Raw genomic sequence first — 68,775 nt, forward strand, 5'->3', positions numbered from 1 at the left:
ATAACCTGTCCAGGGTCCCAGGTTCTGCATCTGTAGGGAGTCCGATTCAAATCCAGATTTAATTCAGATTTTCTAAATGCCTACTAAGAGCTTTCAAACACATCTCACTTATTCCCATCATTCAATCCAGGAGAATCCAGTTGGACAAACTGCAGTTTTGTATCCACTGCTACATGCCCTGTGTTAGGTGCCGCGAGGAGAGATTAGACAGCTTTCCAGCGGGCTGTGGGGGTGGATGGCGACTGCACGGCCTCGGGGCCGGCGCTGTGATGCTCATTCTGCAGCTGGTTAAACCAGGGTTCAGTGAAGTGCCTGTCCAGGGAAGCGTGAGACCAGGGGCTCTGAGACCTCTCCGGCAGGCTTCTGCTAAGAGGGTGTAGAGGGCAAGCAGCCGGAGCAGGGGTGGGGACAAGGCTGGAATCCCTGTCCCGTTCTGGTGTCCCCGATCGCCACAGTCCGGACCTGGGGTGGGCACAGGGTTCCTAGTCCTTGAGGGCAGGCAGCAGCGCCGCGCTGACAGATGCCCAGAAAGGGAGGCCTTTCATAACGAGTTCCCGTCGTCTCCTCAAAGCTGCTTTATGAGGGAGCCTCAGGTTAAAAAGACTTCATAAATCACAAGCATTCCCTGTTGGCCGTCCCAGCCCAGCAAAGGCAAACAGCCCTGTCCTTGCTTCCCGCAGCAGAGCCGGCCTGGGGCAGCCTCCCCGTCAGGACAGGGAATTCCAGATTCCAGCCATTCTCACTAATTGCCCTGCAAGAGCAGTGTTTCAGCTGCCTCAGCCCCAGTCCCCATTCAGCCTTTTTATGAATAACTGGAAGGAAGGAAGGAATGTGTCCCTGGTTCAGAAATTCCAAGTGTCAGGAGGTAGTTCCAGTGAGTTCTTGAAGAGCCAGAGGAGCCCCAAATAACACATTCTGGTATCTACACTTCCTTCTCTTTAAAACGGAGCCCATCATACTTAGGGCGTGCATTCCTAAGAGCTTATAGATGGCAGCACTTCGCCTAGTGCCTGGTGCCTAGTGAGTGCTAAGAAGTCAGCTATTTCCCGCCGGTGTGGCTCAGTGGTTGAGTGTCGACCTATATGAACTAGGACAGGGGTGGGCAAACTTTTTGACTCGAGGGCCATAATGGGTTCTTAAACTGGACCGGAGGGCCGGAACAAAAGCATGGATGGAGTGTTTGTGTGAACTAATATAAATTCAAAGTAAAGGAGCGGAGGGGAGAGCAAGAGAACCGGATAGAACAGCCGGATCCGGCCCGCGGGCCGTAGTTTGCCCAAGGCTGAACTAGGAGGTCAAAGGGGTTCGATTCCTGGTCAGGGCACATGCCCGGGTTGCAGGCTTGATCCCTAGTGTGGGGCGTGCAGGAGGCAGCCGATCAATGAGTCTCTCTCAACCTTGATGTTTCTATCTCTCCTTTCCTCTCTGAAATCAATTATATATATATATATATATATATATATATATATATATATATATATATATATATATTTAAGAAGTCAGCTATTGTTGGCCCTCCTCCCTGGGAGGGAACACGCTGAATATTCATTCTACTCCTCAAAGTTTGTTGACTCCCACGTGTGCAGAGCACATGCTGGGCTCTGAGGCTCCCTCTCCCAAGGCCCAGCCTCCGCCCTCCAGGAATCCACGCAATGGAGGCGGATCAGACCTCTGGGATTCCCAGGATCGAGGGCGAGAAGCTGGTGGCCCTTCCAGATCTGGGGCCTTCCCTTCCCAGCCTGAGCACAGGCATCCCCTCTGAGCTTACCAGCTCACTCCCCACTGCTCTCCCAGGTCACAGCTTATTATTTTCATCTCCCAGGGGCTGACCTCAGTCTGGTTTAATGGCCTTTGCTCCCGCGGCCCCTCTCAACTGACACCTGGAATGCTGTGCTGAGCTGCCTCGCGCCTTTCTGTCTGCTAATGAGGTTTTCTAACAAAGCCGTGTCACTGGAGTCTGCACACAGAGGGGCTGCTGGCCTGCAGCCCAGACCGGACCGCCTCTGTGGGAGGAAGGGGATGTGGCAGGGGGAGGGTCCAGGGAACACAACATTTCTTTCAGAAAAAGCTGAGGGCTGGGCCGGGGGAGAAGGCTGCTGCTAGCTCTGGGCCTGCTCCAGGGTGGCCCCTGGCTGCTGAGGGCTAGGGACCAAGGAGCAGGGCCTGGATCTCATGGGGGGCACCTAGCACAGTGCCTGGCGCAGGGAGCCCCTGGGTGGGGGTGTGCCGTGGCCTCTCTCCAGTCGGTCCTTGCAGGCGGGCTGTGGAGAAGGTGGCCCAGTGCGTGTTGGGCACCATCTTGTCTCCACTCACTTGCGCTGGGGAAGCTTCCTGTGCCGCTGCCTCCACGGTCTCCCCTGCTCCTGGAAAGCCTCTAGCTGTTAGGCCAGATGTAAAGGAAGAAGAGGCAACGCCAGAAAGAGTCCTGGAGACCAAACATAACTGGCCCAGAGAAGAGAAGGCCGTGAGGCGGCTGGGAATAGATGCTCTGCAAGGCTGCAAAGGGCTCTTAGGCCCAGGAACGGGGACCCTGCCCTCAGGCTCCGTGGAGTCTCTGATCAAGAGAAGCATGTAGCCCAGCCCGTGTGGCTCGGTGGTTGAGCATCGACCTATGAACCAGGAGGTCACAGTTCAATTCTCAGTCAGGGCACATGCCCGGGTTTTGGGCTTGATCCCCAGCGGGGGTCACGGAGGAGGCAGCCAATTGGTGATTCTCTCTCATAGTTGCTGTTTCTATCTCTCTCTCTCCCTCTCCCTTCCTCTCTGAAATCAATAAAAAATATATTTTTTAAAAAAGCATGTAGAAAACACATCACACACATCACAGGACAGCCACAACCAGCGACACATGTCTATCAGACACCTCCTCCTCGGAAAACGACTGCCAAAGCTGCTCTTGGCAAGAATGAAATTCCTCGTTCAAGGAAGCTGCAGCCACCGCAGTGTACTTGTTGTTCCGCTGTCTGGTAATATGCCAAGAGCATTATCTTATTTAGTTTCTCCCAACAAACCTGAGAGGAGGTCATTGTGGCTGCCGTTACCCTCTCATTACACGTGAGGCAATTGGTTAACAGAGAGGGTAAGCATTGGGTTCAAGGACACACAGCTGGCAAGCATTAGTGCTAGAATCAGGACTCAAACCCTGAGCTTGAGCAGTGTGCTGTGCTCGCTGCCCCTCCTGCAGGAAGGAGGAGGACTGGGGGCCTGGGCGGAGGTTGAGGTGGAGCAGGACAGGTTGGAGGTGGTGGGTGGTTCACACCAGCAGAGCAGCGTGAGCGGAGGGGAGACCAGATGTTCAGACAGTGAGCACTGTGGGCCTGAGGCAGAGGCAGGAAGGATGGGTTGACAAGGGCCTCGAGTGCCAGGCTGGGGAGCTGGCCTCTAATCTGGAGGCAATGGGGAGTTGCAGAGGACTTCTGAGCAGTCCGAGTGAGAGATGATGAGAGTGGTGTTTGAGGACAGCAAGTCGGGCCAGGTGCAGAGAGCTGGGGACAGGCAGAACCCCGATCAATCAAGAGAACTGCATCCTGTCACGAGCTCTGTGGACACGGAGCAGCCCTTCTTTCTGACCAGCCCAGGGCAGGGCCAGCCTGTTTAGATCAAAATGGTGTCCGTTCGACTGCCATGTCCAGGAAGCGTTAGGTGAGGGTGGAGATCAAGGGTGCAGGGTTCCCAGAGACCTTTGTCAGATCCGAGGGCCAGCTGGGCAAATGCGCATTTAATACTTTCCTTCAATCAACGTTCTCATCTCTTTTGCTTTACTCAAGTTTATTTGAATTTAAGACTATATCATGGGATTGAGGGTATGCCTTTTCCTCCAGTGCTCGTTAAAAGAGATCCATTACAAAAATAAATACATAACTATTAAAATGAAAAATGTGTATCCCATGTTCCACCGAAAATCACCCCAGTGACATCAGCGCTGAGGAAATATCTGTGACCCTCCCCTGGCTCCCCCAGTCAAAGTGACCTCATCCGAGATTTCACATTTGGAAAAGGCAAGTCAGAAATCTCTCAGAGCCAGGGGAGGGGAGGCCAGGCACGGACGGGGTGGGGGTGGGGGGCGGGGAGTGGGGAGGGGGTGGCGGGGCAGGGGAAGCTTCCATAAACCAGGTCCAGAGCGGGTAGCTAGTGGGTGTGGGGCAGAGGGGCTGAGGCCCCTGGGGGTGCTGCCTGGGGAAGTGAATGAGGCCTTGTTGAGAGCTGGCAGTCAGGCAGTTGCAGAGACCGTGCTGCAAATGTAAAGTCCCCAGCAACTTATGGGAGGTTTCATAATAAACATCTGAGCCTCTGCACCGGGAGAGTGTTGTCCCAGGTAATGGGCCGGGGCGGGGCCGGGTGAGGGGCTGCTGTCTCCCCCCTCCACAGCCTTGACTTGCCCCTTGTCCTTCCTTGTTGTCATAATGAGGGTAGCTTGCATGTGCTGAGCCCTAGCTGTGAGCGGGGATTGTACGGAGTTCTTCCTTCATTTGTCTCATGTAATCCTCACCATCACTGTAAAGGCAGGTGCTAATATTGTGCCACTTTCACAGGTCAGGACACCTGTCAGCATGTCAGGTTGCACCTATGTTCCATGGCTGCGCTGGGCTCAGGCCAGATCTCTGTGGCCCTAGAGCCACCCACACCCTGATAACTTCTGCTGCATCCATCTTCCTCACTCTGCACCAACGTCCCTTTCCTCCCCCACATCTCCTCTCAGAGCCAGTCTCAGCTGGGCCTCTCCTTACATATCACTAGGGAGATACCTGCTCCCCAGACCCCTGTCAGAACTGGCACCGCCCGGGAACACGGCAGCCGGCCTGCAGCTCGGCTGGCCTTCCCGCGAGGGGACAGAGGAGTGCTGAGAAGCCTTTCTAGGCTTCCAGAGCTCTTGGGTTATTGGCTCTGGCTTCAGATAAACAGGATAAATAAACTTCGGCCAAAAAGGAAATGGTTTCTGGGGTCTTTCTCTGAATCTTGTACATCAAAGCCAAGTTCCAGCTGGAGGCATGAGCTTCTCGTGAGAGCACCGTCCTGCGGTGCCCTGTTTGGTTCAGCTGGCAGTGTGAATCGATAACACTTTTTGAAAACTTGTAGATGCTCAATGGCCTTCCTGGGTCCATCCAAAGATAGAATGTTATAGGAGAGGGAAGCATCTCTAAAAGAAAGGTTCTCAGATGTCAAGAGACAGACATGGTGGCTTGGAAGCCTTCCACCTATGGCCCTAGTAAACCCACAATGCATCGCTCAAAAGGCATCTATCAGCGTGTGGCATTAGCCCCACTAGAACTGGACAAACTGACTTCACCCCTTTGTTTCTCGGGCCTGGAGCTTTTGTGGGGCTCCTTCAAGCTGTGATATAGAATTTCTAAAAACTCCCAACGTGGAAGCAGCCAGCTGGTAGTTACAACCTATGAACAGAACCACTCTGATCCTCTGTACAGAGCAAGTCGTTAGGATTATTCAGAACCCTGGATGGACTGATGCACACTCAGCACTGCTATGACCACTCTTATTTTGTGGGGCATGCAGACTACAAACCCCTGAGGGCAGAGACCAGGGACAAGGGCAGCGAGGCCAGCAAATTGCAGGCCTCTGGGGTGGAAGCACCTAAGTTTCTTCTTCTCTCACACAATTGAGAAAGAGAAAAGAAGCCCTGGCCGGGTAGCTCAGTGGGTTGGAGCATAGTCCCGATGCCAAGGTTGTGGGTTCTGTCCCCGGTCAGGGCACATACAAGATTCAACCAATGAATGCATAAGTAAGTAGGACAACAAATCAATGCCTCTCTCTCTCTCTCTCCCCCCACTTCCTTTCTCTCTAAAACCAATAAATAAATAAATAAATAAATATAAAGGATAGATAACATGTTAGTCGCCCCTTCCGTCAGCTTCCTACATCCCGTGCGAGCATGGGAATGGGATACGGCGGGGATTGAAAAGGCCTAGGGCCGTACTACTTAAGATCTGAAAAATACCATAAGATGATTGACCCTACAGGCTTAAGTCCTCAGGCTTAGCTACACACCAGGATCACCTGGGAGTTTTCAAAGCACTGCTCCTAGGTCTGCCCCCCTGAGATTCTGACTTAACTGGACGGGGGTGCAGCCCGGGGAAGGAGGTTTCAAAGAGCTCCCCCTGGGGGATTTCAATGTGCAGCCACGTTTGAGAACTGCTGGTCTAAGCCAGAGTGAATTCTGCAGTTCCATGGAGGAAAATAGATGTCTTCCTCTCCTGAAGAGTTAGCTAAGAAATCTCAAAAGCTGATGAGCAGAAGTGCCAGCATCCATTAGATGGGCGACACCCTGGCCAGAGAACTGGTCCTCTTCCTCCCTTTGCCTCATCTGCGAAGGCTGCTCAGAGGAGAGAAATGTGGACCCAGACTCTCGGTGGCTTCATCAAAAGAAAGAGAGCGCTTGTTCCAAGCAGTTTCTTCAGGTTGAAATTCCGCTTCAGGTCTCAGCACCTAAAGCCATTTTTCTTCCTGATTTATGTTTCCCGTGGGAAGTCTGAAGAAAAACTTGTGGAGCATCTTTTGAGTTTGTCTTGGGGAGAAAATATGCTCCTTTTCCGCTGGGCAAACACTGCAAACATTGGTGCTTTCACAACCCAAACACAAGCTGGTTTCAAAGTCGCCCGCTTGGCGGCCCAAGGAGCTCCTCCGAGGGCAGGGGAGGCTGCGGCCACCTGGGCCCAGGAGGTTTGCTTTGGGAGCAGAGCTTGGAACTTGTGAATTTTCTACTCTAAGCACATCCAGACGGTGCAGCCGCAGCCCCTTCTGCACCAGCTCGAGCCACCACGGGGCTCCATCTGCCTGGGATTGGTGCGGAGAGCCAAGGGCCTCAGATGACCATCTCCCTGACCCCGTGAAGCCCTGCTGGGGTGTAGGAGGCTCAGCAGAGAGGATGCAGATGAGCAAAGATGGCCTCAGGGACTCTGGTCCCTCTCTCTGGGTAATGCTGAGATAGAGAGTGGAGGTCCTGTTTCTGCACCCACAATAATGTTCAGGCTTCCAAACACGAATCAGGGAAAGCCCTGGGCAGAACTTGTTCCTATAGAGCTAGCACTGAGATGACAGCTACGCACTATGGCCTGTCTGTATTTTTATTGTGTTCTGTAGCAAGAATTTCCTTCCTTCCTTCCTTCCTTCCTTCCTTCCTTCCTTCCTTCCTTCCTTTCTTCCTTCCTTCCTTCTTTCCTTTCTCCCTCCCTCCCTCCCTCCTTCCCTTCCTAGCTTGAACAATTATCAGCCTTGTTTCATCTATAACTATACCTACCCCCACCCATTCCCTGCCCTCTGACTGGAATGTTTTGAAGCAAACTCCGGACATCAAATTATTTTATCTACAGATTTTTAAAAATTTAATTTTAATTTCTTATTATTGGACTCTGATGAACACCAAGGGCCCTCCTCTCCACCCTTTAGAAAAATGCTCACCCCAAGCCTGTGTGTAAAAGCGCATTCACCGACTTTATATTTAGACCCTCTGGAATCTAGGATAGTCTGTGACTCCAAAGGAAAGCATTCCTTTTGATAGCTGGGAGCTATTAGCTGTTTCACTAAGGTTTATTTTCTCATTTATTTGCAGTGGCTATTTATTGAGTCCTTAGGGACCGTGCTTGTTTATTGCAGGGAAAAGCGGAAGAAGCTGAAGTCAGGGCGGCTGCCTTCCAGGTGCTTCCAGTCCAGTGGGAGGTGTGTGGGAAAGAGCTGGTGGGGAGGGAGCAGGCGCTCAGGGGCCATGAGGGAAGGATGATGCTTCTGCAAAACCTCCTGAAGGCATATTTGTTGGCTGGCTTTAGTTAGGCCTCTTAGTGGCTGTTAATGTGTTTGTTTAGGGTCTGCTGTAATGTCTTTAAGATAAGGACCAGCTCAATTTACACTCCACCATCAAGTACGGGGCTGGGACAGCAGGGAGCCTGTGAGGGAATCAACTGGGTGATCAAAGCCCTTGCTCCCAGGCCTTGGGGCTCCTGACCTTGGAGGGAAGGCAGAGTGCACAGAGGAGAGGGGTTCCCTCCAGGCTGGACAAACAAACAGATTTTTTAATGAGGAAACAAACTTCTTTGTTTTCTTTTTGTTTTTCTTTTGAGAGGAGTTATGGGAGCAAAGACATTTTAGATGAAGGATTCTTTGGAGAGAGATTAGACGTTTTCTGATGTTAGAATCAAATCCTTTTACTATTCCCCCTCCCCTGCTGTGTCCCACCCCAGTGTCTGCAGTCAAGTCTGAGTTGCACTCAGGAGAGAGAGTGAGGGGTATGCAGGGGTATGCAGGCCAGGGGGTCCCGGGGAAGAGCTGAGATAGGCACAAACAAACTGGAATTTACAATATGGTAAAGACGGCAGTTCAGCCAGTGAGGGGAGATGGACTTCTCAATAAATGTCCTGGGAGAAAGGGGAGGCACTCGGGGAAATAAAGTCAGATTCCTACCTACACCTTAAAATGAAATAAATTGCATGTGGATCAAAAGTTTAAATGTAAAAATTAAACCCTAAAGAAACCATGACTATTTTAAAGTCTATGAATGAAACCAGAAACTATAAAATAAAATAATGACAAATTTAACCATAAAAAATAAAAAGATTTTGTATGGCAAACTCACAAAACCCCCATGGGCAAAGTCAAAATGTCACAGCACAAAGTACTTGCAACTCTTTCTCATAAACAAGGTCTAGCGTTCTGTACAGAGAGCACATCCAGGTCAAATATAGTATAAAATACAAAAATACAACAGAAAAGTGGATACAGAATGTGAACAAAGAGTTCCTAGAAAACAAAACAAAACTCGGTCTTAATAAGAGAAATACCAGTCAAAGCCACAGTGAGACGCCGTGTCTCACTCTGCAGATTGACAAGGACCAGAAGGGCTGAAAACTGCATGGCAGTGGTTGGCGAAGGCTACGCTAAATACCTGAATATGCATTCTCATAAGTTGCTGGCATTGCTGGCGGGAATGGCATGTGCCATGTGGAAGGGAATTTAGCAATAGCTTTGAATTTTTTTAATGCACATCAATTTTGACCCAGCAATTTTGTTCCCAGGAAATTATCATACAGATAAACATACACATGTGCAAAGGACATCTATACAAATATTTTTTCAGCAAAACACTAGAAATAGCCCAAATGAACATCAAAGGGAACTAAAAGAAATGATGATCTATCATACTTTTGTACAATGGAATACTAAGCAATCATTAAATGAATTGGGATGTTTTTAGTGTATTGATGTGGAAGCATCTCCAAGATACACAACATGAAGTCCCGTGTAGACCAGCGTGTATAGCATGGTACCGTTCATGCTATGAGCAGAGGGAGTGTGGTGAAAGAAGCAAACTCTTTGGAAGAACATCAGCCTGAGTTTCGGAGGATGGGAAGGGGCTCTGTGGTTCCCAAAGCAGGGCAGGCGAGAGGAGGGCTGGCTGGGCTGGGGAAGTGGTCCACATTTGGGCATGTGTTTCTGTATTTATTGGTATCTCACTGTGGTGTCAGTGTTTTGATACTGTCACCAACAATAATCCTTTACTTAGGGAACAATTTTGCCGTTTCTTGGATTTTTTAATATTGCTTCTTGGGCTGGGATATAAGCCTGTAAGGGTGTTGTTATTGGACAAGTTCTCCCTTATTGGGAAAAACAGGACTTGCACCGGAAGCTGATAGAGAATAAGAAGGTGGACATAGTTGGAGGACACAAGTTCTCCTTTTGCCTCTTGTCCAAGCTAGTGTCACCTTGGGCAAGTCTCTAGCCTTCCTGCCAGGGCCCGGCATAGGATTTAGGCGAGCGAGGCACTCGCCTTGGGTGCAAAGTTTAAGGTGCACTGAAAAATCTCAGTAATCAGAATATACAGTATTTTAAAATGAAAATTGATGCCAAAAAAATAAAATAAAATCCATGAATAAAATCTCAAAGTTCTTTTTTAAAAAAACACCACTTCCCAGGTTAATGCCTCTGCTTCCCCTGAGAAGGGCAGATCTTTTTTTTTTTTTTTAGGTATATTTTATTGATTTCAGAGAGGAAGGGAAAGGGAGAGAGAGAAACATCAATGATGAGAGAGAATCATTGATTGGCTGCCTCCTGCATGCCTGCTACTGGGGATCAAGCCCAAAACCCGGGCATGTGCCTTTGACTGGAATAGAACCTGGGACCCTTCAGCCCACAGGCTGACGCTCTATCCACTGAGCCAAACCAGCCAGGGCCTTTTTTTTCATAGCTCTGGCCCCTCGGCCTCATTGCCCTGCCTCTAAGTCAAGAGGTTGGATCATTGGACCTTCAAGTGGCCTGCTGGGTCCTGATGCTTTATGGCGTGCTAATAAGTGCCATTGAAGAATTAGGCAGCATTTTGCAAAGTGCTAACTATACAGCACAGACAACTGTGTAGGTGGGTGACGGAGTCTTCACTGAGACAGCGGACCAGCAGTAGAGTTGAGACAGCTGAGTAACATTGGCCCACGTCTGTTTCCATTGGGCACAACCTCCCCTACACGGCCATGGAGGAGACAATCTTCCCTCTGCTCTTTCCTGATTCTTCCCTGGAAATGAGCTCATGCCCAGTTGGAGCACAGAGAGCTCATTCAGATGTGGCTTGTGGCCCAGGGGCCGTTGGCTAACAAAGCTTTCTAAGGATATCTGGACATCTGCAGGACACTGGGTAGCTGGCATGTGGAGGTGGACGTGGAGGGAGAGCCGCAGAGGCACCTGCTCAGGCTGTCCTGGACACTCCCAGGGCTGACCCTCATGCCTCCCTTGCCCCATGATGGGAAAGCATCACAGCTTGCTCTCTTGTAACCTTCCCGAGGGCACCCTTGTCTCGGCCAAGCCTTCTAAGGTCGGCATGGGATCACAAGAACTATGAATCCTATAGACATGTCAAGACAAATGAGCTAATAATCATATGTTGGGGATCCCATTTCTAACGTGAACCACTTGCATCTCCATCTCACCTAAGTCAAGGGTGACATTCCTCAGTGAGACTGGAAACCGGTGCTGCACGTGGGCTGCAGCTCCTGCCCTCAGACAGCCTTGCTGCTCCTGAGACCTGATTTCCTCAGAGGCAGATTTCAACATGCTTGTCCCGAACCTTCACCAACTGGAAGATGAGGGCTCATCTCTGCAAATGCCATTTGTCACTAGAAAGTGGCTGGAGCCTCTCAGGTCCCGTTGGGATCAACAGGAAGAGAGAGTCCGGCTCTTCAGGAAAACCCACCTTTTCTCTTTGACCCCAGTGGCCCTCAGACACTTACTGAGTGGCAGCAGAAGACAAGTGGCATTGGAAAAACCAGCCACCTCCATCCTGGATGGGAAGAATAGCTCCCTTCATGGGGCTGCTCCGGGATGGCAAGGTGATCCAGGTCACAGAGCGAGGAATGAATCAGCCCTTCCCCCGTCAGTCATCCGCCGGTCCAATATGCTTTGATGGTGTGGCATTTGGATGTGTTTTGTCAAAAGCTAATGAACATCTCACTTGGGCATTGGAAACAAACATAGGCCCAGCCAGTTCTCACACTTGCTGAGGATGAATAACTCCCTTTGGCTTCCCAGCCAGGCCCAAGTGAATGCAGAGGCTACACAAGTTGCTGGCCCTCAGATGGACTCGGCCATCGGCCATTGGCCATCGGAGTGTGGCCCCAGCTGGCTACATGGCCTGAGGGCAGCTGTTCTCAACCTTGGGTGCTCACTGAATCACACAGGGGATTAGGTAGCATTGATGCCCAGATTCCATGCCCTCCCCCCAAGTAATTCTGGTTTAATTTGTCTGGGGTGCAGTCACAGATTGGGAGTTTCAAAAGCTCCCCAATATGCAAGTGATTCTAACATGCAGTCAAGACGGAAAGCCCTGCCCTAGACTAGTGCCTCTCAACCTTAACGTGCAAACAGATGACCTCAGGATCTTGTTAGAATGAAGGTTCTGATTCAGTAGGGCTGGGCTGTCTGTATTTCTAACAGTCTCCCAGGTGATGTGAGGCTGCTGGAGAGGCAAGAATGTGTTGTATGGTCCAGTATGGTAGCTACTAGCCATCTCTGGCTTTTTAATGAAAAGTAAAACCAATTAAAATGAAATAAACTTAAAATTTAGTTTCTCAATTGCATTCGTCATATTTCAAGTACTCAATCACCCCATGTGGCTAGGGGCTACCCTAAGGGACAGAAGATATAGAATACTTCCATCATCTGAGAGTTCTATTAGGCAGATTCTTAGAGCAGCTCTGTCCCTGAAACCCTATTTGAGTGGCCATCTCTTTAAATCCTCACCCGAGGATACATTTTTATTGATTCTCAGAGAGAGAGAGAGACAGAGAGAGAAACATTCATGTGAGAAACACTGATCCATTGCCTCCTGTGTGCACCCTGATTGGAAATTGAACCCACAACCATTTGGTGCATGGAACGATGCTCCAACCAACTGAGCCACCCAGCCAGGGCAAGTGACCATCTCTTTAAATGTGGCTGAAGCTTTATCGGTGGCAGGGATCACAAACATTTCTTTTGTTCTCTGCACATCGTGCCTGTGCGCTGGACCTGCAGCAGGTGTTCAGGTTAGAGCACTGACGCTTTTGTCCACAGACTACCGCCCCGTAAACATCGGCTGACTCACTGATGTCTGCTTGAGCGCCAATTAGCATTCTCGGAGAGTTTTACCCAGGACAGCTCAATAGGAATGTCAGTTTGGCTAGAGGTTAACACCAGGTTGCTCTGGGAATTCCTTCCCTACCTCTGGCTGGCCCATGACTCAGGCAAGAACACACAGGGCTCCAGGTGAACTTCCTGTCAGAGCATCAGAGCATCTGTCATCATGAGTCATGAGAGCCCAGAAGACCAGCTGAGGTGCCCACGAGCAGCTGATGGGGACTCTTCCAAGCCCAAAGCACAGGAGACAAATCTAGACACATTCTCTCTCTCAAGGCACTTTCTCTGGGTCTTAGGGAAAGGGAAGTGCCTGGAGGAGGCCTGCTTCCTATTTGTGGACAACTGCTCTGCCTTTCCTTGGGCAACTGGTCTGGACCCAGGAGACAGGTAGGGCCGGGAGCGGGGTGCTGAGTCCCAGAGGCAGGGGAGGGTTCAGCTGACTTAGCCACACTGGGTGGGAAAGTTAACCCTTCAGCCAGTTGATCTCTTGTTTTAGCTTCCCAGTGGTTGATTTTCAGATTAAATTGATGGGTCATTGATAGTAAATCTAAATTCTGTGAGGATGAGGGTAAAGGGGTAGGGAAAGAAACGAACTGGTGCCTCTCATCACAAAACCACAGGCAGCTGCCTCATTTCCCAGGAGAAGCACTAAGGCCCTCAGAGTAAAGCAGCTTGATCAAGATCACGTGGCTAGTTAGAGGCATAGATCGGTGTTAAATTTAGGCTTCCTGACTTCGAGGCCAGTGTTTTTTCTACTGCTTCATGCCCATGAGATTTGTAAGAATGTATAAGCTATTCAAGGAAAGGAATAGAACATTACATACATGTGCATCTATGGCACAGTACACAATACAGGTGCTCTTTAAATGTTTGTTGGAAAGGATGATAATGAAACTGCCTTTTTCCTGTCTTCTCACCTCTACCCACCACAAGGTGCTGGACACACTCCTTCTGGGATAACTAAAACTACCCCCCCCCACACACACATATACATATCTCAGCAATAAAGCAACCTCTTTAATGAGTAACTCACTGTGAGTAAAGAAAGTTGAAGCGATGAACACTGTTTCCAAGCTGGAAAGAAGAAATAGTGGTTCCTTTTGTGAATCTCCAGACACACCACCCTGCATATTTGCAAGCTGTGCAGCCCAGCGTGCCAAAGTGGTGGTCAGTCCGCTGTTGATGAATGCATTATCTGACAACAGCCAATGTTTCTCAAAATTTCCTTATCTCTTCCCCACCCTAGTCTTGATCATGTTACTCACAAGTTTTCAGGATAGAAAATTATCCAATAGTTCTCATCACCCAGTGTCACCTCCATTGAGAATCGGTGCTAGACAAAAGTCACCACTGCCCTTTAATTTAATATCAAGGACCAATACACCAAAGTGGACAGACACTCACAAGGCATTAATATTGGGGAAGCTAACATGTGTTAAGTGGTCTAATTTACTTACCATCAGTAGGTGTAATCTCACCAAGAGTAACATTCTAACTAACTTCACAAGTAGAATGTTAGGTATTTACAGCCCTTCTACAAGAGGAGAGGATGTGATGTTTGCTCTTAGGTGGCATTGGCCAAATCAGCACTCCTCAGGCCATTTGCTGCTGGGTGCTGTGCCTGCAATTGTGACCCTCTGCCACCAGGTGGAGGCTTTATCTTATCTGCAGGCAATCGGAACATGCAGTTTCCTATTTAAATATATCTTTCCTGACAAACTAGATCCCTTTATTACTACAGTTAGATATAAAGATCACAGAGGATCAGGATAAGTAATTTATAAATAAAGTTACAAAATTTCAAGCAAGACTTAAAGAGACAAAAACACTTAGATATAAGTGTGTTTTTTTTTTACTCATTTTAAACTGTTCTCCCTGCCTGGAAATACCAGCTGACTTGAGAAGGACAACTTCTCCCTCTCATATCTCAGAGTTAGATCCTCTGGAGATTCTCATCAAACCAGATCAAAAAGCCTTTCAGGTCATTTCCTCTCAAATCTTGATCTTTTCACAGTTATATCAAACGCGTCTTTTTGTGGCGGTCAGTTGCTCTCCTAGTCTCCCTAGCTTTCATGATAACCTTGAAAGTTCTGTTCTCCTTCTTAGGGAAAAGTTGTGCCCAAGCGTTGGGCCCATGTGTCCCTAGGGCAAAGTTTCCTTTGCAGGTCATACTGAAAGTTTGTGAATGCCGAGTTTGCTTTACTGATTTTACAACATCTCCAACTCTGCACCTCAAATTCCAGGCTATTCATCAATCAACCTAGATCCTGTCCATTGTAATCCAAACACATGGAAACATAACTGGTAAGATAAAAATGCTAACGGGGCTCAACTAAATGAGAAATCGAGTTGTGAGATTGCTTCTTTCTGGTATTTTGGGGGTGGAGGGCAAGGGCAAAGGACATGGGGTGGAGACCAAGGAAGGCAGTGCTGAGGATACTGCCCATGGCGCTGAGCATCCTCAGCAAAGCTCTCTGCTGAGACTTCACCTCTGTTCCTTCATTCATCCTCACCGTGAGCCCGTGAGCACAGTTCCCTGCTTTGTGGGTGAAGTTCAAAGGAGCCCAGTGATTCTCCCAAGAGGATAAGAGGATGGAGCTGGGAAGTGCAGCTCCTGTGTCTAACCGGCAAGGTGAAGGGCCACCCTATCTCTTTATATATTAATTCAGGAAAATATTATGCATATTGTGCATTTCTAGATACATTTAGGATGAAAGTGGACAGGCCTCTCGATGGGCAGGCATAGGAGGAAACTGGGTGCAAGCAGGATGTTTTTACTCTTGTTCCCATGAAAATGGAGTCCTTTATATCCAGTTGACAAGGAACGAAAACGATTGTGGGGGCCTTGCTGGTGTCTTAGTGAATGTGCCAGAGGAAGAAACGCATAATTGGGGATGGAGGTAGGTGGGAGAAGGCAGATTGCTGCAGATCCTAACAGTTAGTAAACACTGTGGACAGGCGTGACCAGGCTGCCCTCACTGCCTGAGCCTGTGTCAGGAAGAGCTGTTCTCAGCTACAGGCCAGAACGGAGCGCCTGGACCTGTGGCATGGCGCTGAGCTGTGTCACCACGTTACAATAGATCATATTATAACTCGTTTGCCTCGAAGTGTGGCTTTTTATGTGAACATCTCTGAGGCGGTACTCTCTTTGAGGACAGGATCCACGTCAAACAATCTTGCTTGGTGTCCCCCACACCACCTAGCAAATGCCCAGCTCAGCAAGTGGAGCTGACAGAAGGCTGGTCCAGGGATGGGAGGGGAAGGGGACGGGAGACAGAGTGAGGGGAGACGGTTAAGGAGGACTCCAAGGGTCTGAGCCCAGGGCGGGAGGGGTGTCTGGGCAGTGGGTGGTGCCAGGTGAGGAGTGGGGTGCCGGCTGCAGTGGGGTGCAGATGTGCAGAGTACAGTGGTGCCCCAGCCCTCCCTGGACAGGGGCCTCGGGCAGAGCAGACAAGGCGCCCTCGCTAGTTTTGCATGGGCAAGGGTGGCACGCAGTGTCCTTCTGTTCCCTCCCAAGGTTGTTCTTGGCACAGGGGCCCACTCGAAGCTGACCACACGTTGCCTTGAGCTTTTCAGGGACTTCCTGGAGGGCAGACCCACCCCACCCACTGGAGAGAATAAACTTGGTTTCCAGGTGCCTGGCTCTCTGAGGGGGCACATATCCTGCTCGGCCCAGAGGCACCCCAGTCTAGCTCCTTACTTTCCATGATACTTCCCACTCGGGAAGAGTTCGTGGGTCTGGAGTTCCCAGGAGGCAGGGCTGGGAGGCCCTTGGGAAAGAGGTAAGACATCAGCTACTCTGTGCCCAGCTGTGCCCTGATGCTCTCTCCAGGGAATTCAGGACAAAGCTCTGGAGTGGGTCAGTCCCTTCCTAGCACCGATTCCGTTTCCTGTCAGAGAAATAGAACATGGGAAAAGTGACCTCCCACAGACTTCAGAAGGAGACAGCCCTTGAGAGTTGACACCCCCACCCCAGCAGCAGGCTTTCCAGTCATGCATTTGTTATCTGCTCTACAACCTGCTGTCCATCCCTCTCCCTCAACTCACTTCTTTCTGCCGTCCCTCCTCGCAGCACAGACGTGATCCCAGCCGCTAACAGACCATGCTGCTCTTAGCCAGGGCCACGCGTCACTACCAGTCCACCAATATTTAGACCAGCATGTATCCACCCTTAACTGGCAAATGAGTTATCTGGAGATTTTGGTAAAATGCCAATCCTGATTTTGTAGATTCTGTTTTTCTAACAAGCTCCCGGGTAGGTTAATGCTACTGGTCGATGGCCCACACTTCCAGTGGCAAGAATTTAGAGCATTTACTAGGTGACCGCACAGTGACAGGGAGACTGGAAAACACTTTGAATGTCCAAGTTATGGCCTCTGCTCTCAAGAAGGTATGTGAATAGACTCATATAGGATTTCTCTACATGTTTGAGCAATAGATGAATGAACAAATGCATGCATGAATGAATGAATGAGGGCAACTCCATGGTACTGGCCATATGTAAGTGCGAAGAGTTCATGAGAGGGAGAGAGACAGGAGATAGAAGCCACCCACTTACATATGTCTGGCAGGTTGTTGGCCCCTCGAAGGGTGTCGTCTAGAGCCACTGGGCTGTGCCATGTGTGACTAGTGCCCAGAGCAAATGCTGTCTGGCCCTTGGAGACGGCTGTGGCTGGACCACCACTGGATGTGGACCCACGAGCTCCACATGCAGCCTCTGCTGGGAGCGCTCCGACAGCTCAGCATGGGGCGTTTATGACTTTCCCTTTACCCCAGAGCCATGGGAGCTGATGAGACAGACATGTGTTTTTAAAGCCACACACTTCAAGAAAATGCAAGATTTGGCATGAAGAGTTGTGTATAGAAAAAAAAAAAAGAGTGAAATGGGAAGATCATTTCTGTGTAAAAGTACAGCCACTGCTTCCAAAAGTAAGCCTTAAAAAAGCCCAGACAGCTCTAACCAGTTTGGCTCAGTGGATAGAGTGTCGGCCTGCAGACTGAAGGGTCCCAGGTTCGATTCTGGTCAAGGGCATGTACCTGGTTGCGGGCACATACTCAGTAGGGAGTGTGCAGGAGGCAGCTGATCGATGTTTCTCTCTCATCGATGTTTCTAATTCTCTATCCCTCTCTCTTCCTCTCTGTAAAAAATCAATTTTTATATATAGAGAGAGCCCAGACATATTTCTCTTTCCCTCAAAGGCTTATCTAGTAGGAGACAGATAGAAGAGGGGACAATGAGAAGTAGGAAAGGCAGGTCTGAGCCTGACTCAGCGACAACCAGTGGCATTCGTGGAGTCCTCCGTGTCTGACCTCGATTTCATCTCTGGTGACACGTTTTAATCCCAGTGGCTTCTGTGGCTGACTCCCAGTGTTTTGGGTCCCCTGCCTTGTCTCCTGGTTCATCTGCCTTCTTTGCTTTCATATAGGAGCCCTGTCCTCTCACTATCCCACTGCATTTCAAAATCCAACCACCCAACCTAACTGGTTTGGCTTAGTGGATAGAGCGTCGGCCTGCAGACTGAGGGGTCCCAGGTTCAATTCTGGTCAAGGGCTCCATCCCCAGTAGGGGCGGGGGCGTGCAGGAGGCAGCCGATCAATGATTCTCTGTCATCATTGATACTTCTATCTCTCTCTCCTGCTCCCTTCCTCTCTGAAATTTATATATATATATATATATATATATATATATATATATATATATATATATGTAATCATATATATATATATATATATATATATATATATATATGTAATCATTTCCTTTAAAACAAAATCCCACCCACCCTTGGAGACTCACTTCTCCCAGGGACCTTCTCCAGCTTGCTCTGTGGCTTCCAGAATGCTGCTCTTTCTGTTTTGTTTTTGGTTTTTTGTCTGTTTGTTTTTATTTGTCTTTTAGGAGGTAGGAGAGTGCCTTCCTTGCAGCATTTCTTTTTCTTTGCAGCATTTTTCAGTCATTTTTTTTCTTGTTTCCTCAATGGATTCAAAGATAGTCTCTTAATATTCTCTGTTTTCCCATTTCAGACAGGAGTGGGTGTTCAGTTCCAGTGTGGCGCTGGGGCAGGGCCGAGGAGACTGGCTGGGACTCTTAATGCTGTTTGCGATCGAGAAGACAGAATAGCACGTTTATGCTCCTAGAATGTAATAAATCTGGGAATCCTATCCTGGACAGTCCTGATCCTGTTACTCTGCCCCCAAAATGCCAAAGCAAAACATAAACACATCTTGAAAGGATGTCTGAGCCGAGCCCGACCAACAGAAGCGGAATGTCACTGAGGGAGCTGGACCCTCTCCCCCGCCAGCCCGTCTGTGTGAAGTGTGGCTGAGGCTGAGTGAAGGCTGTGCATTCACCACCTGCCATATTTGGGGTGGGCTTGCCTCTTTGGAATGTGGATCCTTCCTCGCTTTTATCACTATTTTAAAATGAGATTTGTGTCAAGGGAGAGAAAGAGATCTTCTCTTTACGGTCTACCTACAAACATCTTTCCCAATAAGGCTGTGTTTACATATGTCTAAATTTAATATCCCCATAAAAGAGAGAAAAATAGTGAAACAGTTATTTTGTCTACACAACACAAAATGACTGGTTCAACCCATCTGTCTCACTAAGTTGGTCTGATTTGGGGTAGATACACTAATTGTGCCTCTTATTTCTAGCTGTTCTACCTACAGTTAGGCGTGTTGTACTTAAAGGTGCAAGTGAATGATGGAGGTGGGACTTTTGTTCTCAGCCACCGAAGCCAGTCTCCCGCCAAGTGGGGAAACAGCAGCTCTGATTCCAGCTCTACAGCCCTAGAAATCACAGTGTGTCCTCGTCGATCTAACTCTGCCAGGACATAGATTCTTCACATTGAGTGAATGAACATTTATTATCATTATGTTTAATGGAGACCTTTAGAAAGTGGAAAACATATGTATTTTCCTGTCTACTCAAGGAAAATACACTTAAATTAACATTTTGTTCGACATTTAAGTTCATCATTATAAACCACAGGGACTGTAGCGATGCTATAAAACAGAATATTCCCTGGAACCATTGAGGACTATAGAGCTATTAACGCCACCCTATTGGCCCTAGGCTGCCAAGTTTTTAAATATATATTATTGTTGATAGTATGACAGATGTCTCCCATTCCCCCCCTTTATTCCTCTATGCCCAGCTCCTCTCCCATATTCATTGCATCAACTCTTCTTGCTTTTCTATCTCCTCTCTTATTGTCCCTTCTTGCTGTTCTTTTCTTTCCTTTTTTTTTAAATCCTCGCCCAAGGATATTTTCCCACTGGTTTTTAGAGAGACTGGAAGAGAGAGGGAAAGACAGAGAGAGAGAAATATCGATGTGAGAGAAACACATCAATTGGTTGCCTCCTGCTGGCCCTGGCTGGGTCTGGAAGAAGTCTGCAACCAAGGTACGTGCCCTTGACCAGAATCGAACCTGGGACCCTTTAGTCCGCAGGCCAACGCTCTAGCCACTGAGCCAAACCAGCCAGGGCCCTTCTTTCTGTTCTTATTGTGCCTTTATCCAAAAACTGCTCTCCTATATTACCTTCTTTCTACTTCTGAATGGTGAGGTCAGATGACACTACCTGTTAATACACTATGTAAACTATGAGCTAATAGAGTAAAGAAGGACTCTACTATGTTCGAAAAGCATATATATATGCTTATAGGTTCAATTCCAGTCAGAGTTACAAATGAGAAGTTTTAAAATTGTAGTTGTTTGGATTCATGAATCAGTAAAATATTAATATTGGTGTTTAGTTGACTTTAGAACTTAACTAATTTCCATAGTTTATTTTGGCCTTGTCAACTTAAGTTTTAGTTTGTTTTTGTCAATTCTCATCTCTGAGAAGAAAGCTTTTTCCCCCCCACAGAGAGTGGAGAACTAAACTTGGCATTCACAGATGAACCATGATTACTGGAAAAAAATCCAGAGCTCTTATATGTAGATACAGTTCACTGGCAAAGATGAATCATCAGAGTCAGGGAGTGAAATCAAGAGCAACTTAGCAATAGAACTATGTATCTCTTTGCTGCTCACTGAACTAGATCACTTTAAAATAGATTTCAACGTTTCATATATCTTAGTGTTTTCACCAAAACCCTTATTTTTCAGATGAATTCTTATGGCCACTTGTAGTTGAGGTCAAATGGATGAATGCCTAACTTTATAGCTGCTGGTATATTGCTTGCATCATAAATCATAGGTTGCATTTGAATGCCTTAGTCCACGGGGGTTTCGCTGAATTTGTCTGTGTGTCAGCATTGTGCTGGGCCCTGTGCTTGTCTTCAAGGAGCTTCCAGGCTCATTGGTAAGATGCGACCAATGACTACAAGGGGAAAAATGAGAACTACACACAATGTGTGCAGTTTAGAGTATAATTGTGGATTCAGGGTATAAATGCCAGAGGGATGCAGAGAGACACTGACATTCTAGACAAATCAGGGAAGGGTCTCAGAGGGGTTTTCACCTAGAGGGTCTTAAGAAATGAGTGGGATTTGGTCATTCTACCTTCCAGGTGGAGAAGACAGAACCCATGTCCCCAAGGAGGGCACAGGACACTGTGGCCCTGAGACCAGCTTTCTCTTGGCAGAGGCTGTGGCTGGGGAGTGGCTCAGAGCTCAGCGCAAGGAGTTGAACAGGAGGATGGGAAAAGGGTCAAGGAAGGCCCATGGCCCAAGAGGAGACGCTGGGATCAGTGGTTCCAACCTTCATCTACCTCCATACAGCCTGGACAAAGCGTGGCAGCGTCTCTTTAAACAATGGAACTTCTTCCCCTATCCAGCCAACACACTTGCACACAAGTGAAGCTCTGCACACCTGGAATTCAGAAGTTTCAAATCAATGGGGGATGGGGGGGGGCGGGGAGCCTGGAATCCCCTGTGGAAGCCTGGGGGAGGGGGTAGAAGCAGGGTCTTTCAACTTGTAGGAGGAAAGGGCTGCAGAGACCCTACTGCTGAGAAGGGGAGTTCTGGTTAAGTCAGGGCTCAATTCTGAGTTTCATGCAAGCTTGTATTTGCCTGAAGTTCTTTGGGGGAACCGTACAATCCTCAGGGACAGAAAACTAGCTCCTTAAGAGGAAGAAGGTCCGTTGGGGGCTTTTCCTCCCTCTTATCAAAGGAGGCGGCAGGAGCCAGGCAAGGGGCATAGCTGAGCCCTGGGGCTGAGGTGCCAGCAGGCGCTCACCAGAGAAGGTGAGGTGAGGTGGGAAGCGGAGGGCCAGGGGGCCGACTAGGAAATTCTGGCATCTCCCTTGGCTCACGGAACTCTGTCCAGCTGGAGAGGCCTCCTCGCTCCCTGGACGGGGCTGCAGAGTGACCAACTGTCTCTGGCTGGAGCTGCTCAACCAGGGCGGCAGCGCCCACTCCCCCCGGACTCCGGAGCCGGGCCAGGAAGAGCAGACACCACGTCTGAGCCCGGAACTAGACAGTCCCCCACCTCGGCAGCCTGCACGGTTTAGTCTCGGCTTTCTCCGTCCTCCCTGGCTCCTCGATCCCCTTCCCAGGACCGGCCTCCGCCCTCCCCCTCCTCACACAGGTCTCCCTCTGTGCTGCAGCACACCGGCCCCTTTCCTGGCGATCCTCCGGCCCACGTCTGCCCAGGCTCCAGAGGAGGCTCTTTCATCGCAGAGCTGGATGGGGGAGGGGGTGGGGCTGTCTTCTGAACATCCAGGTGGAAGCCCGGAGGCCAGGTACCCCGGAAAGGGGCCCCCAAACTTGACCCTGCTTGCCAGTCTCTAAGATTTAGGGTTCCAGATACCTTCGTGGACTCCCCTAGAGCCCTACCCCTCACGCCCTCTCAGTGCAAGGTCACAACGCGGTGCCCCCTCTACCTCCCGCGCTGCTCCTTTCTGCCACTTTTCCCTCCTCCTTCCCAAGTCTTTTCCGTCCCAGTCCAGGGCTCGCGGCCTGTGCCTCTGCAAACACCCCCCGCCCCTCCAATCGGGCAGCACTCCGAGGGGAGGGGCCGGAGGCCCCCCTCCTCGACTGTGGTCGGAGGGGGCAGCGCCGCAGCCCCCGATGGGAGGGGGGAGGACAGGGGCCGACTCCGCGCCCCGCCCGATCAGGCCACTCGGCACACTGGGAGTGGGGGGCAGGAAGCCGGGCTAGCTGAGAGGGGGTCCGGGCCGGGCAGGTGCGGGCTCTGGCGGGGCCGGGGCGGGCTCCGGGGGCGGGGTCTCAGGTTACAGCCCCGCGGGGGGCCGGGGGCGGCCCGCGGTTTGGGCCAGTTCACCAGCCTCCAGTGGGGCCCGGCGCATATAACGGGCGCCGCGGCGGGGAGAAGACGCAGAGCGCCGCTGGGCTGCCGGGTCTCCTGCCTCCTCCTCCTGCTCCTCGGGCCTCCTGCATGAGGGCGCGGTGAGACCCGCACCCACGCCGTGCTCGTGCCGCCTCGCTGCGCTCCGCTCGGCCGGCCCCGCCAGGCCCCGCGGTGAGCCATGATGCGCCTCGGGGCTCCCCAGACGCTGGTGCTGCTGACGCTGCTCGTCGCCGCTGTCCTTCGGTGTCACGGCCAGGATGTCCGTAAGTCGCCCAAGTCCCTGCTTGCCGCCCTTCCGTGCTGTCCCTCCGCATCCTCCTAGTCGGTCCCTGCTGCTCTGAAGCCCGCGGGTCCGGGTTAGAGCGGCCCCTGGGGTCACAGTGAGCCGAGACTTGGGCGCAGGGTGCTCAGGAGCTCGCCGAGTGGAGGTCTGCATGGCAGCGGCTCTGTCCCGAGTCCTCCAAGCGGGTTACGATTAGAGGCATTTGCAGGTCCCTACTCTGCCTCGGAATATTAAATAAGCAAAGTGTCGGGTTGGAGAGGCTTGCGCACAGATTTAAGCGCGCTCTTTTTCACCAGTTTGATAATTAGGAGCACACGCACACATCTCGCCTCCTCGAAGCACTCAGAGTTCAGCAAAACAGGTCGTGGCCCATCGTTCTTAGAAGTAGGAAAGAAAGGACTGGCGAAGGAGCAAGCCGGCGCCAAGGGGTGGACCTTGCAGTCGTGTCCAGGGGTTGGTCGCTGGGGGGTTCAAAGAGGAGGCAGACAAAGGAGATGCTCTGAAACTGGTGGGCTGAAATCCGAGGCCACAAAGAAAGGCTTCGGAGAGGCGCTCTGCGACCTCAGCGCGGTTCCCTCCCCCTCCGGGCTGGCCCGGAGCAAGGTGCAGCCCTCTTTCGCCTCTCGGCTTTCCCTGAAACTTCCCAGAAGAGAGGCCATCTGAAAGGTGATAACATTCCAATCAGACCGTGCTTTTCAAACGCCCCTGGAAATAGCGCCCCCTCTCCGCGGTCTTCCCCCCTAACCCCCCGAGGTATTACAATGAGTTACTTTTCTGTTTCTGAAACTCACTGAGCCAGGCTGCGTGTGTGTGTGTGTGTGTGTGTGTGTGTGTGTACGGTTGGTCGATTGCTGTAACTATTCCAACCCAATATCGTTAGAGATAGATGGCAGTTTTACAATCTGGTTCAAAGGCGGTTGGGACCGCACCATGCCATGGCCTCCTTCCGCAAAGTCCTTCAGTCTGGGATTATATTCAGGACAAACGAAGCCTGGAAAGTGTATTAGGTAGAGAGACTTTTTTTCCACGTGTTTGGGCACGTTTCCGACGGCTGGGATTCCAGCCCTGTCTTTGTATGTTACAGATTGTAAATCAATCGCAGGGCAACCTTTTTTTGGGGGGAGGGGGGAATCAAAGTCCCTCGAGGAGGCTCTGTGCTGTCTCGTCTACCACCGGGCTGTCCACAGAGATGGTTCTTTAAGGCTGCGGGCCTGGGAGGACTTTCCGCTCATTAGAGCGGCTGACCCAGGCGGGGCAGGACTGGGGCAGGACTGGAGCCCGCTGCGCAGCCGCAGGAAGCCTGGGGCAGGAGATCCTGGCCAGGTGGTTGGGTGGTGCGCTAAGTAAGTTGGCGGTGCGCTCTGGGGCACCTGTTGGAATACGGTGTCTGTACGGTGTCATGTAAATGGAGGACTGATTATATTTTGTCCTAAATTTACATGAACACACTCACAAAGCTGTTTTCTTGATTGACATCTGCTTTGGCGCACAAAGGAATTAGCTAGGTGACCGTAAAATAATTCCCAAATTCTCCACCTGGTATTGGAGGCGCTCACTTAAGTGGCAGAGCTCTCTCACCGCCGCCGCTTCCTCGAGAGGGAGTGAATTCCACAGTTTTGTGGGCCCAGCTCTTCCAGTCGCTGCTTCTCCTCCCCAGGGAGAGTGCATCCTAGTAGCTGATTTTGCGCCCCGGAGTATCCCAGCTCCATAACCCCATCCCCTATGGTCGGCGGACCTAAATATTTGACAGGGGGAAAGGCGCAGTCGGCGTGAACGTCAGGAATGTCAGAAACCTGGAGCTCAGGCACGCCCCTCCTCCCCATCTTTCCAAGAGTTTGAGAAACTTATTGGCAGTGGCGTCTTTGACCCACATCTGCATTTCACAACCCTCGCCTCCGAAAGTGCTCCTCGGCTAGGGGGAGAGACCTCAATCCTCCTTTGTGAGGCTTGTTTGCGTTGGGAGATTGGCAGCGATGGCTTCCAGATGGGGCTGAAACGCTGCCCGTATTTATTTAAACTGGTTCCTTGCGGAGACCTGTGAATCGGGCTCTGTGTGCGCTCGAGAAAAGCCCCATTCATGCGAGGCGAGGTCCGGTGGGTTCCCTCGGATTCCCCGACACCCTCTCCCACAATGCCCCCCTGTGCCCGCCCGCCGCCACCTCCCGGACTCCAGCCCTGCGCAATTCGGCGGCGGAGCGAAGCAGTTCCCCGAAAGAGGTAACTTTTTAATTGGCCTGCTACAAAGAATCACTTATACGGCGCTGCGGTAATGAGCGGAACCCGATCGGGCGCGCCGGGATGCTATCGGCAGCCGTTTGGAACAGCAATTATGGTGGTGCTGGGCTCCTCCGTCCACACCTAGGGGATCCGGTTACGGTGCTGGCTCCTTTCTGGGGCAGTCATTTAATCCCACTTTTCACCCTCCCAGTGTCTGTGGGCGAGCCATGTCCAGAGCCGCCTCCACAAAGAGTCACCCAGCGGCTCTCACACCCAGCGCCGCCTGGCCCCGCCCCTGCGCCCGCGCATCCCGGTTGCCTTGCCAAGCGAAATTCGATCCGCATTGGGGGTGCACCTCCCTCTGCCAGCATTTCCCCCTCTTTGCATTCTGGGCCTTCTTAGGTGAGAGTGGGCTCTTCCTTAGTCCGGACCAGAGACCATTACCCTCTCCTCCTTCCCCTTCCCCGCAGCGCCAGCAATTTTAGGGGTGGGTGTGTCCCAGCGGCTTTGGGATGCCCTCCCCTCCTCCTGATTGTCTTGCCTAAAGGCGGAGAGGATTTCTTCTAGTGGAAAAGAAGAAAAGAGGTTTATCTTTAGATTTTCAGAGTCTGCTTAAAGAGCAGGGGGCAGGCCCGGTTCGGTCTCCGCCCACCTGGTTTGTGGCTCTTTCCTATTATTCATCCCCTGCAGTTGCCATTGCTTTGGGGATTTTGATGAGAAAAACAGCGCTGGGCGCTCCCTAGCGCGTGGTGCGGGCTCTTCAGCCCTTGGCGCTCTCTGAGCGCTCTTGTCAGCACAGGTTTCATTTGCAGGGTGGATGCCAGATGGCAGGACGCTGTGGAAGGGACTAGTCCCTCCCATTCCTGGTCTGCATTCTTAGCCCAGGCCAGGCCCTCACCGGTTAATCTTAGCCCAGGCCCAGCATTCAAAGCCCCCTGCCCTGCAGATTGGGGTGTTGCCTACAGATGGAGGCAGGGCTTCTCCAGGGAGGGCTACAGCAGAGGTCAGCACTGGGAGCCCTCTGGCCCTGCTTGCCTCCCAGGACATTTTATTAGCCCGCTTGGGTCCAAGTGTATTGTTTGAATGGGCCTCTCCTCCTCCCCAAATTGGCCCTAATCCTAATATAGTTTAAAGAATGGGACAAGATCCTAATTCTAATAGCTCCTTCTTTCAGCTGCTCCATCCCATGTCCACAGTGGGAACCTGGCTGTTTATAGATTCTAATTTTTGTGGGTAGAATTTTCTACATGTCTTCTGACTATTAGCTATCAGTGATATTTAGCGAATCCCGACATTCGGAGGGGAAGGCGGAAAAAGAAGGCCTCTGTTCCTGTGCTGGGGGGAGGGTGTCTCCCTTTCCCCCTCCCGTCTACCTGCACAGTCCTTGAGTTCCCATTCAGAGTCTCATCTCGTCCTGCTCCCACTCTAATTTGCCGCTGCCCCCCCCCACTGCCCCCATCATCAGGGCTCATACTAGAGGTAGGAAGAGAAGATAGTACTGCACAGTCGGTACACTGTTCCCCCTCCTGCCTTCGTTGCTGGCTCAGGATTTTCACTGGTGAATAGACAGCATAGTGCAAGGCACACAATCAATATTTGTTGAGTACATGGAAGAATGAATGATGTCTTAGAAAAATAATTTTCAAGTTCTTTATGTTTGGGTGGCCCGAGGCCACATACTTCAGCCTTCGAATGATGTCAAGTTGACTGCAACCTCTTTGTCTTTTTCTCTTCTGACTCCCACCCCCTCCTTCCCTTTGCTCTTTGCTTCTCCTGCTCCACCCTTGGTGCAGAGAAGGCTGGCAGCTGTGTGCAGGATGGGCAGAGGTATAATGATAAGGATGTGTGGAAGCCCGAGCCCTGCCGGATCTGTGTCTGTGACACTGGGACCGTCCTCTGCGACGACATAATCTGTGAAGACATGAAAGACTGCCTCAGCCCCGAGACCCCCTTCGGAGAGTGCTGCCCCATCTGCTCAACTGACCTCGCCACTGCCAGTGGTCGTAATTTATTTATTTCCTGTTCCACATAAATAAATTACTTGCAGGTGCAGCAACTGCCTTCCCATGGATGCTGGTCATCTCTGCAGAGCCGAGGGGCTGGTTATCCATGGGACCCCAGCAGCTGAGGCTGAAAGGAAAGGCCACTTCTCACTTGCAGGTTGAAACTTGAGTGAGCCTCCGACATTAGAGGGTCCTTCCTTACCTCCAAAATATGTGCTTCCCAGACACATGGAAGGACAGATGTGATGCCACAAAGTGCCTCTGGAATATCCCTGCAAAATATTAGAGCCACACTGGAGATCGAATATTCCATCTGGCCAAGCCACAGATTAATCCCTCCTTCTCCTCAGGAGACCTCTAAAGACAGGGTCTTCAGTGAGGAGAAGCCTCTGCTGGCCGCGGAGACAGAGGGCAGCCTCCGTCTGTGAGACGGGAACATCAATGGCAGATTCCACTTGTTTCTCCCTCTTGGAGGGGACTGCCAGTTCAGAGGCACATTAGTAAGAGAAGGAGGAGCGGGGCTCTGGGAGTCCAAGTGGTGAAGGTGGAGATGGGGCTGGGACTGCGTCCTGTGCCTGCACTCTGGTGGGCAGTTAACTCCCAGCTAGAATCAGTGCAGGCGGATGATGCGAGCGCAGGTGACCTCCCCAGCACTCCATTACCTGCCCTGTCTCCCTGCAGAGGGATGGGGACCCACGTCCAGGCCTCGTGGATGGCCTCACGGTTCCCCTTCTGTTCAGGTAGAAAAGAACTTGAAAGGAAGTGAGAGGTTGCCTTTCCTTAACACGTCACCAACCCTGGGGAGCTGCTTGGGGAAGCTGCTTTTAGGTCCCAGATTCCCAGATCATTTCTGAGGGGGCCTCTGAGTGAAGTGTTGGTTGCCTTTATTGTTGCTGTTATAAAGGGCAAGAGGTCACTGGCTTGGGGTGGCACTGGCTGCAATGCCCTTATAACGCCTATGCCCTGCTGTTTTTGTTTTCTTGTGCTTGCTTCAAGGAGACCCAGCCTGAATGTAAGACCTTTTTAACTACCTAACTTTCTCTGGGAGGGCTTGTGCGGGAAGAGCTTCCGACGTGGTGGGGGAAAGAAGAGACTGAACCTACTGCTTTCGGGGCTTTCTGGGTGGCTGATTAGACCTTGAGCTCTTCGTTTTCTCTTTTCACTGGCCCCGCTCCATTCTCTTGCATGCTGGCTGCTTTTTGAATAACAAAGTCTGGGTCATTTCTGTTCCTCATGGGACCTCAGCAACCCCGGGACCCCAGTAGCTCTAACACCCCAGCAGAGGGTTCAGTGGAGGAACAGGAAGCTGCCTCCTTCCTTGGTTGTGTCCTTCTTTGGGTTTGATTCCGTAAAGAGTGTTCGGGTGACAAGAACTCGTACTTCTCTATCTCACAAGTCTTACATTCTCCTTCTCTATTTTCTCCACTTGCAGGGCAACCAGGACCAAAGGTGAGGTTTTCTTCTTTTTTGCGTTTGCCTTTCTAGTTCCTTCTTCAGGAGCAATGCTGTGCTCACGCAGCCTGTCCCTTTTTAGATGTCAGCAGAGGTCTGTTTCAGAGGGCACCTTGGGCAGGATTTTGTGTTCGGGGCTTGGTGGGCTTGCTCTGCTCTATCCTGAGACTGTGTCATGTTTTAGGGACAGAAAGGAGAACCTGGAGACATCAAGGATGTAAGTACAAATTATTCCCATGCCATGTGGCTCCTATTGCTCTCACTGGGCCATTTTCTTGTGGTCCCCTCTAACTTGCCATTCTGTGGGTCTCTCTCTCACAGATTGTAGGACCCAAAGGACCCCCTGGGCCTCAGGTAAGAAAGGGAGAAAGCCATTCCTCTGCCCCTTCCTCAAGTTACTGGTCTGCAAGCCCTGGTCCTGCTGTGATCTCAACATTTCTTCACCTTCAGGGACCTGCCGGTGAACAAGGACCCAGAGGTGATCGTGGCGACAAAGGTGAAAAAGTGAGTAGAGAAACAATGCTGCCAGCCCTCTAAGGCCCCCTACGTGCCTGGCTACCACCTCAAGGGCAGCCAGTGGACAGAGGTCTCTTGCACTAACACTGCTTCACACTGGTGCTTTTTTCTCTTTCTGCCAAGGGTGCCCCTGGACCTCGTGGCAGAGATGGAGAGCCTGGGACCCCTGGAAATCCTGGCCCCCCGGGCCCCCCTGGCCCCCCTGGTCCCCCTGGCCTTGGTGGAGTGAGTATCCTTATATCCCCTTTCTTTAGGATGTCCCTCCCGAAATGTGGCTTCTAAATTGCTACTCACACTTACCTGGCTGGCTCCCAGGGCTGCCAGCAGTGTGTACACAGCCTGCCCATGGGCCTCTCCCCCGGCCTGTAATTTAGTGGAATCACATATTAGGCATGAGACGGTGGCACTAAGGGTTGACTTTTTTCACTCACTGGATTTCTGCAAAGAAAGTCTCCAGTTACCTGGCTCCCCGGCGTCTGTGCTGTGTGGTCAGTTCTTGGGAGTGGGTGTGGGGGCTGGGGGAGAGGATGACTGGGCACTTGTACTTCCCTGGAAGAAGGGTGACCACTGTCCTTGGAAGACATTTCTTCTTGGTCCTTGCCAAGTACATTCCAAGCCACTATTCATTCTCATGAAAGAACCCCACTGAGTGAAGGTGTGTGGCTAAAGTCATTTTTGGAATCAAACCAATCAACAAATTATATTATTGCCCAGTTTCTTCAGGTTTGCCATTTTGATGCTGGCTATGTTTTAAATGTTTAAACTTTAAACTCACTGATGCCTACTACGTCCCTTGCTAAAATATTTCAAGACCTTGATTTTAGTCTTTTGCTGGGCATTAAAGTCTTGGTGGTGGTGGTGGTGGGGAACCACCTTTAAAAGTGACGTTTTAGTCATATTTTTCAATATATGTTAGCATATTTAATATTTTAGAATTAAAAATAACAATTTTATCAAATGCAATGCAAATAACTAATACTCTTCCAAATAATGCTTAATCTTCCAGGAAAATTATTATGCCACTGTCATCTAAAAACACATCTCCAAAATGTTTTTCAGGAACCACTTGTAATTCTGATCAATGCTAGGTTAATCTCCAAAAATTAAGAGTTTATCTAACTAGGGTTTTCTACCCGGAAATAGCTTACCTAGCCAAGTAGGAAAAAACTAGGGCCACTCAAGCTCCTAATGTTGTTGGGTTTATTTGTAGAACTTTGCCGCCCAGATGGCTGGAGGATTTGATGAGAAGGCTGGTGGCGCCCAGATGGGAGTAATGCAAGGACCAATGGTAAGAGAAGACACCGGTTCTTGGCAGCCAAAATGGCAGGAGGCAGCCCTTAGCAGAGCCAGAGACTCTGTCAACCTCACTTTTCAGATAATTGCTTAGAGCAGCTCTTCTCCATCCGTTATGTAACCTCCCATTTAGTTAGCCCAAAGCATTTGGTGTTTAATGGCCATGGATGCCAGTTTTAATGATGTGCTGGGGCAGCTAAGAAGAATGAGGATGGAGAGATGCATATAGGCCGATCTGTTAGAAGGCCAGTTGCTATTGCTTTTGGAATGAGAACTGAAGAATGCAGACAGCAGCCACTGTTCTCCGCATCCACAAGACTTCCAGCAGGAAATCTCAGCCCTGCAGCTCCGACTTGGCACAGGCTAAATGAAACTCAGACGTTAGTAAACATGGCTGCTGTCCAGGAGAAAGTGAGGCCAGCTTCTCTGTCCAAATGGTGCCTATAAATAAAAATGGATTGTTGCGTGGGGAGTGGGAAATGAGAGGGAGCAGCCACTGTAGGCCCCCTGCCCACAGAGTAGCTCCTTGTCCTTTGTCTGTGCTGCTGGCCGGAAGGAGGTGGCACCCTGGAGGCCTCTGGGGAAGCAATTCCAGGGAACCTCCTCGTTTTCTGTCCCCATGCAGGGCCCCATGGGACCGCGAGGACCTCCAGGCCCCGCTGGTGCTCCCGTAAGTACTGTGTCTTTTCTTCTCCGGGACAGCGCAGCTGCTTTCAAGCCCTCTGTCGGTTTGTGGGGGTCAACCTTGGGTTCTCAACGTTACCTTTTAGGGACCTCAAGGATTTCAAGGCAACCCTGGTGAACCTGGGGAACCCGGCGTCTCAGTGAGTACCAACGCGGGCCCTCCTCCTGGGGAATCTCCCAGATGTACCGCTCAGACTCCAGTCCTGTCACCGCCCCTTCCCACACTCTGCCCTGGGCTTTCCCACAGCGGAGGGCTCAGAGGAGATACAGGTGTCACTTCTTAACTATGAGGGACTCTGACAGAGAACCAGGGTGCCAAGGACCACCAGGGACCCTGTCCTAGCTGTCCCCTTTGGCCCATCGTTGGCCGAGCTGTCTGCTGCCTCCCATGGGGATCTGCTCTGCACCTTTGCTCTCTCTGAGCACAAAGTGAGGTTTTCCTATCTTCCTTCCTTAGAGGGGAACTAGCTTCCAAAACTACAGTCTCAAAACTTTGTCCACTGATTCGTTGTCTTCCCCCTTCAACCACCTCTTAAACACTCTTCCTTTGCAGGGTCCCATGGGTCCCCGTGGTCCTCCAGGCCCCCCTGGAAAGCCTGGTGATGATGTGAGTATTTCTGAGTGGCTGCCTCTGTGAAAGGCTTGGAGGGTGTGTGCTGGGCAGTGATGGGCTTGGCTCTGGGTGGGAGCACCCAAAAGGGTGAGACTGGTCAGTCAGAGTCTGGGACCCTGTCTGCTGTCTACACTCCTGCTTGCAACTTAGCTTTCAAGTGCCCCAGGGACTGCTGTGGACTCACTGGGAAGGGAAATAATTAAAACATCATTAGCTCCAGGAAGGGAAATTGAGAAACAAGAGAAGGGAGAGGGAGAACACCAGGGGAAAAGATACAGAGAAGAAAAAACAAAGAAAGAAATGTTCAACAACCCAACATTATCTTAATTGTAAATGAGTTCAGACTAGCTCAGCCTGAGTCAGGATGTCTACAAAGGATGCAAACACAGTGAAGAGACAGAGGTGGCCCTTGAGCTATGCTTACGATTGGCATTAGCGAGCCAAGCCTCCCCAGGTTAGGGACGCGAGCCCTGGCAGCAGAGCTCCGAAGGGCAGAGAGAGAGCCCCCCAGGGGAAGTGGAGACTGGCAGGGATGGAGGAGCTTGCCCACCCAACATGTAGCTGTCCCCAAGAATCCTGTGACCTGGGAAAGGCCTTTAGGGCAGTCTGGAAAGTGAAGGAGGTGAGGGAGATGAGCAAGAAGGCGGGTGAAGGATGGAGGGCTGAGAGGAGAGACGCTGTCTGGACTGTGCCCCTCATGCCACCGTGTCTCCGAAGAAGCTGAGGTGCATCTCTTCCTGCAGGGTGAAGCTGGAAAGCCTGGAAAATCTGGTGAAAGAGGCCCTCCTGGCCCTCAGGTGAAGCCCCACCTTCCCCAGCCTCAAACCTTCCTTTTTGCTCATCCCGCTCAGTTAGCTCACTTCCAAAATGAAATTCCAGCCATCCCACATGTATCACACCTTCATGCTGATGATCATGCCCATGATCCTAACATGGGTCCTTGGGGGAGGCCGGGCAGCTGTTGTTTCTACCTACTTTGCATGAGATGGGGTGAGGCAGGTGAGGGGGTTCTGGGATTTACTGAAAGAACATCTAAGTGCGGGCTTCTCCCCTGCTCCCTGGTGGTTGAGGCAGTGGCTCTAAAGGCTGTCTAGCAGCTCGGGCAGCCTTCACCAGGCTCCTCTGCTCTGTGCCCTGACATCTCCTCTTTGGATTCAGGGTGCTCGTGGCTTCCCAGGAACCCCAGGACTTCCTGGTGTCAAAGGTCACAGAGTAAGTATCGTGGGTGAGGGTGTTGGAAGGAAGGGATTGCTCTGGGGGAGAGAAAAGCATGTGGGGACATGTGTATGTCTTCCTATCTGGGTTCCCCAGAAGTGTGATCGATGTTTCCTCTTGTCCCCTAGGGCTACCCAGGCCTGGATGGTGCTAAGGGCGAAGCTGGTGCTCCGGGTGTGAAGGTGAGGACCAGGAAGCTCTCTGGGACAGGGCATGCAGGGAGGTGATGGAGTCTTTCTTCCCAGTCAAGGAGACACTGTTGAGCTAGTGGAGTCAGGATGTCAGACAGCGTTGGTTGGGAGCACGCAGTCCTGTATCCTGACGGACGAAGCATGCTCAGGGGTTGTCCCTCACAGAACTGAGGCTTGGGGGTGTCAGTGCGAGGCGAGGTGACCAGAGCTTTCAGCCTCTTCCTTGGGAGTTTTCCGGGGTGGGGGGCAGTGGGGTCCCAGTCAGTGACCATGTGCATCTTTTTTCCAGGGCGAGAGTGGCTCCCCTGGTGAGAATGGTTCTCCGGGCCCCATGGTGAGTATGAGCATCCCCCCTGCAGGGCCCCAGACACTCTGAGACACCTCATCCAGCCCAGCAGAGGCCCGTCCATAAATAACAGTGTTTCTGTTGTGCAAAGTAGATATTCAATTCTGTAGACTGATCTACATTATGAGCAAAAAGCAAACTGTATTCAATAGATGATTTGGCCAAGGCTTCACGAACTGTTCCTTGAAATAGCCTTCACACAGTTTGTGTGCTTGAAGTTTTAAACATTCTGTTTAGGAGGCCAGTTGTGCCTGTAACCAGGATCCTGATCAGTAACAGGAGTGCCTGCATGTTATTCTGGGCAGACAGACCTTTGGTGTGCTAGGACTCCTGGTGGAGGCGGGGAGGCGCCCACACCTTTGCCTGCTGGGTGCCTGCATGCTTCCTCCCCACGGTGTCTGGGAAGGGCCTGCAGGTAGAAGTGATGGCCCATAGTGTTGTTGAGTCAACTCACGCTGTGTTGTTGTGGTGTGTGTTCTAGGGTCCCCGTGGCCTGCCTGGTGAGAGAGGACGGACTGGCCCTGCAGGCGCCGTGGTGAGTGATTGACAAGGCCCAAAGCCAGCATCTGCTCCGCACTTTAGAGTTTACGAGGCACTTTCACATGGAGTAACTCACTTGACTCTCAAAACGACCCTGTGAGGGGTAGATTACCATCATCCCTCAGGGTGCACTCCGATCTGCCATCACAAATTCCCAGGCTGGATCTGCTCAGTTGGAGCAGGGGGCGGGCCCTGGGAAGGTGGTGGCGAGGACAGGACTCTCTCTTAAACAGTCTGGTTTATTTGGGCAATCCCCTCAACAGCACATACCCACTCCCCGGCCAATCCGGTTTGAATTTACGGACAGAGTTAAGCTGGCTACAGTGCGGGGCTACTTTTATTCCCGTGGTTACTCAGATGATGCCCTAGAAAGTGTAGCTGCTGTTACTGTGGCATGACACCAGTGGCCGGGCCGCCGTGTCACGGGCACCTCCTCTGTGCAAGGCCTTACATGCTTGCCTCATCTGATCCTCCCCCAGATCCTGTGAGTGGATTCTGTTCTTCTCCCCATTTTAGAGAAGAAGAAACCGAGGCACAGAAAGGTTAAATAGCTTAAGACAGTGCTTGGCAGCCTCAGACTTTGGTGGCCTCTTGTAAATGCGGGCAAGGAGAAGCGAGGGGATTTGCAACCGGAGGGTGCAGGTGCTTAGCTCTGATCCCGTGGCAGCAGAGGCCCTTGTAGGCACTCAGTCAGGCGAGTGGTACGATGAAAGCCGTGTTTAAGAAAGATTATGCTTTCTGTTGACTTCATGCCCCGGCCACCCACACACTGTGGCCCCTCCTCGCCGGTCCTCGCAGGGCTGGCCAAAGTAAACCAGCTTCACCCAGTTGTGCTGTTTTCCAGATAATATATCTGTTTGGCAGAAATTGCTCTCAAAAGCAGATCAGTGAAGTAACCGGCAGCCACGACCCCCATTTGTCACCCAGAGCTGCTGAAGTGCCTTGTCCCAGGGTCACTTTGTGTGAGGGGATTAGAGAGTGCTGAGCCTGCCAAGAAACACCGCTGTTTCTCCAGATTAGCAGGGCCTGGCTTGTGGCTTTCTGGTCAGGCCCAGAGCCATGGTGGCTGCCCCTGTGTGGGGCAAAGGCAAGCTGTACCCCCTGCCCTGTTTTCCCTCCTCCCTGGGCACAGTGGGCCCTGCTTCCTGGTCCACCTTTCTGGTTCTGGCCCCCATGGTAGTCAAGCCAGCAGGATGTGCATAGGATTTGGCGTAGAAGGTTGACAACGTCACATAGCTCCACATGCAGGCCTGGCGGCAAGGCTGGGCCAGGGACTGGGCTGGGTTGGCCTCTGCCTGCTGCAGTCATGTGCCCCCCCCCCCCCCGCCCCGCCTTTGGGCCAGACTGTGTCTTCCCCGGGGCTTGCTGCAGGGAGAGCCTCAGAGGCCACCCCAGCTCTGGCCTCTCGGAGCCTCACCAGGTGTTCCCCTCTGCTCATGCCCAGTCCGGGCCTCTCCTTTGGCTGAGCCCTGGAGGGAGGGTGCCCCAGAGCTTCCAGAAGCAGCCAGGGCAGCCCAGAAGGCGCTCGGGCCAATGCTGAGGCTTAATGTTCCCTCTGACATTTTTCTAAGTCTTCTCTTGCTTTCCTGCGTAAAGCCAGTCGGGAGAAATGGAGCACAGCCAGGAAGAAGCGTTGAGTCTCATTTAAAACATGAGCTCCCCCTAAAGCATCCTTCTTCTGCAGCTGCCGCAGAGAGGCAGAGGCAAGTGGGCGGGGAAAGGTTACCTTTGGCCCTCCTAGTCCCCTGCCAAGGACCAGGTGCTGGGCCCAGCTCAGCCTAGCCTAATGGGGCCTGGAGTTTGGGTGAAAGTTTCCTGGGCTCTGCAGGGCCTTGAAAGATACACTGAGGGGTGCTCACCACAAACCCAGGAAAACCCTCAAAGTGCAGGTCCTAGAGAGAGAGAGAGAGAGAGAGAGAGAGAGAGAGAGACAGCCTTCCCTGTCTGTAAAGGAGCCTCGGGGGCACAAGCTCGGATGTGGTCCTCGGGTTCTGCTGGTACCTTCTGGGCGGACATCCTGTGAGCATCTTAGTGTCCTTGGGAGCAGGGAGGGAGGGGCCGGAGTACAGAGGCAGCTGGAGTCAACCCCGGGGAGGCCTTGACCAAGCCTGCATCAGGGAGGTTCCCCAAGCCCTGGAAGCCTGCCTGCTATGCGCGGGCAGGAGGATCCCAGTCAAGGTTGCTCCTCGGCTATTTCATTTTCCTTTGGCTCGGTTCTCTGAATCTTTAAATGGTAACTTGGCCTTGAAGGTGGGGATATTTGAGATCGACACTGAAGTTTAAGAAATGATGGGGCCCTGGCTGGTGTGGCTCAGTGCTAGAGCCTCGGCCTGCGCATTGAAGGGCCAAGGGTTCAATTCCCGGTCAAGGGCACTTACCTGGTTTATTCCCTCCTCCTTCCCCCGCCGAGTTGGGGCCCATTCAGGAGGCAACTAATCACCAATCAATATGTCTCTCTCTCATGGATGTTTCTCTCTCCTCCCTCCCTTCCACTCTCTCTGAAAATCAATGAAAAAATATCCTCGAGTGAGGATTAAACAACAACAACAACAACAACAAAAGAAACAATGGCACAGCTGGCCAATGACCCAAGCTCTATTTAAACTGAGAACGAGCATTCACGCAGCCACCATGGAGGGGGGCCCAGGCTGCTCCCTCCCATGGGGCTGTCCCACAGTTCCCCTTTGCTCATGCCCAGCCCAGGCCTCTCCTCTGTCCGAGGTTCTCACATCGTAACTCGCAAGCCTCATGCTCAGCCCTGGGACACCCAGGCACAGCGTTGGCCCCAGTGTCTGTGTGGGTGGGCTGTGGGCAGGGAGGGACTGAGGTGGCACTTCTCACAATGTCTGCTTCCTTCTCCTTGCTCACAGGGTGCCCGGGGCAACGACGGTCAACCAGGCCCTGCAGGGCCTCCGGTGAGTTCATTTCATCCTCGGCAGGTGTGGTCTTGAGGCCCCTTCAGCAGCCCCCTGAGTCTCAGTGCTGTTTGGTGTAAGCACAGCCTTCTCCCGGAGGAGGAGGAATTGGTGCAGGATGCTCGAGCTTGTTGATAACAAGCTTTAAAGAAATGGTTTGCTTTTCTCAGTGACCTTCTCAACAGTTTTTTGAGGAGGGCTAGAGAAAGAGCTGGGAGGATTGTCTGCTTCTCACCAGTCTTGCTTTGCCGTCTGAAGCCAGGCCTGGGGACACTTGGCAGGGGGGACAGTTTTCATCCAGGGACTTTTTAGCCACAATGGATGTAGAGCCACGTCAGTACAAAGGTGGGAAGGAGTGGGAAGTGTGGGGGTCGCTCACTCTGGGGTCTGCAGAGATTCCGCCCAGACACGGGATTCACCTCTTACCCCCTTCCTTCCTCCAGGGTCCCGTGGGTCCTGCTGGCGGTCCTGGCTTCCCTGGGGCTCCCGGTGCCAAGGTGCGTGCCCTGGTGGTTGAGTTGGGAACCCCTTTCCCCACATCCTTTGCTGATTGCCTCCTGGACAATCCCCTTCCCTTCTGAGGAATGTCTCCCACCCCGCCACTGCTCTCCAAGGAAAAGAGCCGGGCGTTTTGCAGAGTCACCAGCTAGAAGGGAGAGTGAGATGGAAGGATAAGGAGCTGGAAATACTACAGTTACAGCTTCAGAGAGGGGAAGACCAAGAAAGGTGGAGAGATGCTGGGGACCTGGGAGGGAGCAGAAGACCAGGGATGGAAGGAAAGAAGGCAAAGCTCATCTGTTTCTGGACCCAGAAGAGAGTTGGAGGGACGTGGACAGGGGCTGGGACCCGGTTCCATGCTTCCCTCTCCCGGCTTCATCGGCTTCATGGGGCGGGGGTTGGCTCTTCTGAGCCCTGTGAATTGAGTCCTTCCGAGGATTAATAGAGGCCAGTGGAAGGCCAGCCAGCGCAGGGAAAGGCCCCTGTGGCACAGCAGGAATTCCAGTGCACACGTCCCTGGGAATTCTCCCTGTCACAGGCAGGAGATGAATAAGGAGCCTCCGTGTGGTCACTGGCATCAGGTTGCTTTTAGCTCCTGGGGGTTTCCATGGCAACCAGACAGTGTCTGAGGCCCTGGGAGCGAGTGAAGGAGACCCATTGTGAAGAGGGACAGCGGAAGGTGAGGGGGCCTGACTTTTAGAAAATAATAATTACAAAAGTGAGCAAGAATGTTCTGAGAAGAAACCCGAGGAGGCCCTGCCTTCCCTGCAGGTCAGCAGCCCTCCCCAGGGACTGCCTTCCAGGGCCCAGATCGCACCAGCTGCAGCTTTGAGGAAAAAATGAAAGTAAAAGCAGAAGCCACTTTGGGGGTGGGGACTACCAGAAGCCAGGGAGAACTGGACCATAGTCACAGCAGGGAAGAGCAGAGTGGGCGCTGTCCTAGCTCGCATTGGCCCTGGCATTCTGGCTCAATTCTAATGGCCGGCCCCGAGCCTGGGGTAGCGAGCCGTGTCCTCACATCAGCCAGTACCAGTGGAGCAGTGCCCTCAGCTGCCGTGGCCCAGGGCCTCCATCCTCTCAGTAACCGAGAAAAATAGGTGGAGGGGGAGATAGAGGTACCTGCCAGTCTCAGCCCTGCGTCCGTCATTCCCCACACTGGGATGGCGGGACCCCCGGCACAGGCTTTCCCATGGGTGCTGATGGGACCCCCACGGCACCCATTGCTGTAGCATGTAACTGTGCATTTGCTTCTGGTGGTTCACAGATTCCAGGGGAGATGGAGAAGGAGGCAGGGGGAGGAAGTCACCGGGCCAGAGAGCTCAGTCGGGTGGCCCCACGTGCTCACGCGCAGGGTGGATGCACATGGCTGGCTCAGCTTTTTAGTGCAGGCCTACAGCTGGTCCTACACTGTCACTGGTCCTCGAGAGGTCTGCGAGCCCTGTCTTCTCATCCCATCCCTCCGTCTCTCCCAGGGTGAAGCTGGTCCCACTGGTGCTCGTGGTCCTGAAGGCGCTCAAGGTCCTCGCGGTGAACCTGGCACTCCTGGGTCCCCCGGGCCGGCTGGTGCCTCTGTAAGTGCAGCCTCTCTTTGGCCTGAAGGGCCTGGGGTCTGTGGCCCTGACACTTGACTCTGTGCTTCGCTGTGAGGGAAACTTTACTCTGACCCGATGCTTGTCCCCCACCCCCACCTCTACCGACCAGTCTCCCTCCAGCCCCCGTCCCATCCTTGCGGCATCAGCAGGACAGTGCCTGGAAAGGGCAGCTGCTGGCCCAGCCCAGGGACCCGCGGCCTGGGAGGGTTGGGAAGGCTGGGGTTTGTGCTTTGCTGATTATTTTGTGGTGACCACGTCCCTTTTTCAGGGCAACCCCGGAACCGATGGAATTCCTGGAGCCAAAGGATCTGCTGTGAGTGTTGCCTTTGGACTTGGCTCCTTCAGGTGGGGTTGGTCCCCCCTCACATCCTCTCCTGATGCCTCTCTCTTCTCCTCACACTGACAGGGTGCTCCTGGCATTGCTGGTGCTCCCGGCTTCCCTGGGCCCCGGGGTCCTCCTGGCCCTCAAGGGGCAACTGGTCCTTTGGGCCCGAAAGGTCAGACGGTAAGAGCCTGGAGTGAACCCCAAGTCCCACTGACACCCTGCATCAAACCCCACCCTCCCTCCTTCCCACACACGCACTGATGTCCTTGGGTGGGCACCTTTAAGGGTCTCTGGAGGTGGGGGCAGGGTCCACGGGGAGAACCCAGGGTGAACCTGCCTCTCTCTCTGTCAAGGGTGAGCCTGGTATTGCTGGCTTCAAAGGCGAACAAGGCCCCAAGGGAGAAACTGTGAGTATCTGCCCATCAGTCCTGTCTTTCCACACTGCTGCTCTCGGGGTGGGGTGGGGGACCCAGGGCCACCCCCCACCCACTGCCCACCACCTCTGTAGCCCCGCCCCTCACCCGGGAGCTCTCAGGCTGTGCCCAGAGGAGGGCATGTAACAGGGCTGCAGCTGCAGCTCTCGTCTTTGACTTGGCCACTGTGAACAGTTTGAACGTACGCCCTCTGACTCCCCTGGGCCACTTCTGCTCTTCCACCATGATCCTTTATGGCCCAAGTCCCCCAGCCCTGAGACAATGATCACGGCCACTTTCTTCATGCGCCGGTCGGTGCTTGCACAGGGCCAGGTGAGGGCTCACCCTGTTTCTCCTTTGTGTTGGTTTTCAGGGCCCTGCAGGCCCCCAGGGAGCCCCTGGTCCCGCTGGTGAAGAAGGCAAAAGAGGTGCCCGTGGAGAGCCTGGTGGTGCTGGGCCCATCGGCCCCCCTGGAGAAAGAGTAAGTGGGCCAGGAGTCCCCACTTTCACTGGGGTGTGACCCGAGAGGGAAGTCAAGTCCTTGTGGCTCTGTGTTCTCGCCGAGTCCTGTGACCTTCTGAATATCAGGCCCCTCTTTCCTCTACCCACCGCCCTCGGGATAGGGCTCCTTTCTCCTTTTTTGTGTCCCCCACCCCAGGATGACATGAAATAGTTTGAGCTCCTTCCCAGACAGGTGGAGATAGGCCCAAGAAATTAATCTTTCAGAATCTTGCAAACTGTAGCTACTGCTCCATAGAAACTGTGGTTGGAGGGATGGACCCTGGAGCCTGGCTAGTCTCTCTGCAGCCACGGTGGTTCAGGGCCCATCCAACTCACTGCTTTTCCTCTCCACTTCTTCCTAGGGTGCTCCTGGCAACCGTGGTTTCCCTGGTCAAGATGGTCTGGCCGGTCCCAAGGTGAGTCAGGGAAGAAGGGCTGGGGTCCCTTCCTGCATCCCTCGTATAATGGCCTCCCGCTGACGCCCTGCCTCCTCTTGCGTAGGGAGCCCCTGGAGAGCGAGGGCCCAGTGGCCTTGCTGGACCCAAGGGAGCCAACGGTGACCCTGGCCGTCCCGGAGAGCCTGGCCTTCCTGGAGCTCGGGTAAGTACTGAGCTGCTTTTGCCGTCGGCCCTTCCCCACGTGTTCCCTTCAACCTGGTGCTGCCAGGATGGGGAGGTCCCGGGACCTGCTCTGACACCCACCTTCCTCTCTCTCCTAAACAAAGGGTCTCACTGGCCGTCCTGGTGATGCTGGTCCTCAAGGCAAAGTTGGTCCTTCTGTAAGTCCATCATCGGGTGTGTTGGGAGGGGTGGGGTATCCCCGGGGAAGCAGGTGGGAAGAGAGGCAGGAGTTTGGGTGGGAGCAGCCTGTGGATTTTGAGAATTGGGGAGGGGGCAGACGGTAGGTAGGTACTGGGGTCAGGTGTGGCCTGTGCAGTGTCTGTGAGCTCTGGAAATGTCACCCCCTTGTGCACGTGGGCCACTCCTTGAGGGAGGACAAAGCCTGGTATGCACTTTCAGACACAAAACTTCTAAGCTAAACAGGGCCTTGTCACCGAGGGATCCACTGCGTGGTGTGGGCTGCTGGTCGCAACCTCGGTCAATCCCACATGTTATGTCTGGCTGGTGCCTAGTCCTGGGCCTGCTACACAGTAGGCACTTAGTAGTGTTGGATGGAGGAATGTGTCTGTTCTGAGAACGGTGTCCTCTCTTTCAGGGAGCCCCTGGTGAAGACGGTCGCCCTGGGCCTCCAGGTCCTCAGGGGGCTCGTGGGCAGCCTGGTGTCATGGGTTTCCCTGGCCCCAAAGGTGCCAATGTAAGTAACAATCTGCCCTTCCGTTTCCTTCCACGTGGTGCTCCCTCCCTCCCTGGGGAGAGAGGGCTGGCTCCTGAATAGAGTTAACTGAAGGGCAGGGCTGAGCAGGGTCCCTGGTGCCTCAGGCAGCTGGGGCCTTCATGGCCTGCAGGAGTGCATGCCACCCGGGCACACCCAGGGCTCCTCAAGCCCTGAGACTGCTCAGCCATGGCATCGCTCCATGGGCAGTGCTCGCAGTTCATGCCTCTGGGTGTAAGAGAAGCTGCTTGATTCTCGGCTCTAGCCTTTGCTGTCCATCGGGCCCCAAGCCCCAGGCTCCGCAGCCTGCTCTCCCCTCCACTCCCACCCAAGCCCTCCACCTCACAGCCCCGCGTTTGCTCCTCCAGGGCGAGCCTGGGAAAGCTGGTGAGAAAGGACTGCCCGGTGCTCCTGGTCTGAGAGTGAGTACCTGCCCCAGTGCCCTGCCTTGGTGTTGGCTGAACACCCATGAGGGAGAGGATCCCTTCGGCATGCTCCTGGGACCCCTCATGAGCAGGGGCCTTCCTGTGGCCGAGCCCATCTGCTCTGGGCCCTTTGGGAGTCCCCACAGGGGGACTTCTGGTTGCTGTCAGTCAGCAGCCCAGGGAGACAGACTGAGGGAACAGGAGGGGCCAGGGAAGGAGGGGAGGGAAAAGGTGGACACAGGGTTCCAGGTGTGGGATAGTGGAGGGTGGAAACTCTGGGCCACACTGTACCTGTCCAGGGCTGGGGTCTGTGGAACTGAAGGAGCGTGTCATCACATCACCCTTCTCTCTCCTCTAGGGTCTTCCTGGCAAGGATGGTGAGACAGGTGCTGCAGGCCCCCCTGGACCCGCTGTAAGTACCTGCCCAGCTATTCAGGTGGCCCTGTGGGATGGCGGCGGGGAGGCAGGGAACCTCAGGCCACTCAGTAATGGAACTGACAGATGTGGATCTGGGCTAACCCTGAGCCGAGGTGGGGTATCCCACCCTGAGGAGGCAGTGTGGACCCCACCCTGGTTGTCCTTGGGAACAGCGAGGCCTACAGGCAGCACACCTTGCCTGCGCTGTGCAGGAAGGAGTCTGTCTTGCCCTCCCATGGCGGCCCCAGGGCGCTAGCTGAGGCTCTCAGAACTCGGGAGCGCTGGCTCAGCTCATCGCTGTTTCCTCCATAGGGACCTTCAGGTGAACGAGGCGAGCAGGGTGCTCCGGGACCATCTGGCTTCCAGGTAGGCAGCTGAACCAGGCTTTCTCTGCAGTCCCCCTCCACACCAGAGCTCAGTGGGCAGCAGCAGGCCCCGGGGATGGAGGCCCACCCACTCAAGGGGACCAGGGAAATGAGGTTTCCCTGCAGGGCCTCCCGGAAGGATGTGGGCAGCAAACTGGCCCCTTTGCTAATGCTTGTCACCTTGGCTTCTAGGGACTTCCTGGCCCTCCCGGTCCCCCAGGTGAAGGTGGAAAACCAGGTGACCAGGTGAGTCTGGGGCTCTTCAAATCTGCAACCTGTTCAGATGGGCAGATCTCTTCTGATGTCCAAGAGACAAGGGCAGGCGGGCACGAGGAGCCCCTGAGGCCCGGGATATCTGGGGCCACATCGAGCTCTGAGATGACAGTCTGAGCTCAGGGGTGGGATGCTCAGCCAGGACTCGGACATAAAAGTTTCCAGGCTTTCAACCACCCTTCTTGTTCTGCAGGGCGTTCCTGGCGAAGCTGGAGCCCCCGGCCTCGTGGGTCCCAGAGTGAGTGTCCTGCTGACCACTCCTGATGGCATCCTTGGGCCTGCCTCTCCCTGTGCAGCCTGCGAGGCCTCCCAGCAGTACAGCTGCCTGGAGTTCTGGGCTCCCCCTCTGCTCCCCACTTCCCTGCTTCTCCTGGGCCTCCACCCCATCTCTTTTGCCTAATTGCTCCTTGGTGTCTCTGTCACAGGGTGAACGAGGTTTCCCAGGTGAACGTGGCTCTCCTGGTGCCCAGGGCCTCCAGGGAGCCCGTGGCCTCCCCGGCACTCCCGGCACTGATGGTCCCAAAGTAAGTGAGGCTGGTCCTGCCCGCAGGGTCCTCTGGGCTGGCCTGGGAGGCCTGCTGAGGGTGGAAGAGGAAGGGAGGGAGGGAGGAGTGGGAGATGAAGGAGAAAGGAGGTCTGGGCAGAGGAAGAAGAGAAGGAAAGGGGCATCTGGGCACTGGGGTCCCGGGGGAGGCGCTGCCCACCACACACTCCTTCTCTCCCCCTCCCCCTAGGGTGCATCTGGCCCGGCTGGCCCCCCTGGGGCTCAGGGCCCTCCAGGTCTTCAGGGCATGCCCGGTGAGAGGGGAGCAGCTGGTATTTCTGGGCCCAAGGGAGACAGGGTAAGTACCAGTGCCTCCCCCAAATCCATGCTCCGTGGCCCCCACACTCACTCCCTGTCCCACAGAACCCAGGGGTGAGGTTCCCAGCTACCTGTCTTGAGGGACTTGGAAACCCCCCCTCCAAAGTCTCTGTGTGCCTTTTAGTGACATCCTCCCCCCACCCTTCCCTCCATCTCACTCCTGTCACTCACCCTTAGGCCCCAGCAAATCCCTCTTGGCCAGAGTCTGAGCTCTCCCTGGAGCCCCATTCAGGGTGACACTGAGCTGGCAAAGGGCTTCTTGGAATGACCCCTGACCCCTGAGGTGGCCCGTTTTCTCTATCCCACAGGGTGATGTTGGCGAGAAAGGCCCAGAGGGAGCCCCTGGGAAGGATGGTGGACGAGTAAGTGAATGCTGGGGGCTGGGTGGGGACAGATGCAGGGGACCCTATAGGTCCCCAGCCCTGCACGCGGGGATGAGGGGCCATGTATATGTGCAGTCCCTTGTCCTATCTCAGCTGTCTGGGCTGGGCAACCACCGGGACTTCCTGTCAAAACTGGGAGCCACAGGGTGAGAGGGAGTTCTGGGGCCATCAGGTGTGGGGTCCCAGAGTCCCTGTTGGGCTCCACGTCCCAGACCACCTCTCCCTGCCTTCCTCACCTCTGCCTTTTCTCTCCCCAGGGTCTGACAGGTCCCATTGGCCCCCCTGGTCCGGCTGGTGCCAACGGTGAGAAGGTGAGTCCTGGCTCCCTTCCCCCATCGAGCCTTCTCATATCTTGCCAAGGACTGTCATTTCTTCTCCTCACCCATCAGTTGCCACCCTCCTGCCCACCAGGGGCTGGGAGGAGTAAAGGATGTGGGTCTTAGAAGCAAAGTCACTGGCCGTGTGCCCTGTGGAGTGGAGAGGGACTGGGGGGGAAATGCACCCAGCGAGGGCCCTGAAGATGCACAGGTGTGGTGGCTGAAGCAACAGGAGAAAGACTGTGGGGAGGGGGAACCCAGAGCCCCTGTCCATCCTCAGGACTTCCTGGATGCAATTTGCTCTCAAAGGGCCCCCCTCTGACCTCTCCCCCTTCCACCCTTAGGGAGAAGTTGGCCCCCCTGGTCCTGCGGGAACCGCTGGTGCTCGAGGTGCCCCGGTGAGTACCTGCCCCCTGAGCCTGTCTCTGTCCCCAGGCCTCTGGGAGCAAGAGCACCAGCTCTGCCTTAGCCTGGCCCTGCAAGCCCTGGCACTGCCCCTCCCTGCCCTTTGGGCCTGGGGGTGGGAGGAGAGATGAGAAATGAAGGGAGGAGGCATGTCACCCCCAAGATGCGATCAGGGTGGAGGGCTTTTGAGTCACTAGGTCCTCGGACCAAGAGAGGCTCTCCGCCTGGGTCCCTTTATTGAGGACGGAGCCTCCTGAAGCTACTTTCAGATGCCTTCTCTCTGGCGGTTACAGTGCAGGAGGCTGGGCTGGGCCCAAAGGGGCTCTGGGCTCGCAGGAGGGAACAGAGCAGGCAGGCAGTGGGGCCTTACCCACCTCGGCCCCCTCTCTCACAGGGTGAACGTGGAGAGACCGGACCTCCCGGACCCGCTGGATTCGCTGGTCCTCCTGTAAGTGCCCCTATGGACCCTTCCTGCCAGCCCCTCCACTCAGACAGCTCCACATCGGGGACCTGAGGGCACCTCGCAGCCTGTGGGGAGGGAGGGGCAGTTTAAACAAGAAAGAAATGGTCTCGTCCCTCCTCTCCTGTTACATCTCCACACGGGTGCAACAATCCTCAGACCCAACTTTCAGGCCCGGGTGGAAGACACACGCACACATACTCGCTCAGAGTCTCTGGCCCTTTTGGAAGAACCACAAATATTTGGCTTGCCCCTCACGCACTGCTTCCTCCTTCCTGGGACAGGGTGCTGATGGCCAGCCAGGCGCCAAGGGTGAGCAAGGAGAGGCTGGCCAGAAAGGTGACGCTGGTGCCCCAGGGCCGCAGGGCCCCTCTGGAGCTCCTGGGCCTCAGGTGAGCTGTGCCGAGCGCCCCCAGGAACTGTTCCCACCGGGCAGGGGGAGGCGGACAGGCGGACAGGCGGACAGGCGGAGAACGGCTGGGAGGCTGGGGATGCCCCACCTGAGTTTAGGGCCTCCCCCCAGCAGACTGTGGAGCCTGCTGCTGCGTCCCAGGAGGGAAAGGCTGCGGGGGAGAGGAGTTCGTACTTAGGGATAAAGGCTCAAGTAGCTGAATTGGCTTTTATTTTCCTGGGTGTGGGGTGTGTGGTGGGGCTGGGGGGTGGACAGAGTGCAGCTCCGTCTCCCTGAGGGTGCAGAGCCCTGGACAGAGCAGCCAGCCTCCTGAGGTGAGAGGGGTGACGGGGAGAGGTGACTGGCTCTGTGAATGCCTGATGGGCTGCTCCTCCCTGAGATGTAGGTAGCCGGGGAGGCAGGCCCGCCTGTGACAGCTTCTCTGAGCTGGGAGTTTAGTGCCAAGAAAGCTGCATCTTTGAAATCAGCCCTCAGGAGTCCACTGTTGGGGCTCAGACAGGCCCTCCCCGGGGCAAGCAGGCCTCACTCTCTCTCCCTCCTTCTCTCCCAGGGTCCTACTGGTGTGACTGGCCCTAAAGGAGCCCGAGGTGCTCAAGGCCCCCCGGTGAGTGAGGCCCCCACTCCCTCCCTGACCCAGGTGTGGGGGGAGGGTGCTGTGGGGGCAGCAGCTTCTCTCACACCCGCACCCCTGGCCTCACAAAGACCTGGCCGCAGAGGCTCCACTGTGGTGTTCTGGGATTCACCCCCTCCTCCCTCCTCAGTCCTGCTCCTGCCCCAGTCTGAGCCCATCCCGAGGGAGGGCGCCCCTCTCTGCTGGGGCGCAGGGATTCTGGGAGACAGCCCTGGGTGCTGAGTGCCCCCGCTGCACCCCTGCAGGAGCCCGAGGCAGAGAAGCTACAGCTGCCCAACAAGGCCCTTTCCCCTCTGGCAACTCTTGCCCTTTCCACACCGGCCTCTCGGACCCCCTACATTAAATTCTTGGAGCTCCCGAGGGACCGAGGGGCCAAGGGATTCAGGGGCTCTCCTCTTTTCACATAGGGAGCCACCGGATTCCCCGGAGCTGCTGGCCGTGTCGGACCCCCAGGCTCCAACGTAAGTGCTCTCCTGATTGGTTCCTTATTCCGGGCACGTGAGGCACAGGCAGGGGCTGCCCCGTCTTGCCCAGTCCTGACAGGGCCTCACCCCGTGCCCATTTCCTCTCCTGGGATGCGTAAGGGGAACAGGGGTGACCCCTTTGTTGGTCACGGGCAACCTTCTCAGCTGGCTGGGGCTCGAACCCTCAAACTCTGGCTTGGTGGGCAGGATGCGGCTGGCACAACTGCCTCCGTAACAGACACGCCTTTCTTGTGCGTGCTCCGTACACCGCCCGTACAGGTCACACATCTTGCCCTGAGGGGTTTGCAGTGGAGGGAGGAGAGATCAGGAAAAGCATCCAGCTCACCAGCAACACAGAAGAGCAGGGGGAGCGGGTGCACAGGCTTGGGGGCAGAGGAACTGGGGTTGTTCCTTCCTTGAGGAATGGGGGTGAGGTGGATGGGGGAATTCAGGCCAAAGGGAAGGAGGCAGGAGGGACTCCAAGTAGATTAGAAAAAGCCAAGCATGCAGGGGCTGGAGAAGCCAGGGCTGGCTGCCCGGAACTGTCATGTGGGAGAGACGATCGAAGAGAGAGACTGGGGTGGGGGTGGGGGGGGTCAAGCTGCCCTTCCCAGGGGAACTGCTGTCCTTGGGGCCACGGTGGCTTTGCAGCCCCAACGGGCAAGTGAGTTGAGTCCTCACTTTCTGCATTTGCTCCTTCTAGGGCAACCCTGGACCCCCTGGTCCCCCTGGTCCTTCTGGAAAAGATGGTCCCAAAGGTGCTCGAGGAGACAGTGGCCCCCCCGGCCGAGCTGGTGACCCCGGCCTCCAAGGTCCTGCCGGAGCCCCTGGCGAGAAGGGAGAGCCTGGAGATGACGGTCCCTCTGTAAGTCCCTCGTCAGGCCAGGCCGGGGCTGGCCCAGGGATGAGAGGCTTTTGCGCTCAGAGCAGGGGGCAGGGGGAGGGCAGCAGGGGAGTGGGGTGCGGGGAGGGGAGCAGAGCAGAGACGTTTACTTCCAGGGCAGGAAGAGTGCTGCTCCCTGCAGAGTTGGCAGCCAGCTGGCTGGGTGGCTGGGCCGCTCTGTGCCCTCCTCAAGTTCTCATCTCTCACCTTTCCTCTTAGGGTCCCGACGGTCCTCCAGGTCCCCAGGGTCTGGCTGGTCAGAGGGGCATCGTTGGTCTGCCCGGACAGCGTGGTGAGAGAGGATTCCCTGGCCTGCCCGGCCCATCGGTGAGTGAGGGGTGCCCCTTCCTCTGGGTGAGGGGGGCCAGCCTCAGGCTGGACGCTCTTCACTCAGAGCACTGGGTGTCCCTTCATCAGCCCTTTCCCTGGGGCAGGGACACTAGAGGCCACGCTCACCCTTATTGTCATTGTCCCTTCAGGGCGAGCCTGGCAAGCAGGGAGCTCCTGGTGCATCTGGAGACCGAGGTCCCCCAGGCCCCGTGGGTCCCCCTGGCCTGACTGGTCCTGCTGGTGAACCCGGACGAGAGGTGAGTGGTGGGTCCCACCACGGAGAAGGGGTAACAGGATGGGCCGGGGTTGAGAGGCTCAAGCACCGGGTGCCATGGGAAGGTCGTGATGGAGAGAGGAGACTTAGAATTGGGCGCTCGGGGAGAGAGACAGGAGGAGCTCTGTGGGAAAGCTTTGGCTCCAAAGCCGCAGTTGGACAGAGCCACCTGGGGCTCTGAGAGGAGCAGAGTGGGAGATGGGCAGGGGCAGCTCTAACGGCATCGTTTCCCTTTGCCTAGGGAAGCCCTGGCGCTGACGGCCCCCCTGGCAGAGATGGTGCAGCTGGAGTCAAGGTATCTGGGGTCTCTGTGGGCAGTGGGACCTGGAGGACAGTCCGCTGGGCCTAATAGGTCAGCTGGAGGAGTGGGCTGGGGTCCGAGTTTTGTGTCAGTCTGGAAGTACCTTCTTTCCTTGCCTCTTTTGGAACATTCTTCTGTGAGCCTGAGACCTCTCTCCTGACAGGGAGATCGTGGTGAAACTGGTCCCCTGGGTGCTCCTGGAGCCCCTGGGCCCCCTGGCTCTCCCGGCCCCGCTGGCCCAACTGGCAAGCAGGGAGACCGAGGAGAAGCGGTGAGTACCATGGGAGCCTAGCCCAGCCCAGCCTGATGGCAGACGCAGAGGAGGCCGGCCCTGACCCCGCCTGGCTCTGACGCTGCTCCCACCCTCTCCTCACAGGGTGCACAAGGCCCCATGGGCCCCGCAGGACCCGCTGGAGCCCGTGGAATCCCAGTGAGCATTTGAATGAATGAGTCCCGGACAGGGGCAGGCTGGGGGCGGCAGCGGGTGCTCTGGGATCCTGGAGTCATGGCTCAGGTGAGGCCAGCCAGACCTGACCCAACCTGTGTCTGTCTTGTTCCCAGGGCCCTCAAGGCCCCCGAGGTGACAAAGGAGAGACTGGAGAGGCTGGCGAGAGGGGACTGAAGGGACACCGTGGCTTCACTGGTCTGCAGGGTCTTCCCGGCCCTCCTGTGAGTATTGCTGCCTGTGCTCGGCTCCCCAAGGCCTCCCACTGCTCAGAGCCCACTTGAGTTTCCCAAACTGCTAAGACGTGGTATCAGCCTAAGAAATTTCCAGGACTTCCCAGGGTTGAAGGGAGGAGCAAGTGGGATGGGAATAGGGTAGGGCACATACCTATTCCTCCAACTCCATGATATATGTATTCAAGCCCCCCCATCCTGGAAGATGGGGCCCTGTCTGTGCTGACCTCTGACCTTTGCCTCTTCCTTCTGCACAGGGTCCTTCTGGAGACCAAGGTGCTTCTGGTCCTGCTGGTCCTTCTGGCCCTAGAGTAAGTGGGATGGAGTGAACCTTTCCTCAGGGTGGGGCCAGGGCGCTGGCCAAGCGTCCAAGTGGGAGGGAAGTGTGGCTGCTCCTGGGGAAGCCTTGTGCTCAGCGGCTCACTCTGCAGCGGAGGGAGGACCAGCTCAATGTGACTGTGGCCAGGAAAGCACCTGCGATCACAGGTAGGATGAGCATGCAAGGAGCTCCCAGGAAGAGGAATTACAAAGGAGCTTAGGAAGGCAGGGGAGCGTGAAACCAGTTTGGGGTCTGTGACTGAGAAATGCGGAGATTGGGACAGAGTGGCCAGTGCTCAGGACGGTCACGTAACCGGCCCCAGCTACTCCCGACCGTCCGTCTGCTGATGTCTGTTCTCTCCCTGCCTCTCTCCCTGGCCTGCAGGGTCCTCCTGGCCCCGTCGGTCCCTCTGGCAAAGATGGCTCTAATGGAATTCCTGGCCCCATTGGACCTCCTGGTCCCCGTGGACGTTCTGGCGAAACAGGCCCCGCTGTAAGTGCCCCGACTCCTTCCCTGCTGCCTGGCATGTCCCCAGCATCCCAGAGACTTGAGCTTTTTGGGGCAGCAGCCTGCAGCTAATGGTGATGGCACCCTTTATCCCGGGCTCTCCCTGGAGGCTCCCACGATTGGTGTTGGGAAACAGAAGAGAGGGACTAATGAGGAAATAGGGAAGGTGCTATAGTTTTCTTGGTCCTGGCCTGCTCACCCTTCCCCCACCCCTGGGACTGAGAAGAAAACACTCTAGTGCCTTTTGGCAGGTAGGATGGACACAGGAAGGCACCTCCCCACATTCCAGGCTGACTTCTCCATTTTCTGATGCAGGGTCCTCCTGGAAATCCTGGACCCCCTGGCCCTCCAGGTCCCCCTGGCCCTGGCATTGACATGTCAGCCTTCGCCGGCTTAGGCGGGAGAGAGAAAGGCCCCGACCCCATGCAGTACATGCGGGCCGATCAGGCAGCCGGCAATCTGAGGCAGCATGACGCGGAGGTGGATGCCACGCTCAAGTCCCTCAACAACCAGATTGAGAGCATCCGCAGCCCCGAGGGCTCCCGCAAGAACCCCGCTCGCACCTGCCGGGACCTGAAACTCTGCCACCCAGAATGGAAGAGCGGTGAGCCTGGAGGGCAGGACCTTGCCCCAGGGAGGAGGGCAGCCATTGGGCTTGGCCCCTTCAGAGTCAGGGAGGAGGCACCTCTTAGTGCAGGGCAGAGGTGGGCCTGGAAGGTTCTGGCAGACAGTTGCTCTCCCATTTCACAGCAGAGGAACTGAAGCCCTGGCTCCTGTCCTGCCATGGCTGCCTGGTAGAGTTCCATCCTCCAGGCAGACTCCACCTGCCCTGCTGCTCACGGCCCCATTTAGCACTGACTTTCCCATTCAGGCCCCTTCCCTTGATCCCTCTGTCCCCCCTGCCTTGGGCCACATGTGGCCCTCACACCCTGACCCTTTCTCCCTGGTATACCTTCTGTCTTTGAGCCTCTTGGGAGGGTGCGTCTATGCCTCTCTGAGCCCTGAAGGGGTGTCACCTCCTCCCCTGCAGGAGACTACTGGATCGACCCCAACCAGGGCTGCACCTTGGACGCCATGAAGGTTTTCTGCAACATGGAGACTGGCGAGACCTGCGTCTACCCCAACCCAGCGAACGTTCCCAAGAAGAACTGGTGGAGCAGCAAGAGCAAAGACAAGAAACATATCTGGTTTGGAGAAACCATCAATGGTGGCTTCCATGTGAGTGCCTGGTTGCTCTTGGCCAGAGAGCTCTTCTCTCTCCCTGGAAGTTTTTAGCACCTCGCCCACATTCTCACCAGTTTTCTTTGGGGCCTACAAGGAAGGAAAGGGGAGGAATAGTATTTTCTCCCATTTAGAGGTGGAGGAAGAGGTCTTTGGAGGCTTGCTCTACACCCTGGAAGCAAAACCATCCTCCCTTGACCTGCTTCCCCAACCCCCTTCAGCTCCTCTGAACCCTGGGCCCTGGCGCCCCTGGTCCCATTGAATGTCACTCCCAGGCCTCAAACCACTGCTCTCTGCCCTAACAGTTCAGCTATGGTGATGACAACCTGGCTCCCAACACTGCCAACGTCCAGATGACCTTCCTGCGCCTGCTGTCCACTGAAGGCTCCCAGAACATCACTTACCACTGCAAGAACAGCATTGCCTACCTGGATGAAGCAGCTGGCAACCTCAAGAAGGCCCTCCTCATCCAGGGTTCCAATGATGTGGAGATCCGGGCTGAGGGCAACAGCAGGTTCACGTATACGGTCCTGAAGGATGGCTGCACGGTGAGTCGGCTGCTGGAACTGTCAGAGACGTGACCTGCCTGGGGTCCAGGGGTCAGGCTAGAGCGGGCGGAGGGTTGCCCCCCAGCAGTTGTTGTGGTTCTAAAGTGATGGACTCATCAGAGGTGTGTGTGAGGGGCCATGTAGAGAAGACATGCAGAGTGACAGGTGAGGGAGAGGTGTATGCTGTTCTCCTTGGCTCAGGGGAAATAAGACCTTACCCAGTGTGTCCAAAGACTCTTGTAGAAAGATTCCTGTAATGTTTACCAAAGACTCTTGTAGGAAGATTCCTGTAATGTTTATGGGCTATGAGATGGAATGACAAGGGGGTCACAGGTGGGGAGCTCACTGTGGGGATGGGAAGGAGGAGAAGGGAGGCCCTGCTGGGAAGGACAGGAGTAGAGGTGGAGAGGGTTCTGGCCAGCCAAGAAGAGGTCTAAGAGCACCACATGTGTTTTTCACTTTGTGTTCTGCAATGCTTAGTGTTGGGGTCCTGGGCAGCTGGCATTGGGTTTCAAGGTATCACTGAATAGTCTCTCCTCTCTTTTTTCTTCTCCAGAAACACACCGGTAAGTGGGGCAAGACTATGATCGAGTACCGGTCACAGAAGACCTCACGCCTCCCCATCATTGACATTGCACCCATGGACATAGGAGGGCCCGAGCAGGAATTTGGTGTGGACATAGGGCCTGTCTGCTTCTTGTAAAAACCCGAACCCAGAAACAACACAATCCATTGCAAACCCAAAGGACCCAAGTACTTTCCAATCCCAGTCACTCTAGGACTCTGCACTGAATGGCCGACCTGACCTGATGTCCATTCATCCCACCCTTTCACAGTTTGGATTTTCTCCCCTCTCTTTCTAAGAGACCTGAACTGGGCAGACTGCAAAATAAAATCTTGGTGTTCTATTTATTTATTGTCTTCCTGTAAGACCTTTGGGTCAAAGCAGAGGCAGGAAACTAACTGGTGAGAGTCAAACGCCCCCTGAGTGACTGCCCCCCCAGCCCAGGCAAGAAGACCCACTTCAGGTGCCGGGCGCAGGAACTGTGTGTCCTACACAATGGTGCTATTCTGTGTCAAACACCTCTGTATTTTTTAAAACATCGATTGATATTAAAAACAAAAAAATTATTGGAAAGTATATATGGACTCGAGCTTTGTTCTTTATTTTCCATTAGTCTTGGTTCTGTAGGCGTGACCAGATGGCCATCCGAAGGCTTTCTTTTGTTGACTTTTCAACCAAAGGGAGGGCATTGAGGCCACACTGCCTGGTTCAGTGACCTCAAATGAACACAGACTTGCCTCTTTTTGTAAACATTGGCATTGTGTGGAACCCAGGGGTAAACTGGGGCTAGAGACTAAGATTTGGGAAGGGAAGGACAAAGGAGGGATGACAGTAAACATGGCACAGGACTCTGGGTAGATTAGTGCAAGAGAAGCTCCAAGCTCAGAGGATGGGACAACGTGTGGGCTACATCTTGCTGGGTGGGCGAGGTTGAAGATGCTCCTGAGGGAGGAGGGGGTGTGGAGAGTGGGGAAGGAGAGGGGAGGGAATCTTTGGGGGCCCATGCTACGTACACACAATCAGGCAATCTTGGTGACCTACTTATTTGTGTCTTTTCCTAAGACTTTTAGATCAAGGAGAGGTGCGAGTGTTGAACACTTAACCCACCCCTATTCCTCTTTCCTGCCCCTGTACCTCTGTCCCCCCATTCTATACTTCCTGGACCTACATTTAAAGCTTCTCTACACTTCCTCCAACATCGGGCTTATGAACAGCTTCCCATCTCTCCTTACCATCAGGTGTCCCTTGCTTTCCAATGCTTTGTGTATGTAGTAAAAATGAGGAAGCTGACACCTTCTCCACTAGAGAGGGCTAGTTAACAATTTAGAATAAACAACCCTTCCATCTATCAAGAGAGCTAATGGGAGCCAAGGGGAGAGCAGTGAGGTGTACAGATGCTTATTAAAATATTTCCTTAGACAGCAGGTGGAAATGAAGAGTTGAGTTTGGTTTGAACCTGTCAACCACACTCCAAGAGCCCACTCTGCTTCCTAGCTCACTTTGCTTCCCACAGTGGCATCAGAGCTACTTATTCCTTTTTAAAAAATAATAGTTTATTGATTTTTAAAGGGAGAGAAACATCAAAGTGAGAGCAAAACATCAATTGGCTGCCTCCTGCATGCCCCCTACAGGGGATCAATCCTGCAACCTGGGCATGTGCCCTGACAGGGAATGGAACAGGCAACCTTTTGGTGCATGGGCGACGCCCAATCAACTGAGTCACACTGGCCAAGGCAGAATTACTTATTCTTACTAAAGCAGCTCAGACCTTTGTAAGTGAAGTCCCATTTGCACCAGGATATAAAGGTGATCCCTCGCAGCCCACACATGTCCTGGGTACCTGGTTAATCCTAGAAATTGAGGTAACTGTTGCATAGTAATCGGGGAGTGAACCTGAGGTAGAGCTTAAGGAAAGAGAAGCCGAGGAACAGAGAACCTTGCCTCTGTGTCGTCAAATTGAAATGCACCACCCTGGCTGGCAGTGAATGTGCTACTTACTGCTGCTTCCTTGTCCCAACCTGGCTCAGAGGGGTTGAGAGTAACCAGGTTCATACTAATTCTTGTGACCCCCTAATGCCCCAGGAAAGGCAGAAGGTCTCTCCAGTTAGAATAACCTCTCATATAAAATCCTGACCCCCAGACAGACCTGGCTTACTAATTGTGAGGCCTCAGTCAGATTATTTTTCCTCTCTTGAGCTTCCTCAGCTCTACCGAAGTTTCTGAAGGCTTTTAACTGGGAGTCAGGAGTCTGCTCCAGCCAAGACTTACTTAAGTTCCCCAGATCAAGGGTAAATTACAGAACAACTTCTGAAATACTTCCCCTTCTAAACAAGTGAAGGAACACAGAATCTTAAAAGAGTGCTCTCAAGAACGTTCTGCAGAATCTTACTTATTAAGGTAAAGAATAAGGACTATTTGAGCAGAGGAAATATTTGGGAACTCCTAGGATTCATGGAGAGTGTTTACAAATAGGCTGATTCTTTCAGTAATGTTTCACACTTGGGTTTAGAATTCCTAGACAGTTGACCCGGAGATTGAGGGGATCCTACTTTGCGGTAACTAGAGTTAAGGAAGAGATGGGGCCTGGTGAATATAAAAGGCTTGGGATGGTGCTTGCTTTCTCAGCACATATACTAAAAAACTGACAGTAAACATGGCACAGGACTCTGGGTAGATTAGTGCAAGAGAAGTGATATGCTCCGAGTTATCATGGCCCCTGCACAAGAATGACATGCAAATTCGCGAAGCATTCGATATTTTTGGACACAGACAATAGTTTGGTGAAGGCCAAGGGAGGAGGACTTGGGGATAAATGAAGGTGAGCAAAGGGCGGGAAAAGGGGGACACCTTCAATCATATCAGCATTAAAAATGTTTAATTAAAAAATCTTAAACAAAAGGCTTGTGATGATGTTTTAAACTTGTAGCTATGACTCTGGACAAAACACATCAGAAAATGCAATCCTTAGCATACAGCAGGTGCTGAATAAATACCTTTTTGGAATGAGTAAATGAACAAATGGAGATTTCAACCAGGTGACACAGCATAAGTAGTTTGAGAGCAAAAAAGGGGTCACAGTAGAGGCCAAGCTGGAAGCTACAGAGGAAGAGAGATCTCTGAGTAAGTCTCATTTTCAAGAAGCACATTCTTCCCAAATTTGACTAGAAATACAATGATGATGGCAATGAAGCTGAGCCAGCCACTTCCCCTTTCTATTTCGGTGTTGCTGAGAGCAAACTGCACGCATTTGCTCAAGAACTGACGGATAGCCTGGCACAACGATGCACAGTATCCCTCAGTGCAGCTTGGGGGGCTAAGAATATAAACAGGTATGAGATTTCACAGCATTATGAGGTCAGCCTTACTGCTCTGTTTAAAACAATTAAGTGCTTTCATTTGCATATCACAGCTGGATTTAAAGGTAATTCTGAGAAGCAAGAAATGCCATTGAAGCACAGTCACAAAAATCATTGAAACTGAAGTACCAATATGAGTAGCTTTTCCAAAATTACATAAAAATATATGCTAGAGGCTACTTGGAAAATGGGAAAACTAAAGAGGAAATGTCGCAAGGTGAGCATCTTCCTGTGTTTACGGCAACGTTCTCAGAAACAGTGTACATTTGCTTCCGTCCAAGTCCTGTCCCATCATCAATACACAGAACAGTCATCACTACTGTGTCCATACAGACAATTAAAGGACCCAGTGTAACACAAACTCAGCTTTCAGCTCTCAGCGTGCCGTTACTCAATCGTGGTCAAAGTCAGTAAAGCAGTCCCAAAATTTAGCCTTAGTTAAAAAAAGATTCAGTGTGGCCCTGGCCACATTTGGCTCAGTGGATAGAACGTAGTCCCCGAGGACTGAAGGGTCCTGGGTTCGATTCCAGTTGAGGGCATGTATCTCGGTTGCAGGCTGGATCCCTGGCCCGGTTGGGGCACGTGCGGAAGGCAACCAATTTACGTGAGATATTTTTCTCTCTCCATCTCTCCCACTTTGTTCCACTATCTCTAAAAATCAATGTAAAAATATCCTCAGGTGAGGATTAACAAGAAAAAAAAAAAAGATTCAGTCTCAAAATCAATGAGCAAATATTGAGGATGAAGCTATGGGAATGAGAACTAACATTGACCCCTGCCACCACCTGCTGCTGTTAGGGCCTCCCAAGGCTACCTCAGCTGAGGTCTGAAACCCAACTACTCAAGCTTCCCACTGTGGGACTGGAGCCCACTTTGATGGTTGTAGCTTGGAGCCAGTTCAAGAAACTTTCAAACTCAAACCAGGCCCTTTTCATCAAAAGGACAGCCAGTGGTGGTGGTGGTGGTGGTGGGGGGGGGGGGGGGGCGGCGGGGAGGGGAGTTATTCCGCCGGAAGCAGCAGCTTCACTCCGTAGGCATCTCTGCCCTACCTCTTCCATCCTCCAGGGGGCATTAAGTGCTATGTTTCGGGAAAGCAATAGGGTAGTGTGTCACCACCAGAGACAGGGAAAAGTGAGGCTGTTCTCTGTGATAAGAGCCTCCGGGGATGGCACAATCAGGGATTCTTCTCTTCCCCTCCCGTCCTGTCCTGTGCTGACCTACTTAGCAGGCACCTAATCCCCGCCCCTCCCCCTCCCCCAGAGGTGTCTAAGACATCCAGGCAAGAGAAGACGCAGATGAATCAAAAGCAGGACTTATTTTTCTACCAAACCCCCAATCCATGTTTCAGCCAATGGATGCAGGGTTAATCAAGCCCCACATAGACTCTTAGTAAAAACAATTATAAATTTCTACAAGAAAAAAAGTTTTTCCTTTTAAGTTCCTAGGCATTTAGGAGATAAAAAAAAGTCACATATTGAATGGTTTGCGCTTTCTTTTATGTATTCAAACGTTCCCTCCCGGCTGCCTCTTCTGTGCCATGAGGTACTGATGACAGCTGTGCAGCCTCACTAAAAGTCCTACCACACGTCCCTCTCTGCTTTTATAACTTAGTATCCTGGTATGCTTTCAATTTATAATCTCCAAGCACAGCTGACAGGATCGGAATGAAATTCTTCAAACCTTGAGTGCCTGCTATTTGCTGGGCATAGAGTGGGTACTGGGCAGTGATTTGCTGGTTCAGAGAAACGGAAATGGTGCAACCGAGGCGAGTTTTCCTCCCAAGTGGCAGGAGGGTGTTTGCTGGGGATTAAAAGAACCAGTTTCTCCTCTACTTCTACCACCTGGGTAGGTATAGAACGCAGGCCCTAGGAACAGATGGGGTGTCTCTTCCGACAGGTGCTACCGTGGGAGAACCAAAAGTAGTTTCTAAACAGCTGAGAAGTTTGTTCCACAATCCACATAGTGATGTGTCTCCAAGGAGCTCTGGGTCATGTGGCCAATGTATGAAATCTTCACTGAAGTTCTAGGAAAAATAAACCAAGGAGAACTAATTCTGCTTTTGAAATGAAATAAGAAAAATTGCCCAAATAATTTCTTGCAAACTCAGGCAACAATATCCATGTGTCCCATGCACATATTTTCATGGTTATACAACCAGAAACCCAGAAAGTCTTTTCATATCCACAGAGATGCTATGACATTTCTCATCTGGGGAAGAGTTTACCCCACAGCAGACTTCTGGCAATGTCTGCAGACATTCTGGGTTGTTACAACGGAGCGGGGAGGAGGTGGTGTTACTGGCATCTGGTGGGCAGAGGCCAGGGATGCCATTAGATATCCTACTATGAACAAGAAAGCACCTACAACAAACAACTGTCTCAGCCAAAATGTCAATGGTGCCAAGGCTGGGAAACCTTGCTCTACACCAGGGATGGGAACGTCCAGTCCTCCGGCCGTATAAAGCTCGCAAAATCCTTCGGTCTGGCCCTGCCAAGGCCTTAGGGGTGAGTTAATTAAATGTTTGACCAAATACAGGAGGCTAATTTTTAAGCTGATAATTTTGTATGGCCCGAGAATGATGTTATAAACATCCAAATGGCCCTTGGCAGAAAAAGCTTCCCCGCCCCTGCTCTGCACTCTCCTATTTCAAATGTTTGCAGCCAACCCTTGTCATGGTTCTAGGAGTGACCCTCAAGGTCCATAATATGTGATAGGTTATTTGTGTGGCTAGAGAGACAGCCTGGCCAAGTGCTCAGGAGGAAGCTTTCTGTTCTTCACTAGTCTCATGAGGATTCTAAAGGGATCACAGAACTAGGCCTTGTTTCACAGAAAACATTATACAGCTAATTGTTCACCGCGAGCCTCGGAATTCGTGACGGGGGTTTGGACACGGCGTCCAGAGGACACCAACAGTTTACTGTATCTGTGCCTGAAGGCACAGGCTCCCCTCTCTGGCTGGGTGCCTGGTGGGTCACACAGGCTCTCCTGCACTGAGGTGGCGAGCTCTCACAGCCTCATGGTCCAGACTCAAATACAGAGGCCGTGGAACGGGAAGGAGAGCAACGTACCTCATGAAGATCACTATGTTGTGCACCTGGATATCGGGTAACGAGCAGAAGAAGCTAACAAACAGCAAATATAGAAACAGTTTAGTTAAAACAAAACTAAACAAAAATGAGAAACAGCAAAAGAGTATGGAGTTCCAGTCAAACGGAGGGTCAGTCAGCCTTGTCTGGGCGCCCCCCTCCCCACACTGGCTCTCCTGACCTCCGCGCTGTCACGGCTGACAAGCTCCCAATCCCTAGTGTCCTTGCATCCTCCCACACCAGGATACTCTTTGTGTTTTTCAAACCCATCATATAAATGCTGGGGCTTTGAAATGTCTCTAGTGGCTTAATGTTCTCTTTTAAATATTCCAGCACTTCAGTCACATACCTAAAAACACATCCTCCAAATAAATCTCAAGACAGCCAAAGTTAGAGAGCCTATAGGCCAAAGGCTGGGACTCAAGGCAGGACCAGTCCCAATCAATCAACTGAGCACAACTCTGTATCCCTTTCATCCAGCGGAGAACACAGAGAGAGAACAGCGTCCTTACTACACATAGGAAAATGGTCCTCCCATCTCCGCCTGCACCGTGAAGTCCACCTGTAGAGAGAACACCAGAGTCGCTCTGTGGCCAAGCAGGACTGACACAGAACAATACTGTCATTAGCATCTAAAGACCTGGGAGCATCCTTCCATCTCAGACACACGTTTCCCTAAGACTGACCTCACACAGACTATAAGCCCCTAACAAATTCTTCCTACCTCTTCCCTTCTGAGAGGCCAGTGGACCTCAGACTATCATTTTGCCTCGTCTTGATTTGTACCCAATTGCTTTCTTTTACATATTCTTTTGTTCCTCTAATGTTTAAATGCTAGCTGATCTCTCCCCTCCCCCCCCCTAATTTTTCATAATTACAGAGCTCACCAGGTCTTTCTCATCAACCAGTTCTTACAAGTGGCATTCCCACAGTCCCCACTCTTCTCTCAGGCCTATGGGGTGAGGATCCTTAAAAAAACCGGCATACCAGTTGCTCACTCCGAGGTGGAATGAGAGAGACGTTAGTTGTCATATATGACCCAACCACTGTGTTCATGTACTGAACTTGGCTGGACAGGCTGGTCACTGCCACTGAGTAGAAGTTGGAGTTCCTGATTTTCAGGGTGGCCTGCATCAGGGCAAGGGAGGAAATAAGTGTAAGTTTCCTGGGTCCAAGACATGCAGGTACACAACCCAGGAAGGGAGGCCCTAAGTCTTACCTTGATGGCGAGGATTACAAGGGAGTCCTGCTTATTAAATGTGACATTCATCATCCTGATGCCGTCATCATCCACAAGGACTGAATGTGGAAATAGGAAGAAAGCCACCAAACCAAATGCCAGGAGACAGAGCAGGACAGACAGGAGGACATACTGCTTACTGCAAATGACACAGCACATGACCAACGTGGGTAGTCAGATATCAAGGTCCAATCAGTTAAGATTAAATGCACAACCAGGACTGATGGGGGCAGGGACAGGAATGTACAAAGGGCTAGGAACCACAAACCAGGCAGGAATGAGTGCAGAGGCAGAAGCCTTTGCTGTTTGCAGTCTGGGAAGGGAAGCTGGAGAGAGGAGCTGTGCAGACAGAAACATTTTTTTCAACTCCCAGGACACCCCTCTTCCAATTCCTTCCAATTCAGTTCCTTCCCTTGGCCCTCAGAATGTTTCTAGCTTCAAGTTTCCTCCCCAGATGGTGATGAGGGAAGAAATATATTTCTTGAGCAAATAGTATTAAAGGAAATGGAGGAATTGACAAGAACAGATAAAAGTTTTCAAAAAGTTAACTGGCATTTATATGTATAAAAAGGGACTAAGGATAGAAGTAGGTATTAACAGGAGAGAGACAGGTAACTCACGTTCTCTGAGGGCGGAGTCTCTGATCACTGTGTGGGATCAAAGCCACCAACTCATTTACTTGCTCTATAAAAGAACCAAACAATTATTTTGCTAAAATAAATCTCACGTGTTAGCAGTACTTTCCTTTACATCGCACATCAGTCTGCCACAACGTATATTTGTTTGGAATTAGACATAGATTCGCATTTTGGGTCTAATAAATAAACAAATAAATCTATAGAGAGTGCCATAAGTTACAAAACATGTATCAGTGCTGCCTGGGCAGTGATGTGGAAGTGGAGAAATCTAGGATCTTGTTCTGGCTTTCCTGCATGGCTGTGGTGGGGAAGGCATTACCCCTTTAGGCCACCGTCTCCTCGCCTCTAATATGAAAGCTTTGGAGTAGATGGTTCTCACAGCTCTAACTTTTGTGATGATCTAAACCGTTATGACTTTCTGGGAACCAGCTTCGTGATATATGACTCTGCACCTACCTAATCCAGGCTCCACTCCTGAGCATTTGTTTTTCCCTCCCCACTTGATATACATAACTTTCAGATCTTAGGTTGTTAATGATTCACCATCTGCTCCTTTGGAAAGAAGCTTCCAAGGTGGTCCCCCACCTCCCACCAAGCAAAGCTGTTCCAAGTCTTATAAGCAACAACAATAAAGAAACGTGCTTGTCAACAAATCCCACAATGCACAGCAAACTGTTAAAGAGACAACCACAAGCCCAAAGAGGAGTCACTTGTGCTGAAACCATGACAGTGAACCCTGACTTAATATCTGACCTAATTACAGTTTCAGACTTCTCCAGGAGTGTAATCTTAGTCAGTCTGGAATTTTCGGGTCAGTACCAAGTCTGTCATGTGGACCCTCTTCATCATCTCCCCACCCCCAAAAACAATCCCCTTTGCCTGAAACAATCCTTTCTTTTTGTGGGGTGCAGCTACAGTGTTTGGACAGGTTCAAGCCTTGGACTGATGAGAGGGCACAGTCCTCTCGTGGCCACGTGCAAGTCCCAGCTTGGAGGGCAGAGCCCTCCCAGCACAATTATAGCCAACAGCTATAGTTGTAAGCTTGAACCTATGGTCCGAACACGTGGCCCCACATGCCTAAGTGATATAGGCTGCAAGTAAACAAAGCTTGATCAGGTGCATGTAATTGAGTGGGACTGAAACCCACCACAGGGCTTGTAGTCTGTGGCGCTGCTGGGTCCCCATCAGGGAAGCAGCGTCCCACGGAGTCCCAGCTTTCATTCTCTTGTCTGTCTTTTCTAATCCTTCACCGCCTCCACTCAGGGTCACTGAACCTGGCGGAGCTGGCACGGCATATTAAGGCGCCCTGGGGCTGAGTATGCCATGGCCGTGCTGGCTCCCCACATCTTTTCTTTTGCTAACAACTTCCATGGCCCACCCGGTTTCTGCCTATAAAAGCATCCACACTGTACAGCTCCTGGGGGCTCCTCTATACTTGGGATGCCGCTCGATTTATGAATCACTCACTAAAGACAATTAGATCTTCAAATTTACTTGACTGAATTTTTGCTCTTTAACAAAACCAAAAGTTCCAAACCAAGGTAACAAAGAACAAAATAGTGGAATTGAAGAAAAGAAAGGTTTTCGAAATATAAGGAAACCAAAAGAAGTTGTGTAACCTGCCCAAATGTATCAGGTCAGCTGAGCTGGTTCCTGTTCAGGGCACCATCTACCACGGTGACATTCCTGCCTAGAGTAAAAGCTCTGTCTGGGAGCAGAAGCCCTGTGGGGACTTTGAGATTCTCGCTGGGGAATCATCCTTCCCAGGATCAAAGGTTCTCACCTGTTGGAATGTAGCCTGTCCCTTGGCACGTGAGACAGGTGATGCTGTCCCGGCCGGTGAACTCCACATATGGGAACTGGGCAATGGCTTCTTCCTGCTCCCGTTCATCCAGCATATCCTCTCTGTCATCTTTCTTTCGCCTGTAGGAAGGAAGGCGAGCAGAGGCGGAATGCTGAGACCCCATGGCCAGGATGTGCCACCTGTGTCATGTCCTAAGGGGCGAAGAGTCAAGGTGAAGCATGTTAATGGCCACGCTGCACAAGGAGAGAAGAAACTGAGAAAAGTGAAAACACAAAAATGATCAAATTGCTGTTCTAAGTGTGACCCCAAACACCTGTACAACTTCTGCTAAGCCTTCGTTTTGTAGCAGTGCTCCCCATCCCCCTCCGACCCCTACATGCAGCTGGAGGAACTGGGTCACCTCCGCTAACCTGCCCAGCTCCTCACCGTCCCAGGACTCGGAGCACCCCAGCTCCCACCTGGTCCAGCTTTGCCCCTTCTCGCCTACTACTGCCAACGCTGTGCCCTCCTCAAGAAAACCTTCCTCAACAAACAACGGACAACAAATTAATGACAAGCCTTAGAGATCCTCCCGCTCGCCTGTCAGCCCAGGAGGCGGGCTCAGGTCACGCCCCCTGGCAAAAAAGCGACGCTCGGAGACTACCCGACCTGACCCGCAAGGAGCGCAGGCCGCAGTCCTGCACCTGCAAGGCGCGAACTCCCACAACTCCTTCCTGGGCGCACCCTACCCCGTCCCGCCCCCTGCCCGCCTCAGCGAGTTAACCTGTCTCCCGGGTCCTCTGAGCCGCCGCACTCGGTGCGCACGCGCTGAATAGTGAGCGGGCCGGGACGCGGCTTGCGCGCGCGCGCGCGCGCGCGTGCGCTCTTCGCGGCCCAGCAGCCGGCGCCGCTAGAGGGCTGAGGAGTGCGGGGAGAGCAGCGCCCCAAGCGGCCTGGGGGAGGTAACCACGCAGAAAGAGCGCGATGCTCCGCTGTTCCCCAGAAATGTTGGGAAAGGCTCCAGTCAAGTTTCCGAGCAGAATGTCTCTCCGCCCTGGAGGAATAAAGAGGCTCCGGCAGCCAAAGCCATTCTCAACTATTTTTTTTTTGAGCACAGAGGCCGTGTAGATGCTGAAGGTACAAAGATGCAGAAAACACGAAAACTCCCCTCCCATCGCCCAGCCGTCCACAAGCAAAAAAGACACGCACATAGGGGTTAGAGAACACATTAAAATATATACGTTTTTATTGATTTCAGAGAAGAAGGGAGAGGGAGAGAGAGATAGAAACATCCATGATGAGAGAGGATCATTGATCGGCTGCCTCCTGCACGCCCCCCCACTGAGGATGGAGCCCGGAACCCCAGCATGTGCCCTGACCTAGAATCGAAGCACAACCCCGGCCGGCCTAGAGAACACTTTAAAAGGTGGGTTTCTCTGTAGGTACTGCCAGGTCGAGCTTAGCCTGCAAGCAGAAGGAAGTTTGGGCGGACATTAAGCAGTTGAAGTTACTAAAGATGATGCTTGGGGGAGGAGAGATTCTCAACTGAGTGAATGAGGGGCCTGCTTGGCAATGGAGAGTGGGCTGTTCACCTCCATCTCTCTTTCCTCATTCTCCTGTGGGGAAGGCTGAGGGCCCTGCATCTGTCTAGCCAACTGCCCGACCGCTGGTCACCGTCACCTCCCTGAGCCTTTAAGATAAGAAGCACTACAGAAAAACATACTGCGTGACAGTTGAAGACAGTAAGGCAGACTATTCAAGAGGATCATGGCAACAGGTGTAGGGACCGCTGCAGTAGGGTCTTGCTGTGGGAAAGAGAGATTGGGCTCAACTCTGAATACTACATGGGCAAGTAGGAATTTATAGCCAGGAGTAGGGTGAGGTCAGTGGATGAGAAATTACTAAGAGGAAACATTAGGAGTAAGGAGAATTCTGGCAAAAGCAACCTAATAGAATTCTCGCTGAAGACAGGCCAGGGTGATCAGACATCGCCTGGTGGGGGCTGAGAGATCCAATCAGATTTGAAGGTGATCAGCTATGGAGGGTTGGGAGCTCTCGCTAGAAGTAAATTTTACAGTAAGTGCACAGGGGGACGTAGCAGAAGGTTCAGGAGCCTGACTAAAGTTTGGTCAAGCAAGAAATCTTTGTCAGAAGCAACAAGGAGCCATTGCTCCTCCTTTTTCACTTCTGCCCACACCTTCTCCTTCCTGAAATCTGGTCTTCACCGCTCTCCTTGCAAACATGATACCAGTTTATATTCCTTATCTATACCAACCTGATTTTGTTGGGTGCAGCAATATGCTCAATTAAAAATATGCTTCCCGGCCTTTCTTGCCAATCCAAGCCAATAATATGTAAGCAGCGGTTGTGTGGGACTTCCAGGAAAGCTTCTTCAAAGGGATGGAGACCCAACTAGTCCTTTGACCTTCCTCCTCTTGTTTGAAATTTGGACTTGACGTTGGAGGTGGGGCAGCCGTCTCGTGACCAGGAGGAGGTGAGAAGTGCCAAATGAGAAAGGCTGGGCAGGAGGAGCTGGGTTCCTGATGGCCTTTGGGGCCACATTCAGAGCCTGGGCTCCCCATATTCTGACTTCTCATTACATGAGAAAAATAACCACCCCTCAACACTGTGAGGGGTTTTGGTTGTTTCTTTCTCACAGTAGGATGAAATCCCGAAAGACACAGACACAGAGTAAAGGGGAAAGCCTGGATTTTAACACAGGCAGTCTGACCGCTTTAACCACATGCCATGTAGACCACACTTGGGTTTCTACCCTTTTAAAATGTCTGCCCTTGGGGTACATTCCCTTAGAGAGAGGGAGGCCGCTTGTCTGTCTGAGGCCTGTCTTCCAAGTTCAGGTTTCTTGTCTGAGGATTCACTTCTGACAGGGAATCCGCCGAGGGAATCTGGGGAATGAACCCGTCCTTCAGTGACATGGGTGTCGCCTCACTCTGTGGCCTCTGCTGGAACCTGCCAAAGACAGGGTGCACCAAGCCTGAAGTCCGTACTGTGGGTGGATAGTATAGAAGGTTGTCCAGGCTGCCCCAAAAGCAGGGAAGGTGAGGAGGCAGCAGCCTGACCCATACCAGCTGAAGAGGAAGAGTAGGTGGGAGGAAGGTTGAGGGCTATGGATGCTTTGAAAGGGAGAGAAAGAGGCTAAGGGCTGGGGCCTGTGGCGGGGAAAAGCAGAACCCTCAAGGCCTTCTGACAATCTGCTTCCAAAAGTGTGTCTAGGACAGATGGACTGAACTCTCTGGTGTGGCTCTTGTTTCTCCTTGTCTCCCCAGCACCCAGCACAACACCTGGTACCCAGCAGGCCCTCAATAAATGCTTGCAGAAAGACTCAGCCTAGAGGCTGGCCAGCATGGCCCAGGGGAGAAGTCCCAGCGCCCACCTGAGCCATCTGGGAGGCAGTTTTAATTGGGCAGAACATTCCTAAGGAGACACCCATCACTTCTCACCTGTGCCTGGCTGCCAGCTTTATCTCATCATCCCGGTTATGAGCAGTGAGGTTTCTGCAGACATGAGCTCACTGGGCTCTCCGGGTGGGCCGGGGCAGAGCAGGGCCAGCTGGGGGTCCCTGCACCCCCAGCCTCCTCAGTTTCTCCATGTGCATTATGTCCCCTGGGCCCCACAAGTTGAGGGGAGTAAAGACCTCAAATGGCTGCTGTCCTGAAAGCTCTGAGGGGCAGGGGGAGGCCAGACACCTGCTCTGCACCCTCTGGCTCACACACAGGTCAGGACCGGGCAGGGGAATGTCTAGGACTGGGTTAACCTCCCTCTGCACTGAGGAGGAAACTGGGGGCTTCTCGGTGGAAGCTCTTTTCATGTTCCTCATTCGGCCCATGTCTTTATCCCATAGTTGGGTAAACTTGCTTAAGGTTAAATGATACCCAGTAAGGGAAAGAATCAGGACTGGAACCAAATCTGCTGTTTGCTTGTTTGCTATACTTTGCAAAGGGACTTGCTAGAGCTTGGAGAGGTAAGGGCAAAGCCAGGTCCTAGCCCCACGGCTGCAGCCACTGTGGTACAACAGGGGGACGTAAGGGCCACGCAACCCTTCTTGTGTAATGGGTTCCGTGTTTATTGTAACGCGAATCAGAGATCTCAGTGCGCAGAGCTCCGGCCCAAGTGCTGTCTGGGTAAACAGAAAGCGGGCCCATGCTCTGAAGCTCCGGGTGGTCCTCTAAGGGAAGGACTAGGGGGAGAAGGGGGGACGCCGGGGCCTTGCATTTAAGAACTCCTGACAGCAGCAGAGCACTTTGCCACTTACCGGGCACTTCCTTTGCTGTGAGGCAGCTCATTTCCATTCCCCCCCCCCCCCCCCCCCCCCCCCCCGCGACACAACCCGGCAAGCAGGCTGCCCAGCGCTGGCAGTGAGGTCAGAGCCGGATGGTGGGGTTCCTGCTCCCTAGTCCCGTCTCTTCTTCCTGTGCTGTTTCCTGTGAAGAGCGGCCACCGGAAGGACATTTACAGACCAGTCTGGGAAAGGAGTGGCGCGGCGGGAGCGTAAAGAAAGGGGTCTGGCTGGGGGCTGTGCTGTGTGCTGCGCAGCAGTTGTAGGCAGGCGGCTCTGCTCAGAGAAGTCCCCTAGAGGGGGGCCTCCGGGGGCTGTGGGGGCTTGTGTGTTCAAGGAACTGACAATTCACCACAACCTGGTAAAGGGGACCCGCGAAGCCACAGTCCATCAAGGTGGCCTGCAAGGCCGAGGACTCCTCAGCTCCCTCCCTGAGGGGCACAAAGGAGGCTGATTGGAGGGCTCCCATTTACCTGGCTCAGGGATGCCCCTGGCACAGCCCGCGCTGTTCTGTGCTGGCTGCCGTGGGAGGTAGGACTCGTCCGCCACAGGCCCAGGTGGACAAAAGATGTTCTATTTTTAATAAATGGAAACAAGATTAGATCGGGTGCGTTTAAGTCCAACTCAGAGCCCCATCCTGACGGCTGGCAGGGAATTTAATCTCCTTGGTGACCGAGGCCGCCTTCCCTTCGCCAAGGTCACTCAGGAGTCCCGGAGACTTGCTTCTTCGAGCCCTGGAAGCAAGGAAAGGAAGGGCGTCTCGCTCAGCCAACCGGCATGCTCTCTCCAACTTGTCCAACACCACGCAGGCCTCCGATGTGGGTGTCGTTACTGCTACCTCAGGGCCCGGGGATCTTTGCCCAGAGCTGGTGCCCAGGGTCGGGCGTGCCCAGCGCAGCCATTCCCCACAGCCGTGCCAGGGAGGGTCTCTGTCCCCTCGGCCCTGCCAGAAGGCTCCCCTGGAGGTCCCTCCCAGCTGACCAGGCTCCCTCTCTCCCAGCTCTCCTCCTGTTTTCCTTTCTCCCTTCCATGGCAACTCAGGAACACCTGATACTACCTCCCCAACAACCAAGCCATCGGCGGAAGACAGTTCAAGGTGATGTCTTAAAGTAATCTTCTCAGAAAGATTTCTGCCCCTGGAAATCAAAGTAACGCAGAGAGCTGTTATCTCCCGGGAACAGGGGACAGAACCACAGGGAAAACCCATACACACGCTGACGTCTTTAGGGAACGCCTACGCCGGGGCTTGCAGGCTGAGGAGATACTACCCGGCCCCTAAATGCCATGAGCAGCTGTTCCCAGGCTCTTTGTGATGGCTCTGGGGGCCTTGGTCCTCAATAATGGCCAATGTCCCTGCCCCGGCCACCTCAGATGAACGCGCATGCTGAGTCACATCAGCGTGTGTGCTGTACCCATGCAGACTGCATGGCCCCTTCCCCCCCACCCCCCGGAATTGCCACCCCTGAGCACCTCTGCCCAAAAGTTCTGGGCCTCCCCTGAGCGGGAACTGTGTTAGGAGCGGGCACTGTCAGGGCAGGTGTGGC

General features: G+C 53.1%; 2 protein-coding genes across 7 annotated transcripts; one reads left to right on the forward strand and one right to left on the reverse strand.

Moving 5' to 3' along the window:
• The first annotated feature begins 22,882 nt into the window (after positions 1-22,882).
• On the forward strand, positions 22,883-53,406 carry COL2A1 (collagen type II alpha 1 chain). Its single transcript, XM_080659162.1, has 54 exons — positions 22,883-23,125; positions 27,156-27,365; positions 28,798-28,814; positions 29,002-29,034; positions 29,139-29,171; positions 29,268-29,321; positions 29,457-29,558; positions 30,544-30,621; positions 31,252-31,296; positions 31,397-31,450; positions 31,864-31,917; positions 32,667-32,720; positions 33,082-33,135; positions 33,267-33,320; positions 33,619-33,663; positions 34,157-34,210; positions 37,086-37,130; positions 37,574-37,627; positions 39,101-39,199; positions 39,489-39,533; positions 39,627-39,725; positions 39,899-39,952; positions 40,332-40,439; positions 40,822-40,875; positions 40,961-41,059; positions 41,184-41,237; positions 41,675-41,773; positions 42,160-42,213; positions 42,575-42,628; positions 42,946-42,999; positions 43,191-43,244; positions 43,465-43,509; positions 43,697-43,795; positions 44,006-44,113; positions 44,442-44,495; positions 44,774-44,827; positions 45,178-45,231; positions 45,633-45,686; positions 45,983-46,090; positions 46,661-46,714; positions 47,149-47,202; positions 47,909-48,070; positions 48,308-48,415; positions 48,568-48,675; positions 48,934-48,987; positions 49,157-49,264; positions 49,370-49,423; positions 49,555-49,662; positions 49,929-49,982; positions 50,375-50,482; positions 50,813-51,101; positions 51,528-51,715; positions 52,024-52,266; positions 52,823-53,406. Exons 1-54 carry the CDS (start codon positions 23,041-23,043, stop codon positions 52,967-52,969), a joined length of 4,467 nt encoding a protein of 1,488 aa, XP_080515288.1. The 5' UTR covers positions 22,883-23,040; the 3' UTR covers positions 52,970-53,406.
• Positions 53,407-55,689: 2,283 nt separating this feature from the next.
• TMEM106C (transmembrane protein 106C) lies at positions 55,690-63,840 on the reverse strand. 6 transcript variants are annotated; one of them, XM_080659163.1, is made up of 8 exons: positions 63,719-63,840; positions 62,935-63,146; positions 61,134-61,197; positions 60,493-60,652; positions 60,261-60,401; positions 59,786-59,835; positions 59,256-59,309; positions 55,690-58,210 (listed from the first exon to the last, which is right to left on the reverse strand). In XM_080659163.1, exons 2-8 carry the CDS (start codon positions 63,116-63,118, stop codon positions 58,114-58,116), a joined length of 750 nt encoding a protein of 249 aa, XP_080515289.1. In that variant the 5' UTR covers positions 63,119-63,146; positions 63,719-63,840; the 3' UTR covers positions 55,690-58,113. The 6 variants fall into 6 exon arrangements, with proteins under 6 accessions (XP_080515289.1, XP_080515293.1, XP_080515290.1 ...); XM_080659167.1 differs by lacking the exon at positions 63,719-63,840 and adding an exon at positions 63,639-63,711; XM_080659164.1 differs by lacking the exon at positions 63,719-63,840 and adding an exon at positions 63,535-63,691.
• Between the last annotated feature and the right edge of the window lie 4,935 nt (positions 63,841-68,775).

The sequence above is a fragment of the Plecotus auritus genome (genome assembly GCF_963455305.1).
Source record: "Plecotus auritus genome assembly, chromosome: 3".
NCBI classification, from domain to species: domain Eukaryota; kingdom Metazoa; phylum Chordata; class Mammalia; order Chiroptera; family Vespertilionidae; genus Plecotus; species Plecotus auritus.

Bases quoted from the DNA above. Each gene is read 5' to 3' on its own strand.
- COL2A1 (XM_080659162.1), top strand. From the start codon at position 23,041: ATGATGCGCCTCGGGGCTCCCCAGACGCTGGTGCTGCTGACGCTGCTC. The intron at 45,687-45,982 runs GTAAGTGCCCCT...TTCCTGGGACAG, and splicing joins CTGGATTCGCTGGTCCTCCT to GGTGCTGATGGCCAGCCAGG. The intron at 48,988-49,156 runs GTATCTGGGGTC...CTCTCCTGACAG, and splicing joins ATGGTGCAGCTGGAGTCAAG to GGAGATCGTGGTGAAACTGG.
- TMEM106C (XM_080659163.1), bottom strand. From the start codon at position 63,118: ATGGGGTCTCAGCATTCCGCCTCTGCTCGCCTTCCTTCCTACAGGCGA. The intron at 61,198-62,934 runs GTGAGAACCTTT...GTTCTTTTATAG, and splicing joins GACAGGCTACATTCCAACAG to AGCAAGTAAATGAGTTGGTG. The intron at 58,211-59,255 runs GTACGTTGCTCT...TATTTTTCCTAG, and splicing joins AACATAGTGATCTTCATGAG to AACTTCAGTGAAGATTTCAT.